Here is a 60,948-nt window from a genome sequence, read left to right as displayed (position 1 = left end):
GAGAAAGAAAGCGCAGCCTACCCAGGAATGGCGCTGCCCACACTTCCCGTGCAGCTGACGACAACAGAAGCGGACAAAGAAACAAGATGCAGCAAATAGACACAGAGAACAGACAACCGGGGGCGGGGGGGTGGGGTTGGGGGTTAAATAAAATAAAATAAAATAAAACATTTTTAGAACTCCAGTTTTCAAATTCCTGTTTTATCTTATTTTTAAATTAACAGCGACCTTTTTTTTCTCTTTTAGAATATAATTGATTTGAGGAGGAAAACTTATTCAGAATAATAACAGTGGAGAGGGGGTCATTTTTGACCATTTAAAGTGCAGAAGTGAGTCATAAAATAACTAGTGTTTATGAGTAAGTCAGGAAAAAATTTCACAATATGAATTTGAATGGTAGCATTACTGGTTTAAGTGTCTAGCAAAAGAAAAACTGAATCTGATAAATGAAAATTTTGAACTTATGTTTTAAAATACTCTATAGTCACACTTTAAGTAAAGCAATAACATCAGGTCCCCATATTTCAGGAATGTAATTTTTAACTACCATCATTTACCTGATTTAATTATGAAATTAAAAATTCTGTGCTATGGTGTCTGTTGAAATTTAAACCATTTTAAAATGTGATAAATGAACTTCATGCAAGTTGGCAACAGTTCTGGTACTAAAAATTTTCATTATTTCTTATGTTTATGTAACCTGCTTGTATTGAATCCCTCTGCTGAAAGGGTCTTCCTAAGAAGAGTGCATCATTATTTATCTTAACATATACAACCTGTGACATCAGATTTTTGAAGGGCTTTATGTGACCTATGACATTGTAATTTTTCTAAGCATTTTAAAAAGGGTAATACATTATATATGTACTAATGCTCTTAAGAAAAATAAGACAGGAAAAGTTGATGGTATTCATTAGGTTTTTAAGAATGAAGCAGTTCCTTGTAATAACAAGTGTATAGTAAGGAAATAAAACACTAACTTAATGTGTATAGGTTTAAATGGTTATGTATTTTTAAATTGCCAAGAAAAATAAACAACTTTGTACATTTGAAGATTTTTTTTCCAATAACTTCTTGTCCTCAATCTTTTCACGTGGAACTTAACCCTTACCAAAAAAAGTTGGCAAAAACAACCTTCTAGCACACACACTTTTAAAAAATGGATGATGGTAGCCTAAAGCTTAATATTTTTATAAAATATTGTGATATTGTTTTGTGGGTAACTGAAATAAAAGTTTTCATTGAATGGGGGAAAAAGGAAAGATAACATGGCTAAAGAGATAAATGACATCAAGAAGACATTGAGGGGGAAACGGACTTTGGCCCAGTGGTTAGGGCGTCAGTCTACCATATGGGAGGTCCGTGGTTCAAACCCCGGACCTCCTTGACCCGTGTGGAGCTGGCCATGCGCAGCGCTGATGCGCGCAAGGAGTGCCGTGCCACGCAAGGGTGGCCCCCGCGTGGGGGAGCCCCACGCGCAAGGAGTGCGCCCGTTAGGAGAGCCGCCCAGCGTGAAAAGAAAGTGCAGCCTGCCCAGGAATGGCGCCGCCCACACTTCCCGTGCCGCTGACGACAACAGAAGCGGACAAAGAAACAAGACGCAGCAAATAGACACCAAGAACAGACAACCAGGGGAGGGGGGGAAATTAAATAAATAAATAAATCTTTAAAAAAAAAAAAAATAGAAGACATTGAGGGCAGCGAACTTGGCCCAGTGGTTAGGGCGTCCGTCTACCACATGGGAGGTCCGCGGTTCAAACCCCGGGCCTTCCTGACCCGTGTGGAGCTGGCCCATGCGCAGTGCTGATGCGCGCAAGGACTGCCATGCCATGCTGGGGTGTCCCCGCATAGGGGAGTCCCACACACAAGGAGTGCGCCCCATAAGGAGAGCCGCCCAGCGCGAAAGAAAGTGCAGCCTGCCCAGGAATGGCGCCGCACGTGTGCATGGAGAGCTGACACAAGATGACGCAACCAAAAGAAACACAGATTCCTGTGCTGCTGACAATAACAGAAGTGGACAAAGAAGACGACGCAGCACATAGACACAGAGAACAGGCAACCGGGGTGGGGGAGGGGAAATAAATAAATAAATCTTTAAAAAAAAAAAGAAGACATTGAGGGGAGCAGATATGGCTCAGGTAGTTAGGCACCCACCTCCCACATGGGAGGTCCTGGTTTTGGTTTACAGTACATTCTAAAGATGACAAACAATGAGCAGGCATCAAGCAAAAACAATGAGCAGACAAGAAAAAAAAACAATGAGCAGACAATGAGTCAAAAAACAACAACAGCAAACAAACAAAAAAAAAACACCAAAAAACCAACAAGCAGACAGCGAGCAAAAAACAAAACAAAAAAAACAAGGAGCAGATGTGGCTCGAGTAGTTGGGCACCCTCCTCCCACATGGGAGGCCACGGGTTTGGTTCCTGGAGCCTCCTAAAGAAGAAACAAACAGACAACAAGCAAAAACATTGAGCACATGAGGGAGCCATCTCAGGGGGTGGGAAAAGAAGACATTGAGTGAGCACAAAGAAAAAATTGAAAATCTGAATAGAAACATAACAGAGCTCATGGGAATGAAAGACATGATAGGTGAGATAAAAAACACATTAGAGGCATACAACAGTGGCCTCGAAATGATAAAAGAAAAAATAAGTGATACCAAAGACAGAACTGCTGAAATGGAAGAGAGAAAAGAATAGAGAAAGAAGAGAATGGAAAAAAATTGAGCAGGGGCTCAGGGAATTGAATAACATGAAATACAACAATGTGGGAAACGGACTTTGGCCCAGTGGTTAGGGCGTCCGTCTACCATATGGGAGGTCCGCGGTTCAAACCCCGGGCCTCCTCGACCTGTGTGGAGCTGGCCAAGCGCAGTGCTGATGCGCGCAAGGAGTGCCGTGCCACGCAAGGGTGTCCCCCGCGTGGGGGAGCCCCCACGCGCAAGGAGTGCGCCCGTGAGGAAAGCCGCCCAGCGTGAAAAGAAAATGCAGCCTGCCCAGGAATGGCGCCGCCCACACTTCCTGTGCCGCTGACGACAACAGAAGCGGACAAAGAAACAAAAGCAGACAAAGAAACAAGACGCAACAAATAGACACCAAGAACAGACAACCAGGGGAGGGGGGAAATTAAATAAATAAATAAATCTTTAAAAAAAAAAAAAAAAAAAAGAAATACAACAATGTACATGTCACGGAAGTTCCAGAAGGAGAAGAGAAGGGAAAGGGGGAAGAAAGAGTATTTGAGGAAATAATAGCTGAAAATTTCCAATTCTCATGAAAGAAATGAACTTACATGTCCAAGAAGTGCAGTGTACCCCAATCAGAATAAATCCCAAAAGACCTAAGCCAAGACACATACTACTCAGAATGTGAAATGTAAAAGATAAAGAGAAAATTCTCAGAGCAGCAAGAGAGAAGCAAACCATCACATACAAGGGATGCCAAGTAAGGCTTAGTTGGATTTCTCATCAGAAACCATGGAGGCAAGAAGACAGTGGTACGATACAATTAGGATACTGAAAGAGAAAAACTGTCAGCTGAGAATTCTTTATCCAGCAAAATTTTCTTCAAATATGAAGGTGAGCTTAAAATATTCACAAACAGAAACTAAGAGAGTTCATAAAAAAGAATCCACCTGTGCAGGAAATATTAAATGAAGCCTTAGAACCTGAAAGAAAAAGATAGGAGAGAGAGGATTGGAGAAGAGTATAGAAGAAAGAATAGCAGAAAGGATAACCAAAAGAGTAAAAAGATAGACAAAATAAGATATGACACCTGAAAACCAAAGAATAAAATGTTGGAAGTAAATAATGCATTTATAGTAATATCATTGAATGTGAATGGATTAAACTCCCCAATCAAAAGATATAGGCTGGGAACCAAATGTAGTTCAAGTGATTGAGCTTCTGTCTACCATACGGAAGGTCCAGGGTTCTATTCCCGGGGCCTCCTGATGAAGGCAAGCTGGCCCATGAGGTGAGCTGGCCCGAGGCAAGTGCTAGTGCAGCAAGATGATGCAACAAAAAGAGACATAGAGGAGAGACCATAAGAGATGCAGCAGACCAGGGAGCAGAGGTGGCACAAGAGATTGAGCAACTCTCTCCCACTCTGGAAGGTCCCAGGATCAGTTCTTGGTGCTGCCTAAAGAGAAGACAAGCAGTCACAGAAGAACACAGCGAATGGACACAGAAAGCAGACAATGGGGGTGGGGGGTGGGGAGATAAATAAATAAATCTTAAAAAAAACAGATATAGGCTGACAGAATGGATTAAAAAAACATAAGCCCTAGATAAGAGACTCACCTTAGACCCAGGGATACAAACCAGATGAATGTGAAATGTTGGAAAAGATACTCCATGCAAATAGTAACCTAAAAAGAACAGAAGTAGCTATACTAATATCGGACAAAACAGACTTAAAATGCAAAAAAAAAAATGTTATAAGAGATACAGAAGGCCATTATATATTAACAAAAGGGGCAAAACAACAGGAAGAAATAGTCATAAATAACTAAGCATAAAAACTAAGCATAAAAAACTAAGCACCTATCCAGGGTAACCCAAAATACATGACGCAAACTCTGACAAAACTGAAAGGAGAAATAGGCATGAGACTTCAATATATCACTCACATCATTAGAACAACTAGACAGAAGGTCAACAAGGAAACAGAGAAACTTTAACAATATGATAAACAACTTAGACCTAACACATATACAGAACATTGTACCCAAACTCAGCAGGTTATACATTCTCCTCAAGTGCTCCATGATAGACACATGGTACGTCACAATGCAAGTCTCAATAAAGATAAAAATATTAAAATTATAAAAAAGCACCTTCTCAGATCATAATGGAACAAAACTGGAAAGAGATCAATTCACAAATGTATGGAGGCTGAACAACACACTCCTAAATAATCAGTGGGTCAAAGAAGAAACTTTTTTAACTTTATTTTATATATTTAATAATTAAAAATATAAACAATTAAAAGCTAAAAAAAACATAGTTGAATAAAAATATACATTTCTCAAGTGCACTGGATACATTAAATTTTTTTGAATCATAAAAAATGTTACACAATATATTTGGTTCATAGTAATGTAATCATACAGTATTCGTCCTTTAGTGTCTGGCTTGCCTCACTCAACATAATGTCCTCTGGGTTCATCCATGTTGTCATATGCTTTACGACTTCATTAGGTGTATAATATTCCATTGTGTGAATAAACCACAATTTGTTTATCCATTTATCCATTGGTGGACAACTGGGTTGTTTCGAACTTTTGGAAATCATGAATAATACCACTCTGAACATTGGTGTACAGATGTCTGCTCGTGTCACTGCTTTCAGTTCTTCTGAGTATATACCCAGAAGTGGTACTGCAGGGTCACGTGGCAAGTCTATGTTCAACTTCTTTAAGAACTGCCAAACAGTCTTCCAAAGTGGCTGTACCATTCTGCATTCCCACCAACAGTAAAAAAGTGTTCCTATCTTTCTGATCCTCTCCAACACTTGTAGTTCTCTGTCTTTTTATTAGTGGTCATTCTGATAGGTGTGAAATGATATCTCTTTGTAGTTTTGATTTGCATTTCCCTAATCATTAGTGATGTTGAGCATATATCTTCATGTGTTTTTTTGCCATTTGTATTTCTTCTTTGGACAAATATCTATTCAAGTCTTTTGCTCATTGTTTAATAGGGTTGTTTGACTTTTTATTGTTGAGTTGTAATATCTCTTTATGTATCCTGGATATTAAACCTTTATTGTATATGTGATCTCCAAAGATTTCCTCCCATTGTGTTGTCTGCATTTTCACCCTTTTGACAAAGCCCTGTGAGGTGCAAGAGTGTTTAATTTTAAGGAGGTCCCATTTATCTATTTTTTCTTTTGTTGCACATACTTTGGGTTAAAGTCCAAGAAACCATCATCTACTACAAGGTCTTGAAGATATTTGCCTACATTTATTCTAGTAGTTTTATGGTTCTGCCTTTTATATTTTGCTCTTTGATCTAGTTTGGTTGATTCTTGTATAGGGAATGAGATAGGGGTCCTCTTTCATTCTTTTGGTTACAGATATCCAGTTGTCCCAGCATCATTTGTTGAAGAGACTGTTTTGTCATGTTAACATTAACTTGGTAAATTTGTAAAAAGCCAGTTGACCTTATAAGTGAGGGTTTCTTTCTGGATTCTTGATTTGATTCCACTGATCAATGTGTCTATCTTTATGCCAGTACCATGTTGTTTTTACCACAAGGTCAGGCAGTGAAATTCCTCCCATGTTGCTCTTCTTTTTTAGAATGCTTTTGGCTATTCAGGTGCACTTCCCCTTCCAAACGAATTTGCTAATTGCTTTTTCTAATTCTGTAAATTAGCTGTTGGGATTTTTATTGGTATTGCATTGAATCTATAAATCAGTTTGGGTAAGATTGACATCTTCACGATATTTATTCTTCCAATCCATGAACACAGAATGTCTTTCCATTTGTTTAGATCTTTTAAACTTTCTTTTAGCATTGTTTTGTATTTTTCTGCATATAGGTCCTGTACTTCTTTGGTTAAATTAATTCCTAGGTATTTGAGTCTCTTCGTTCCTATTGAAAATGAAATTTCCCATCTGATTTCCTTCTCAGATTGTTCAGTACTAGTGCATAAAAACATTACTGATTTTTGTGTGTTGATCGTGTATCCTGCCACTTTGCTGAATTTGTTTATTAGCTCAAGTAGCTTTGTCATGGATACTTCAGCCTTCTCTAACTATTGTATCATGTCATCCACAAACAGTGAGAGTTTTACTTCCTCTTTTCCTATTTGGATGCCTTTAATTTTTTTTTTTTTTTCTTGTCTAATTGTCCTAGCTAGAACTTCTAGTACAAAATTGAATAACAATGGTGACAGTGGGCATCCTTGTCTTGTTCCTGATATTAGAGGGAATGCTTTCAACCTTTCCCCATTGAGTATGAGGTTAACTGTGGGTTTTCCATGTATGCCTTTTATTGTATTGAGGAATTTTCCTTCTATTCCTATCTTTGAAGTGTTTTTATCAAAAAAGGATGTTGGGGGAGTGGATTTAGCTCAATGGATAGAGCATCCTATCACATGGGAGGTCCAAGGTTCAAACCCAGGGTCTCCTGACCTGTGTGATGAAGCTGGCCCACACACAGTGCTGATGCGCACAAGGAGTGCTGTGCCAAACGGGGGTGTCCCCCATGTAGGGGAGCCCCATGTGCAAGGAGTGCACCCATGTGAAAAAAGCGCAGCCTGCCCAGGAGTGGGGCCGCACACATGGAGAGCTGACACAGCAAGACGATGCAACAAAAAGAGACACAGATTTCCAGTGCCCCTGACAAGAATACAAGTGGACCCAGAAGAACACACAGTGAATGGACACAAAGAGCAGACAACTGGGGGGGGGGGGGGGGGGGGAGAGAAATAAATAAATAAATAAATCTTTTTAAAAAAAAGGATGCTGGATTTTGTTGAATGCCTTTTCTGTGTCCATTGAAATGATCCTGTGGTTTTTCCCTTCAATTTGTTAATGTGGTATATTACGTTGATTAATTTTCTTATGTTGAACCAGCCTTGCATACCAGGAATAAAGCCCACTTGGTCGTGATGTTTAAGTCTTTTGCAATACTGTTGGATTCTATTTGCAAGTATTTTGTTGAGAATTTTTGCATCTATGTTCATTAGGGAAATTGGTCTAATTTTCTTTCTTGCAGTATCTTTATCTGGCTTTGCTATTAGGGTGAAGTTCGCTTCATAAAATGTGTTGGGTGGGAAGCAGACTTGGCCCAGTGGTTAGGGCATCCGTCTACCACATGGGAGGTTTGTGGTTCACACCCCGGGCCTCCTTGACCATGTGGAGCTGGCCCACAGGCAGTGTTGATGCGTGCAAGGAGTGCCGTGCCACACAGAGGTGCACCCTGTGTAGGGGAGCCCCACGCGCAAGGAGTGCGCCCCATAAGGATAGCTGCCCAGTGTGAAAGAAAGTTCAGCCTGCCCAGGAATGGCGCTGCACACATGGAGAGCTGACAACAAGATGATGCAATAAAAAGAAACACAGATTCCTGTGCCGCTGACAACAACAGAAGCATACAAAGAAGAACACGCAGCAAATAGACACAGAGAACAGACAACTGGGGTGGGGGGGGGGAAGGGGTGGAAAATAAATAAATAAATAAATCTTTAAAAAAAAAAATGTGTTGGGTAATATTCCATCCTCTTCAATTGTTTTGAAGAGTTTAAACTCTTTTTGAAATACTTGGTAGAATTCACTTGTGAAGCCACCTGGTGCTGGACTTTTTTTGCTGGGAGATTAAAAAAATAATTTATTGAAGTATATCACTCATAAATAAACAATAAGTGTATAATAATAGTTGTGAACTTACAAAACAAACATACATAATATCATACAGGACTCCTACCCTACCACCAACAACCTGCATTGCTGTTAAACATTTTTAACTAACGATTGAATAGTATTGTCAAAACATTGCTAATCGAAGTATTTTCCCCCCAACCAACCCCATTATTATCTTTATGTCATTTATATATGAACATATGCAAACAATTAAGTGTATAGTAAAAGTTGTGAACTTACAAAGCAAACACGCAGCATCATACAGGGATCCCAAACATCAACCCTCCACCCACACCTTGCATTGCCATGAGACATTTGTTACAAATTATGAAAGAACATTGTGAAAATCTTACTACTAATCATAGTTCTTATCTTACATTTGGTGTGTTTTAACCCCAACCCACCCTATTATTTTTTTTAAATATATTTTTTATGACAGAAGTTGTAAACTTATAAAACAGTCATACACATATGCAGAATTCCCAAGCAACACCCCTCCATCAACACACCACACTGTGGTGGAACATTTGCTACAGGTGAGATAATATCATTTGATTGTTACCATGTTCATAGTGTACATCTGGCTCACATTTTCCTTATTGCCTCCTTATCAACACAATACATCTTTCGAATCGATGCAAGAATATTTTATTACTACTACTAACCACAGTTCATAGGTCACTCCAGCTGTATTTTTCCCATGCTTCTCCACATTCCCAACACTATGCAGCAGCGAAGAACATTTGCTCTAGCTCACAAATGACACTCTTGCATCTGTACCATCAACTACAATTCTCATCCACCTCTTGGTTTACAGTGCTTTTCAGTTCCTAAGTTATTCTCTAGTGTTCTGTCAATTGGCATTTACATACCTAGACTACCATTTTCAGTCACATTCCAATTTATAAAATAGCTGTTACTCTATATGTGTTACCATCCACTCTACACATTTCCACACTTTAACAGTAAAGCTAATTAAACTTATACATACATTAAATATCAGTAGTCCATCTCAATTCACGTCTTATCTCCTTTAAGAATACACCACCTACCACCAGGTCTTGAGGGTATTTTTCTACTATTTCTTCTAGAAGTTTTATGGTTCTTGCTTTTATTTTTAGGCTTTTGATCCATTTTGAATTAATTTTTGGATAAGGTGTGAGATAGGGGTCTTCTGTCCTTCTTTCAGCTGTGGATATCCAATTCTTTCAGCACCATTTGTTGAATGGACTGTCCTGCCTGAGCTGTGTGGGTTTGACAGGCTAGTCAAAAATCACTTCATCATACATGTGAGGGTCTGTTTCTGAACCATAAATTTGGTTCCATTGGTCGATATGTCTGTCTTTATGCCAGTACCATGCTGTTTTTACCACTATAGCTAGGTAATATAGCTTAAAGTCTGGAAATGAGGGTTTGCTTTTCCTTTTTATGATGTTTCTGGCTGTTCAGGACGCCTTACCCTTCCAAATAAATTTCATGATCGTGTTTTCAATTTTTTTGTTTTTATTCCTGGTAGAATTTTTATCAAGATTGCATTGAATCTGTATATCAATTTGAGTAGAATTGACATCTCAATAATATTTAGTCTTCCAGTCCATGAGCATGGAATGTTCTTCTAGTTATTTAGGCCTTTGTTGATTTCTTTTAACGTTGAGGTGCAGTTTTCTGAATACAAGTGCTTTACATCACTGGTTAAGTTTATTCCTGACTATTTCAGTTTTGTCTGTCATATTTTATTCTTACCACTCTTTTGACACTTTTAGTTACTTTTATTGATATTATCTTCATTTTTAGACTCTCTTCCAGATCTTTCTCTCCTGTTTTTCTTTTCAGGCTCTAGCACATCCTTTAGTATTCCCTAAAAATCTGGTCTCTTGCTTAGAAATTCTCAGTTTCTGTTTATCTGTGAATATTCTAATCTTGCCCTCATATTTGAAGGACAGTCTTGCTGGGTATAATATTCTTGGCTGGAAATTTTTCTCCTGTAGCATCTTAAACATATCGGACCACTGTCGTCTCGCCTCCATGGTCTCTGGTGAGAAATCAGTACTTAATCTTATTGGATATGCTTTATATGTTATGCCTTGCTTTTCTCTTGCTGTTCTCAGAATCCTCTCTTTGTTTTTGGCATTTGATATCTGATGAGTGTGTGTCTTGGAGTTGATCTATTCAGATTTTTTTTGGATGGAAGTATGTTGTGCTTCTTGGACATGGATATCTATGTCCTTCAATAGGGTTGGGAAATTTTCTACCACTATTTCTTCAAATATTCCTTCTGCCCCTTTCCCCTTCCTTCTCCTTGGACACCCAGGATTCGTATGTTTGCATGCCTTTTACTGTCATTTAGTTCCTGAGATCTTGTTCAACTTTTTCCATTCTTTTCTTCATTTGTTCTTTTGTATGTTTACTTTCAGAGGCTATTTCTTAAAGCTCACAAATCCTTTCTTCTGTGTCCTCCAATCTGCTATTGTATGATTCCAATGTTTTTTTAAATTTCATTTATTGCACCTTTCATTCCCATAAGATTGGCTATTTTTCTATGTATGCTTTCAAATTCTTCTTTGTGCTCATCCAGTGTCTTCTTAATACCCTTAATCTCTTTAGCCATCTCATTGAATTTATTAAGGAGATTTGCTTGAACATCTGTGATTAGTTGTCTCAACTCTCCTTTATGTCATCTGGAGGCTTATCTTGTTCTCTTAACTGGCCCATAGCTTCCTGTTTCTTGGTGTGGGTTGTAATTTTTTGTTGCTATCTTGGCATCTGGCTTGCTAGAGTATTTATTCTGGGTGCAGTTTTTCTCTTTCATTTAGGACTTCCTGCTCTTTTTCCCTTGCTGCTTGTGCAGTAGGAGCCAAGCATGAAGTTAGTGCTGCAAGCTGTGGAGGCTCAAGTTGCCCTCATTGCGCCAGGAACCAATAAAGCTTCTTCCACTTTCTCCTTTGCCAGGGGTAGGGACAGTCACAACTGTGTGGAATAATCCAAGTTGTACAGGTCTAGACTGTAGTTGTCCAGAGACATTGATGAAGCTTCATGCCTCTATCTCACTTGCCTGGGGCATGGATGAAACTGTAAGTGTGGGCAGCAAACTATGCAGTGCGGGTCCAAGATGACCGCAGTTGCCCCAGTTGACTTCCGATTTTCAGTCTGTGCCAGGCAAATTCACCTGCGTTACCCGGATAGGCTGGTGTAGGGCTCTCCAGCCTCTTCCCTGCCAGAGGTGGGGCTGAAGCCTAGGCTAGGCTAGGCTAGGCTAGGGCTGCAGGCCAATCTCGGTGAAAGAAACCAGTTCCTACCGTCCCTGTGATTTTCAGTCCTGGCTTCCCCTCAGGCTGGGGGCAAAGTGAAAATGGCGGCCACTGGCCTCTTTCCAACTTGGGCTGGTTCTCACCCCAGCTGTTCCCAGGGTTATCTCTTAGCCAGCCAAGTCTACCAATTAGTAGCCAAAATCAGTAGCCAACTGTCTACTCCACCCCTGTTTTTGGGAAATGGAACTTCCAATTCCAGCCACAGAATAGCTCCTGGGGTAGCTCATGCTGCCAGAGTAGGATAATTACTGGCCTCCATGGCTTGGCCAGTAATTTCCCAGCGAGGCTGGCACAGTTCCCCACAGCATCCCCCTGCTGGAGGTGACACTGGAGCCTAACCTAGACCTGCAGTCTGACCTGGATGGAGAGAAGCCGGTCCCCACCAGCACTGGGATTTTCAGTCTGCCCCACTTCCCCTCATGTCAGGCGTGGAGTTCAGATGGCGGCTCCCAGCCTCTTTTTAACCTGGACAGGCTTAAACCTTAGCTGTTCTCAGGATTATACTGTAGTCCACTGAATTTCCTCATCAAAGCTGAAATTGGTGCCCAACCATCTCTTCGTACCCCATTTTGGGGAAGTGGAGCTTTCAGTTCCAGCCATGGAACAGCTCCCGAGGCAGCTTGTGCCTCCAGTGGAGGATGGGCACCGGTCTCCAGGGCATGGAGCGTTCTTCTCTGCAGATGGGAAATCTCCTCCTTCCATTCCTTCAAAGACATTGCAGGATGCTCTTCTGGCCTCCTGGAGCCCCCAGACAGGTGCTTCAGCTAGCTCCAGAGAGCTCTGGGTGTTTACCAATTGCCCTGTAGCAGGAGCTGACTCTAGGAGCTCCTTACTCTGCCACCATCTTGCTGGTTCTCTCAAAGAAGAAATTTCAAGTGAAATTAGTAAATATACTGAGATGAATGAAAACCAGGATACAACTTAACAAAACATGGGATACAGCAAAGGCAGTCCTGTAAGGGAAATTTATCGCCCTAAATGCCTATGTTAAAAAAGAAGAGAGAGCTAAAATTAAAAATCTAACTGAACAACTGAAAAAATAGAAGAAAGAAAACAAACAAACCACTCCCAAAGCAAGCAGAAAGAAAAAACAATAAAGATTAGAACAGAAAGAAACAAAATTGAGACCAAAAAAAAAAAAAATAGAGAAAATAAACAAAACCAAAAGCTGTTTCTTTGAGGAGATCAATAAAATTGACAAACCCTAGCTAGACTAACAAAGGAAAAAAAGAGAGAAGATGCAAATAAATAAAATCAGAAATGAATGGGGTGAAGTTACAACTGACCCCATAGAAATTATAACAGGATATTATGAGGAACTGTATGCCAACAAACTAGAAAACTTGGGATGAAACAGACAAATTCCTAGAAATGCACAAACAACCTACACTAATGCTGCAAAATACAAGAACAGAGCAAACCAATCACATTTAAAGAGATTTAATCAAGCCCCTTCTCAATTAGAGGTGGAGTGGGCATCACCATCCCAGAAGCCTCAGGACTGGGGAATGAAAAATGGACTAATAGACTTACTGGTATTCTACTATAGACTTATGCAATGGAAGAACTTTTATCACTGATGTGGAGAGGAGGGAGAGAGAAAAACAGGTTTAATATAGGGGCATTTTCAGGACTTGAGTATTGTCCTGAATGACATTGTGGTGACAGAACCAGGCCATTAGATATCTTGTCATGACTTACAAAATTGTGTGGGAGAGAGTTTAAACTATAATGTAAACTATAATCCATGCTTAGCGGCAATGCTACAATATGTGTTCATCAATTGTAACATCAGCCAGTGTTCATCAACCACACTAATGAAGGATGTTGTTAATGTAGGAAAGTGTGGAAAAGTGTTGGGAGCAGGGCATATGGGAATCCCCTATATTTTTTATGCAACATATATGAAATCTAAGTATCTCTTTTTAAAATTAAAAAGTATATTTTTAAAAAATAAAAAGAATTAATCAATCATAACAAATCTCCCAAGAAAGAAAAGTCCATGACCAGATAGCTTCACAGATGAATTCTACCAAGTATTTCAGGAAGAATTAACAGCAATCCTGTTTAAATACTTCCACAAAATTGAAGAAGAGGGAAAATTACCCAACACATTTTATGAAGCCAACCTCACCCTAATACCAAAGCCAGATAAAGATGCTACAAGAAAAGAAAAATATAGGCCAATCTCTCTAATGAATATAGATGCAAAAATTCTCAACAAAATACTTGCAAATCAAATCCAACAGCATATCAAAAGACTTATACATCATGACCAAGTGGATTTATTCCAGTATGCAAGTCTGGCTCAACATAAGAAAACCAATTAACATAATATATCACATTAATAACTTGAAGGGAAAAAAACAAATTAATGTACTATACCACATTAATAAATTGAAGGAGAAAAACCACATGATCATCTCGATCAAAGCAGAAAAGGCTTTCAGCAAAATCCACCATCCATTCTTGATAAAAACACAGAGAAAGATAGGAATAGAGGGAAAATTCCCAATAAGATAAAAGGCATATATGAAAAACCACAGCCAACATAGTATTCAATGAGGAAAGGTTGAAAGATTTCCACTAAGATCAGAATAAGACAAGGATGCCCACTGTCACTACCGTTATTCAACATTGTGCTAGAAGTCTAGCTAGGGCAATTAGACAAGAAGAAGAAGAAAAAAAAGGCATCCAAATAGGAAAAGAGGAAGTAAAATACTATTTGCAGATGACATGATCCTATACTTAGAAAATTCTGAAATGTCTACGACAAAGCTACTTGAGCTAATAAACAACTTCAGCAAAGTGGCAGGATACAAGATCAACATGCAAAAATCAATAATGTTTCTGTACACTGGTATTGAACAATCAGAGGAGGCAATCAGGGTGAAAATTCCATTTATAATAGCAACAAAAAGACTCAACTACCTAGGAATCAATTTAACCAAAGATGTACAGGACCTAAATATAGAAAAGTACAAAACAATGCTAAAAGACTTACATAAGTGGAAAGCCATTCTGTGTTCATGAATTGGAAGATTAAATATAATGAAGATGTCAAAACTACCTAAATAGATTTGTAGATTCAATGCAATGCCAATCAAAATTCCAATAGCCCACTTTACAGAAACAGAAAAGATAATCATCAAATTCATTTGGAAAGAAAAGTGCACCTGAATACCAAAAATCATTCTACAAAAAGAAGATCAACATGGGAGGAATTTCACTGCCTGGCCTTGAACCTTATTACAAAGCTGCAATGCTCAAAACACCATGGTGCTGGCATAAAGATAGACACATCGATCAGTGGAATTGAGTTGAAATCCAGAAATAAACCTTCACTTCTATGGCCAACTGGTTTTTGACAAAGCTATCAATGCCATGTTAATGGACCAAAGCAGTCTCTTCAACAAGTGGTGCTGGGACAACTGGATACTGATAACCAAAAAAATGAAGGAGAACCTCTATCTCACTTCCTTTACAAGAATCAAATGACCCGGCGGACTTGGCCTAGTGGTTAGGGAGTCTGTCTACCACATGAGAGGTCCGTGGTTCAAACCCGGGGCCTCCTTGACCCGTGTGGAGCTGGCCCATGCGCAGTGCTTATGCACGCAAGGAGTGCCCTGCCACGCAGGGGTGTCCCTCGCGTAGGGGAGCCCCACACACAAGGAGTGCGCCCCGCAATAAGTGCGCCCCATAAGGAGAGCCGCCCAGTGCGAAAGAAAGTGCAGCCTGCCCAGGAATGGTGCTGCACACACAAAGAACTGACACAACAAGATGATGCAACAAAAAGAAACACAGATTCCTGTGTGGCTGACAACAACAGAAGCGGACAAAGAAGACGCAGCAAATAGACACAGAGAACAGACAATCAGCATCGGGGGTGAAGGGGAAATAAATAAATAAATAAATAAAAAGAATCAAATGGCTCAAAGACCTAAATATAAAAGCCAGGACCATAGAACTAGAAGAAAATGTGGGGAAACATCTTCAAGATCTTAAGTGATAGCTTCTTGGACTTTGCACCCAAAGCATGAGCAACAAAAGAAAAAATAGATAAATGGGACCTCCTCAAAATTAAACACCTTTGCACCTCAAAGGACTTTGTCAAAAGGGTGAAAAAGCAGCCAACTCAATGGGAGAAAATATTTGGTAATCACATATCCAGTAAGGGTTTAATATCCATGTTATATAGGGAGATGCTACAATTCAACAATAAAAAGACAAACAACCTGATTAAAAAATGGGCAAAAGACTTGAATAGACATTTGTCCAAAGAAGAAATACAAATGGTGAAAAAAACACATGAAAAACATGTTCAATGTCACAAGCAATTAGGGAAATGCAAATCAAAACTACAATGTGATATCACTTCACACCTATTAGAATGGCCACTATTAAAAATATAGAAAATAATAATAATTTTAAAAAGACAGAAAACTACATGTGCTGGAGAGGACATGGAGAGATAGGAACATCTTTTCACTGTTGATGGGAATGTAGAAAGGTCCAGTCACTGTGGAGACTGTCTGGCAGTTCCTAAGGAAGTTGAATATAGACTTGCCACGTGACCCTGCAATACCACTACTGGGTATATACCCAGAAGAACTGAGAGCAGTGACATGAACAGACATCTGCACACCAGTGTTCATAGTGGCATTATTCACAATTGCCAGAAGATGGAAACAACCCAGTTGCCCATCAACCAATGAATGGATAAACAAATTGTGGTGTCTACACATGATGGAATATTATGCAGCTGTAAGAAGAAATGAAGTTGTAAAGCATAAGACAACATGGATGAACCTTGAGGACATTATGTTGAGTGGAGCAAGCCAGACATAAAAGGACAAATACTGTATGATTGTGCTACTATGAAGTAAATATATTGTATAATTTCTTAGAGTTGAATAACTTAAATATAGATCACTGGAGAATAGAATGAGGTTTGAAAATGGAAAGCTGAGGGTTAACTCGTGCAGAATTAGTAAAAAGAATGTATGTTAATAATTCATTATGGAAATGAATAGAAAAAGTGAAAGCCCAACATAATGTCTGTAACTAGCAGCACTATTATTTGGGTATAAAAAGGGTTTAAAGGGAAAGTCTAAGGTCATGTATATTCCTAAAAGAAAAGATAAAAAAATGTAACATGGAACTGTATAGCATAGTAAAAGTGTATGTGAAAACGAATATGGGTAAAATTGCATATATGACTGTTTTTCTTTGAATTGTACAAATGTATGTTACCACTACAAGATGTTAATATCGGAGCAAAAAATTATGTTAAGTGAAAGAAACCAGATACAAAATACCACATATTGTATGATTCCATTTATATAAAATGTTAATAAAAATCAATTTATAAAGATCAAGTTAGATTAGTGGTTATGTAGGGCTGGGGAAGGACTGCTAAAGGACGTGGAGTTTTTCATCTTTGGAGTAATGAAATTATTCTAAAATCTTTTGTGGTGACAAATGCACAACATTGTGATTATACTAAAAGCCATTGATTATACACTTTAGATAGATCATATGGTATATGAATATATCTCAATAAAAGTGCTTAATGAACAAATAAGTGTGCAAAACTAGCCAGAAATTGCAGCTATGTACAATAGGAGAAGCATAGATATTGAGGGGTGAAGAGTTTTCTTGTTTGTTTTTGTTTTATTATTGAAATAATGGAAAATGCTCTGATAATTGAGGTGATGAATGCACAACTATGTGTACAAATCCCATTTATTGTACACTTTGAATGAACTGTAAGCTTTATTAATATGTATTAATAAAATGGATTTGTTAAAAAAATTCTTCAAGGAGATAAAATAAAACCACTAGTTACATGTTTTATATATAAAAATATATATATAATAAAAAACTATCCCAAACTCCTTTCAGCGAGAATTTAAAATGCTGCTGCTTCCCCTCGCCCTGGGACAACTCTAAGGTGTGAATATGTCTCCACATCTCTCCTATGGGTTTGAGGCTTTCAGTATTACGTGCTTGCTTGGTTTCCTTTCCTTCCTTGTCCCACTTTCCAACTCCCTTACACCCCTAACTGGAAATACTTTTTAAAAAATCCTTTTCTCATGAATCCTCATCTTGGGATTTATGCCTAGGGAGTCAAAACTAAGATGCATGCCCACCCAGAGTAAAAACCACTTTTCCCTTGCAGCTAGGAGGGTCATGTGACTACATTTCGACCAACAGAATATAAGAGGAAGTGGTGCATGCAACCTTAAAGAAAGGGGGCATGGCTTTCTTTCACCCTCCTTCTTCTTTCTGCTTTCTGGGATATAGATAGAATGATGAGCAGCACAGCAGCCATCTTGTATCCACGAGTTGACGTTATTGATGAGACAATGAACATAAAGCAATAATACAGAAAGAGAAGATTCTGGCCACTGTGTGATGCTCTCTCAGTCCTGGACTGGCCATCTCCACATTTCTTGGAGATGAGAGAGAAAGAAACATATAGCTAAACATAATCACTATTATACTAAGTTTTTCTATAACAGCCAAACTGAATCCAGTGAATGCATCTCCTGTCCTGGTCTCTTTGTACTTGTGGGTTTACATATTTTCCTTTACTTTTATAGAGGTGGGATTTTGGAAGGAGCAAATACTTCAATCCTGTATTTAAATGGAGACCCTTGAAAACATTTGAGAGAACAGGTCAAAGAAATCTGTGGTGGTTTGGAACTGTATGCAACCCAGAAAGTCATGTTCTTAAAGCGAATCCATGCCTGTGGGTATAAACCTATTATAAATAGGGCCTTTTGATTAGGTTACCTCAGTTAAGGCCTGGCCTGGGATGGGTCTTAATCCTCTTTCTGGAGTCCTTTTAAAGAGAACGAAATTCAGACACAGAGAGAGAAAGCCATGGAAGCAAGAAGCCAAAAGCAATGAAATCTGGAAGAGAAAGGAGAGACCAGCAGACACTGCCATGTGCCTTGCCATGGGGCAGAGGAACCCAAGTTCGCTGGCAGCCAGTCTTTGGGAAGAAAGCATCACCTTGATGATGCCTTGATTTGCACATTTTCAAGGCCTCAAAACTGTAAGCTTGTAAGCTAATGGTTAATAGCCAACCCATTTTATGGTATCTGCTTTCAGCAAGTTAGCAACCTAAAATAGAAGCTTAAATCTTCTTTGGGCCTGAGAAGAGAAAGAATCTTCAGTGTTGGAGACAGAGTTGCCTATGCAGAACAGAAAGACAGCGTGACCGTTTGAAGGTTTGTGTGTGTGTTATGTGTGTGTGTGTGAATCCCAGAAAAGATTGTGTTCTTAGAATTAATCATTCCCGTGGGTGTGGGACCCTTTGATTGGACTGCATCAGTGAGGTGTGACCCAAGTTGGTTCTCTACCCTCTTGCTAAGGTCTGACATAAACTGAGAACTGAAAGCAGAAACACAGAGAAAGACAGCTGGCATTTTGACCTTGCCACGTGAGAGAGAGGACTTCAGGAACTGCAGAGATGGGCTGCCATCTTGTCTTGCTACGTGGCAGGACTCCAGGATCTGCCAGCAGATGACCTTTGGTGAAAGAGCACCCTTGACGGTTCATTGATCTGGACATTTCACAGTCTTGGAACTGTAAGATTTTCCCTAATAACATTCCCGTTATAAAAGCCAACTGGTATATCCCATTATAAAAGCCAACCCCTTTCTGGTATATTGCACTGGCAGCATTTTAGAACTAGAATACAGCGCTTTTAGATAATATTTATCTACGTTATGTGGAGAGGGCATTAAAGTAATGGAGGCAACATGGGATCTGCTCCCTCCTGGCCCCTGGTGCTGGCTTGAGTCACTCACTTTAGAGGGGTGAAAGCCAGGAACTGACTGAATTATTTTGAGACACTTAGCAGGACTCTGGGCACAGTCACTTGTCTGTCATATTGACTGTGACAGACAAAATGACAGGGTTGAGATAAGGGCCACTCCACTCTCATCAGTTTAGAAACTCTCAGGTGGTCCAAGGATTAGATATAATTGGTCTTGATATTTTTCCATCTTATTTTCTAACAGGTGGTTGCGGGTGTATCACAAAGATACTGGTTTTTACATATTTATTGACCTTTATTAGTTCTAATAGCTTTCTTTCTTCAGTTAATTTCCTTGGGTTTCTAGGCATACAATCATAATTGCAAAAAATAACTTACCGTCATCTTTTCCAGTATTTACACATATTATTTCCTATCATAATAATATATCAACATAAGGTTGGCAATAACAAAGGTTCACGTACAGGTAACTGGAGTGAAGGGGCTAAGCAGCTTTGGGAAGACTGGACTAAGTACAGAGAGGCTGAAGGCCAAATGAACAGTATAGATACTATTGCACGTGTTTATATGCAATGTGATTCTGTCCTGGTCTAGAAGAGGTTAAGAAAGACAAAAGGGATACAGCTGGGACACATCTAGGTTTTAATTGCTAGGCTTGAAGATGTGAACTGGCAATTAAAGTATAATGCTAAGCCTTCAAAATTGACCTATAATTATCTAATAGTGATGAAAAAACTGCATAGATTTAACAGGAAAGAAAATAAAAATGCACGCATGGGAAGGTAGAGGAAGCCCTGCCTAAAATTCTGACCTATGTTAAGCAAAATCCTCAGTGTTAAAAATTCAGCCAGCTCTTTAGGTTGCTTAGGGTGGACAAAGATACGGTTTCTCTTTGATAAAAAATGTAGTTTACAGGCATTTTAAAAGATTATAATAAAGCAAACAAGGCTAGGAATATTCTAGAAAGATTGAAACAAAGAGGAGCTAGATTTCTTTGTGTAATAAACTATAAATACAATCCAAACTTACCCTTATTTATAAAACCTTACATGGTAAGATTTTGCTCTCATCCCAATTTCACCTTTTGTTCATTACCTGCTAGCGCCATTAGCCTCCTGTTCCTGAGAAAACAAGGTTACTCCTTACCTCACAGTTGTGTGCCTGCCGCGTCCTTGGGCAGGTATGGAGGGCATCAACCTTGTTACATGGCTGCCTCATTATGTTTAAGGATTTTGTTCAAATATCACCTCCTCAGAGAGGCCGTCCTTGAACTCGGTCTGACACGGCCCTCCCTCCAGGCCTGCTGTGCTACATTACCATTTTGTTTTACTAAAACAAAAAGTTTTCCTACCTCACTGCACAAACTGCTCTTAACGTTATGAAGCCATGTTTGCTTATTCACATTTCCTTCCGTCTAACCAGAACGCAAGCACCATGAGAGCAGACTGTCTATTCACGGCTCTGCTGCCAAGGCCCTTCAGCACGTGATAGGCCCTCACACCTTGTTGCATAGGAATTGTGTCTCTAGCCCCTGGGACAAAGAGTGGAGTGCCTGATTCCAAGAGAATGTAACTTTGGGAGAACAATCTTGGGAGAGTAAAATGGTGGTAATCCAGTGTGAAGGAGACTCCTCATAGCAGGAGGTGGCCCATGAACTTTTGGGGCAGGGATAGCAAATTAAGACAGTAAAGGGGAGTGTAGCAATTTGATACTGTTTACAAATTCCAAAAATATTGGGATTGTGATCTGGTCTGGGCATATTAGATTGTATTGGATTCAGAGATTTCACTTTTACTTGATTAATTAATGATTGGGGCTTTGATTTGGTTAGTAGGACATTGCGTCTTCGCCCACCAAGAGAAAACGACATGGCACAGTAGTTGGAGTTTTGAGCTGGAGCCTGGCAAGTAAGCACACAGAAGAGCAAAGCAGCTGAGCCGAGAGAGAAACAAACCCTGGGGAAAGAGACAAAGCCAGTCACCTGACAACCTACAGTTCACCTTGTGGAGAGACCAGGGCAGCTGAGCCCAGAGAAAAACGAGCTCTGGGAATAGAGGAACCCTGAAAGCCTGAACTCTTGGCAGACGTCAGCAGCCATCTTTCTCCAATGTGGCAACTGACTTTGGTGAGGGAAGTAATTTAAGCTTTATAGTCTGCTAACTTTAAGCTTCTACTCCAAATAAATACCCTTTACAAAAGCCAACAGATTTCTGGTATTTTGCATCAGCACCCCTTTGACTAATACAGGAAGGGAAAAGAGAGTATTACAGTGCCTGGAGGAAGAAAAGAGCCTGGTTTATTTGAAGACCTGTAAGGAGGCTTGCTAGGGCCTGTGTGACAGGGAAATGTCAAGAGATCAGGTGGGGCCAAATTACATAAGGAGTGAACTTTGAGTATTTGAAGATGCAGACACAAAATGATGAGTCCTAAGGCAAGGAAATCTGCTGGATAAGGACAACACAAAAATCCTGCTTAAAAAGTTTTTAGCTAACATGTAATAGGCCTTCAAAGTAACCCGAATTTCATAGGGCCTACAGATAAGTGCTTATGAGATCAGTCATTTGGTGGCATCCAAACTTAACGAATTGTCCCTGCTAAGTGCCAACTTACACTAATTGAAGATGCATGTAATTTATTTTTAAAATTTACCATCTTTCAGATTTTGTTCCCAGTCTTAATAAAGGCTAAAATGGATATATAGCCCTCATTCTAAAATTTGGAGTATCACCCCAGGTGGATCCTAATTATCACAGCTGGATTTTATCTGAGTTGGATAAATAGAGGGGCAGAAGAACTCTTAAAATTTGTTACTAATATAGCTGTTTGGCCCTCAGGGTTAAAAAAACAATTGCGGCAACACTGAAAATGATCTCAAATAAAAATCTGGAAGACTCTCTTGGAAAGGATCAAAGATCTGGTATAATGGGCTGTCTGACAGCAGTAAGCTGGAAGGGAGCATTAGTGGGCTCCCCTGGCCTGCTTTATTCATTCCTGCAGCTGGTGAAGAACAGTCCCGTGAAATCGTGCTTCTGAGACTTCACTGTGCATGGGAATCCCTGGCAGGATCTTGTTATAATGTAGGTTCTGATTCAGTAAGTGAAACTGCATTTCTGAGATTCCTAAGGGATGCAGAAGGTGCTGCTGGTCCTCCAACCACAATTTGAATAGCACAAGGTTATGAATTAACTTATTTATAAGATACACAAATAAGAAAGGAAATAAAAAAGCAAACATTCTTTATTTAGTAATCTTTGATATTTAAAATACAACTCATTGAACATCCACATCAATCATAGACTCCTCAGTGTTCAACAGCGCTTTGGAAGCCCGGCTCTTCCAAGGACCAGACAAGAAGGCCTGTGTGTGTAGTAACGGCAAACAACTCTAAGAGAGGAAGCACACACAGAAGGGCTGCAGAGTTGGGCCCTGAGCAAATGGCACTGCCATAGTGCACCTGTATTATGGTCAAAAGACAACGGTTTTTAATTCAGATATATTTTGAAGTTGAATTTCAAACAGTTTATTTATACAGAATGGTAATTTTTAAAAGTTATTCCTAGTGGTCCAGTGTTGCAGAAATTAGACAATCACATTTCAAATGTACGGTTTCCCCTTTCAAAAAAAAGCATTAAAAAATTCCAGGAAACATTCATTCACCTGTGAACTATGCAAGCGACAAGTGCTTCCTAAACAAATCAATAATCTTCCACATATATTTCACTAATGCTTGCCACTGCTTTGTCTATGAATCCAGTATTAAAATATTGAGACACTATAATTAAACTTGCCAATCACTGCAAATTTAGAAGTGATACTACTAACATTCTTAAAATGCCAAAATATTTTGGAAAGCATAAAAGTAGCAAAGGTTTTCCTCAAATCAAAAGAAAAAGCAAAATTAATCATGTCAAAAATCTTTCATTCATGGAAGTAAACAGAACAAAAATATTTTTGGTATGTGTAAGACTTTAAAAAACAATACAAAGTCATTTCTTTAACAAAAGATACCGGTTATAAAAGAACTAGGAATTAAGGAAAGTTTTTATTTTGAAAATATAGAAAATGATTCTGCTGCAATGATTAGTTGGTCCCATCTGGTTTTTCTTAATTAAGGTTACATATATTACATATTTATCCATACTTGTTAGGGCCAAGATACAATAATTAATTCACCTTGAAAACAGTGGCCTGTGACTCTACCACTTGCAGAAAAAGGGTTTAAAAGGAAGTCATCAATATTAACTATTGAATACTCCTGAGAATTTAAATCGAGATTTATTTTCCAACTTAAGATTTTCAACAAGTTTTCATCACATTTTGCTTATGCAGTGAATCAATCTTTTTTTGGACTTGCACAGTTCCAATGGGACAATTTTAAGACATTCAATAAACTTTGGCACTAGCATGATTTAAAAAATAATATGAAACATGCAGACACTAAAAATGTGATTTAGACTCCAGAATAAAATTTATTCAGCTTAATATTAAATGAAGCAGTATAGACTTAGTATATACTGTATATACTTAGTATATAGTGCCTATGATAGTCAACTAGTTTTGAGCTTTTTTCCTCATTAAATTTACCAATTTGGCAACACAAATAAAGCCTTAATTAAGAAAAATCAAGTTCTAAAGAGAAAAAGCACCTTCTTAAATATTCTGTGTATTTTAAATTATTTGGCCAAGATCTTCGAGTTGAAATAAAAACTTTACCTGCAGCAACGTTTTCAGATTGTGTTACTGAAATATTTGTATGTTAATTACCCTAAATAATACATATTGATGGTTTTAGATGAGAGGTTAACTACTCTGAAAACATAACTACTTATTAAATCCATGACATGTGAAAATATGAAAGTAGTATTTCCAAAGCTTGTTTAAATTTTACTTGTAATATAATTATGACCACTGTACATATTTTATTGTCAACACAAATTGTACATTAGAAAAATGATACCAATAGTTTAAATATTAAACATTAAGGCTTTCCCAATTGGTAAAACAGAATGGAAATCACTGTAAGTTTCTATCAGGACAGTTAATGTGAATTTGGTGGTTTACAGTAAATGGCAGATCCTGATATCCTGTGCACAGCTTCCTCATTCTGTCATACTGTAGTTACGGGCACTGATAACTTCTCATGCCAACCAAGAAACTGAATCTTAATGTTTAATTACATTTAAGCCATTTCAGACATGAGGGCAACTCATGGTGACTCAGGATCTGCCTGCCAAATATAGCAATTTCAAGAAAACTAAATAAATACATTCAAATATATCCAGTGTGTGCTCAACTCTTAAAAGAATCTATCCCAAACACATGAAGGTCAGAGTGTCGTATTTCCTTAAGTGCTTTAACTAGGGTGCATATATATTACGAAGTAATACATAAACTTTATAAACTCTAAGGTTAAAACATTTATGCATATTAGTTTTCTCATTTTTATATTAGGTAGCTCATCAATTCAAGTTTATGAAAAGTTTAATGGAAATTTTCAATGGGAAAAGGTAAAGGCCAAATATCCATGGAAAATATGACTGGCATACTGGGGACAGTTACAGAAATATTCAGTCTTAAAATATTTTGGTTTTAAATCATCCCTTGCGGTTCTAACATTTTATAATTATCCTGAAACATTTTCACTTGTTAAAAGCTATAGATTTTTACAATAAAACTGTCTAAATCTGTGTAATGGAAACTCAAAAAACTTCATTTGGCACAAAATAATTACTAAATAATCCATTTCTATCCAAGAAAAAGCTATTTATAATCATAAATAAAAGACACTTTTCATCTCTTTTCAGTTAGTTAGGAATAAATCCTAAATCAAAAAAATTTCCCTGAAACATGTATGCAGCCATTTACCAGTATGGCAACATATCATACTTTAATCTTCTAAGTTGGCAGCTGACATTTCTTCTTGATTTTTAGCTTATGAACAATACAACATTTGAAAGATTTTCAGAAAGGAGTGGAAAGTGAGGGCTGGGGGGCAGATGACAGAATCTAAAACTCCCATTTCAGAGAAACATGGTTATTTTCACCAAAATCATACTACTGTAGTGACCCAGCAAGAAACTCTCTATGAATCCCTATCAAAACTAAGGACTTTCTTATTTACAGACCATTAAGTACTATGTGACTTCTATAATTCTTAAGCTATTTAAATGTTATGATGCAAGTATCAAATCACAGTAAAAATTTAAATATATTCTCAGTAAATTGTCAGGTTCTAGATCATCATCTCCAGCATGCTGTATCAAAAGATGTACAGCAGAAGCAGACACTGGCATTCTCTATGACTTAACTGTAGCTAGAACAGAAAGCGCCAGTCAACAAGAGAAAAAATAAAATGAACGGCTACTGAAAAAAACAAATTTTGTCTGTCATATACTCATGGTTGGTTATTATTATGTTATGTCATGTAACAGGAAAAAACTTACTGGCACACTATGTTTCCCGTATTTTTCTCAATTGGAAAATGAAGAAAATAATAAGGTTCAGGAAAAGGGGGTTACAATAAAGCTGTGAAGGTTGAACATGGCTGAGAAGATATTCATCAAGTATCTGGGAAAGCACATGCTCACACATAAAAAAGGCTCATTTATTCTCAAATATTTGTGCAGGGCTGATTTCAGAGTTTAGGAATGCACCAGAGTCATGAAATAATGATCCTATTTTAGGGGGCTTAAAAAGCAAAACCTCAGGAAAGATTATCTTTCAAAAGAGTTGTATAAAACAATGAAAATAGGTAGCAGAGGAATTGTGATTAGAAAACCCCCAATTGCTCCACACCCAGTTGGAGGGAGAAGTTATCCTTTTGGAACCATTAATATTATCAACACAGGCAACAGACACATTACTGAAAGGTCAATTTAGATAATGAGAAATGAACAACTACTGGATGGTCTACGTGAGCCAAAATAACACCATAGAATACAGAAAAAGAAAACAATGCATGGAGGAAGTTCTGTGGCAAGAACTAATTAGCTGGTCTGCAAAAAGCTCCAAGAAAAATGCTCTAATTTTAGACGTTAGGTATTGCACACTCAAAAAAGAAAAAGGAACATTTAGAAAACTATTTTAAATTTCTTTAATTGCTGAATGCCTCTTTGGCTAGTATCTGGAGGATCATTATTTAGTCCTACAACTGATGCATTTTCCACTTTTTCATCATTTCCCTTGCAAACCACACTAAAAGTCTTATTTCCTCTGTTGAACATTGTTCTCTTTGACACATTACCAAAATGGTCCCTATGCTGCAATCACAAAGAATAATGTTGGACAGTATATCTAAATAATTTTTAAAAGGTATTATTTTCCTTCTGTTTTCAAATTATTTTTAACAGTTTCTAAAGACATGGTCACAGCTGCCTGAAGCATGTCTTCTTCGCTCATAGCATCACCTGTTGAGAAAGCACACATTTCTTAGAAATTTCTAGAAAATTCTCAGTCATCAAAAGCTAAGCTCTTTAGAAGATACTTTTTTTTAAAAAATGAGAATTATAATATCCTTTTAAAATATACATACAGTATAATTTATGCTTTTTGGTGTACAATTCTAAATTTTGACAAATGCATGGAATCAGATACCCTCTACCACCATTAAGATAGAGAACAGCTCCAATGTCCAAAAAGTTCCCTTGTGCTACTCCTTTGCAGTCAATTCTCAAACCCTAATCCCTGCTATAAATGATATGTTCTGTTCTATAGTTTTGCCTTTTCCAGAATGTCCTATAAATCAAATCATACAGTACATATATAGCCTTCTCAGTCTGGCTTCATTCATTTAGCATTTGAGATGCATCCATGTTGCTGGGTATATCAACAGCCCATTCCTTTTCCTTTTCAACTTTTTAGTTCAAAATAATTACAGCTTCACAGGAATTTAGGAAATTGCAAAGACAGTTCAGAATGGTCATGTGTACTCTCCACCCAATTTTCATCCAGTTACACCTTAAGTAACTTCAGTCCAAATCACAACCAGGAAAGTGACATTGGTACAGTATGTTTGTGGAGTTCTATAGCATTTTATCACATGTATAGATTTCTGTAACCACCATCACAATCAAGATACAGAACTGTTACATTACCACAAGGATCTGCCTCGTGCTACCCCTTTATATTATATTATATTATATTCATACCCACTGCCCTCTTTCACTTTCCCGAATCCCTGGCAACCACTACTTTGCTCTCCCCATCTCAATAATTTTGTCATTTTGAGAATTTTACATAAATGGAATCATACAATATGTGACCTTTAGGGATTGGCTCCCCCCCACCCCACTCAGCATAATTCCTTGAGATTCATCCAAGTTGTTGCTTATATCGACAGCATGTTCCTTTTTATTGCTCAGCAGTGCGTCATGGTATAGATGTAAGAGTTTGTATGATTCTCCTGCTATGGGATATTTTAGTTATTTCCAGTTTGGGGCTATTATAAAGAAAGCTGCTCTGAATCTCTAAGTACAGGTTTTTGTGTGGAAATAGGTTTGCCTTTTTCTGGGATAAATGCCAAGAGGTATAACTGCTGGATTATATGGTAAGTGTATGTTAGTTTTTTAAGGAACTGTCAAATTATTTTCCAGAGTGGCTGTACCAGTTTGAATGAAGTGAAGAAATCTTACTTCCCTTTTATACCTCTTTATCTTCCCCCATTTATAATAAAATTGTGTTAAGTATTTTCTGTATATACATTGCAAGTCAAATCCAACGGTGCTATAATTTTTGCTTCAACCATCAAACATAATTTAGACAACTCAGGAGAAGGAAAGTCTATTGTATTTACCCATAGTTTTACTCTTTCTGTTGTTCTTCCTGATGTTCCACTATTCCTTATCATTTCTTTTTTGTTTAGAGAACTTTCTATTCTTTTGAGGCAGATCTGCCCATGACAAATTCTCTTGGCTGTCCTTCATCTGAGATTTTCCCTTTATTACTAAAGGATATTTTCATTGGATACAGAATTCTGGGTTGGCAGTTTTTTTCAACACTTGAAAAATGTTATTTCCTCCTGACTTCCTTGGTTTTGGTTTTAAAAAATCTGCTGTGAGATGCAGTGACTGAGTGGTGCCAGGCCAGGTATGTGTCTGTTGGTTAATCTGGGCCTGTCCCTGTGCCTGGCACCAGAAGCAGGAGTCTGTGGCTCAAAGCATCCCTCCCCTCTTGCCGCCCACGATGCCCTCTGCAGCACGCCTGGGATGACAGCAACCCTCCAGTGCTGTGGATTTTTGGGTACAGCTCCCTGGTGTGGAACCCAACTTCGCCTTCACAACAGCTGCGTGGGCTTCATGTGTGGCCACAGCCGCCTCTACTGGCAGGGAGACATCTTCCACTGGGGCAGTGACAAGATGCCTGGCCATGTGGTGACCCTCCTTGAAGACTGTGATGAGCATTGTGCTTGGGGCATGGAACACCAGGTTTGAGGCGAGCAGGTGAATGAGGCCCTGAAGTACCTGAACATGCATGAGGTGGTACTCAGTGGCTGAGACACCAAGCAGGTCACTTTCTGCCCCAGGACACCTCTGACCAGCCACTGAAGACCTTGGCCTACACGGCCACCCCACAGAACCCTGACTACCTGGGCCCTGTGCCTGGAAGCCATTGCCACAAAGATCCTGGTCCGCTGAGTCTTCTCAGGCCACAACCTGGCATACATGTTGTGCCTGGAAGACTTCACACAGCTCTGTGGGCTCCAAGTACATGACAAGTACCTGGCGGCAATCGTGGATGTCATGGGTATCATGCTGCCCTGCTCCTGCCTCACCAAGCAGGCTCTGGCACTGGTCTGAGGGGCTGAGCCCTTGCAGGGTTGCCCATATGGACAGTCCCTGCTCCAGTACACACAGACAGACTTGATTTGGCTGGAGTCCACTGAAGGCGCATGGATGGCTCAGAGCTTCTCTGCCTAAGCCTGGACCGCCCACCAACCTCCAGCTCTCCTGCCTGACGCTGACTTGCACCATGTTAATGTGGTGGGCAGGGTGGAGGTCCTGCTCTGGACACAGGGACCCTGCTGAGTGGTGGCCCCATGCCAGGAGCCTGGTGCCTGACCACACTCCCCCCAGTGCTACTAATCCGACACCACCTAGGCAGGGGTCCCCCAGGGAGTCTCCAGTAATCTTGACCCTCTAACTATCCACACCAACCATTCCCTAGTCCCAGAAATTCCTCCTGCCAAAGGTCTCAGCCCACTGGACCTCATGCCGTCCCAGAACACCCCATATTGTTATGAACTCATCTTTTATTTTTAAAAATTCCACTGTCACTGAAAATGCTTTTCCCCACCTTCCCACCTGGCCTTCTCTGACACTACTCTGAGTGGGCGAGAGCACTTCACACCGCCAGGTAAGCAAACAAGACTAGGCTCGCCAACCGGCCTTTGCTGACAGAGGTGAGGGTGGGACCAGTTTTATCTGTGGAGTATGGCTGGAGAAGAGCGTTGATTGTCTAAAAGTTTCCTTTCTGGCAGGGCTTCTTTTCTGGTCCTTTAGCTAGAGAGAACAAGCTCTTCCTGGGACTTCTGTGTGTGGCAGTGGCTTTGCCAACATCAAGTACAGGATATATGAGGCCAAAAGAAAACCGAGGGAACTAATAGCCAAGTTTTTCCTCAGGACCTGAGAGCCATAGCCAGTTGGTCTCCTCTCCACCTTCCAGTCTTCTCATGTTTGTTCTCTATATAATTTTCAGAGATTTTTGCAGTACTTGGCAGGAAGAATAGGAAGAGTGCCAGTTTATTCTTTTTGGCTGCTAAATAGCCTTCCATTGTATGGATGTACTACAATTTGTATATTCAGTCACCAGTTAAAGGACAACATTTAGGTAGTTTCCAGTTGTGGGCAATTGTGAATAAAATTGCTATAAGCCTTAACATACAGGTTTTGGTTTAGTTTGGTTTCCTATTGGATAAATACCTAGGAGTAGGATTGCTGAGTTACATGGTTAAGAACATATTTAAGCTTATAAGAAACTGTCAAATTATTTTCTAAAGTTGCTATACCATTCTGCATTCCTACCAACAAAGGAGGAGAGTTCCAGTTGTTCTCTTTCTTGTCAGTCCCTGGTATTGTCAAGTTTTTTGTTTTATTTTTTAAGTGGACAGTAAAGATATGTACTGGTATCACACTGTGGTTTTAATCTGTATTTTCAAATGACCAGTGATGTTAAGCATATTTTCATATGCTTATTTGAATATGTATATCCTATTTGGTGAAGTGTGTGTTCAAATTCTTTGTCCATTTTCTCATTGAGTTGTTTCTTATTGTTCAGCTTTGACAGTTCTTTACATGTTTTGCTTACAAGTCCTTTGCCAGATACGATGTCCTTTTCACTAAATTCTACTACAAATAACTGGCTAAAGTTTAATGTCTTTTAAACCAGGGCCTGATCTGTAACTCTAGAATCCTTGCTGTTATTTAGACCACACTCAAGTGTTGTCAGTTTTCCAGGTGGCAAAAAAATATATTTATCTCGAAACTGTTGGAAAACATACTATTACTGTGAAGTTACATGTATTATGTTTAGAATTTTAAAGCAAAATGCTCATTGAGAGCCCCAGTCAGCCTTTCCTTAACCCAGAAAAATTTAATAGACTACAAATTCATTCAAGAGTTTCAACACAATTAAAGAGGGGAGAGAAAAAAAAAGTAAAGCAAAAGTCGCATGGAGCCCTTGAGTCAGACAGAGCATGCAGGAAACAAATATGATGAGTGGCCACAAAGAGCCATACCTAGATCACTCCCAAGGACTCCTGAACTTGTGGTCGGCCTCTCCCAGGGATGTGAAACCTGTTCTGGCAGATTCACCTGCTGCTGCTGCTGCTGCTGCTGCTGCCTGAAACATTCAAAGGTAAATGTACATTAAAGAAAGAAAACTCCAAAACAAATCTGTCATGAGAAAAACTATTCACAGGGAAAATAAATTTTTCCGCAAATCAAAATGGTCACTGGCATGAGCACCACAAAAAAATGCAAATGCAAGAGCAATTAGTCTGGTATAGATTATTTAAAACAGGGTTTCTTAACCTTTTTTTGTTCCACAGACACCTCTGTCAGTCAGGCGACCCCTTCTCAGAATGAAGTGGCAGATAGTTTCATGACACTCCACATTGGTGGACAGAGAAAATAAAAATAATAAGTTGATTTTTCTCAATTCAAGCTCACAGACCCCCTGAAATCTTTCCACGGACCCCTGCTTAAGTATCTCTTATTTGAAAGAATATAAGAGAGTTGATCCTAGGAATCCCAGATTACAAAAGTTTGAATTTATCCACAAATTAAACGGTAGGTATTTTCAATACAAAATGATGGACAAATTGTCCAAAAAGATTCACTGGTAGCTATTCTGATGCAAATGCATGTTGGTTTACAAAGCTTTAATATTATTAGAAGCCATAGAAAAGGAGCACCTTGAAGATAAAGCATGTCAAATTATCAAGTATGTTAACATCATCTTCCCATGCCTGACTCCTTCTTGTCATTCAGGTCTTAGCTTAACTATCACCTTTCCAAAGATGCCTTTCCTGACCATCCCTCCTAAAATAGCCACCTGGCATTCTCACTATGTCATCACTACATTTTAATTTTCAGAATTTCACCATCTGATAATTCTTCTTTCTCTCCTCTTTAGAGTGTAAGCTCAATGAGCCCAAATCTAATCTTGTTTCCCCAGTGCTAAAACTATGCCTGTCACATTGTAAGCACTCACCCAAATACTTGATAAATGAACACATGAAAACAATTTAATAAACATTATCAAATTTTCAATTACATTTATTGTATTAAGGTAAGTTCTTCTTTGTAATTTTTCGAAAGGAAAAACGTCACACAAATCCACATTTTAAAATGTTTAAATATGATTATGCTGTGAACATGTGTATCCTTGTACTTAGAAAATATACTTTGAAATATTGTGGTATAATGGGAAATCATGTCTGCAACTTACTCTCTTTTTTCCTTTTCTTTTTAGGTCCTGGGGCTGGGGACTGAACCTGGAACCTCATATGTAGGAAGCTGGTGCGCAGCCACTGAGGCACACTGGCTCCCCTGATTTGGCTCCCTCACTTGTCTGCTTGTTGTTTGTTTTCTTGCCCTTTAGGAAGCACCAGGACCTACCCTGGGGACCTCCCATGTGGGAAACAGGCGCTCCTTGCAACTTATTCTTAAATGCTTCAGAAGTGTAAATGACTGGGGGATCTGGGTAAAGGTATATGGGAGGGAGCTCTGTGTACTGTTTATGCTACTTTTATGTAAATTTGAAATACTTCAAAATATCTAGGTAGAAGGAAAAAACAAAACTTATGAACAGCTGACAATCTGAGTTAAAACCATAGTTTAAACAAAAAAGAAAAAAAAAGAAAAACAAAAATTTAAAAACTGAAAAACAAACACCATAGCTTAAAAAATGCATTAAGGAATTTAAAAAGGAATCAGAATTTTGAAACTACCAGCAATTTTATTAATAGTACATTTTTTTTCCCTAACCTTGTGTTTTAATTGTGAGCAACAAAGAAAATTAAGCCAGTGGCAACTGCAATTTTGCCCAGTTGGTTTTGAGCCAGAATCTTGATATCTGCACAGGTTTAAGACTTTCTAGTGTGTCTGGCTAATGATGCACACATGGGTAGCATACCACTAGCATACCCCAATTTTGGAACATGGCATGGGAAACTTACGGGGAATCCCTGGCACATCTAATATTACTCCATGCCCTCATATCCCCCTCCACTAAAGAAAGTGTGTCAGAAAATGAAGGATAGGTAAGGCAGTAACTTTAGAGTGATAACATTTATTCTACTTTTTTTTTCTTTTAAAGATTTTCTTTATTTCTCTCCCCTTCCTCCCCCCCATTGTCTGCTCTCTTGTGTCAATTCACTGTGTGTTCTTCTGTGTCTGCTTGTATTCTCGGTGGGACCAGGAATCTGTTTCTCTCTTTTTGTTCATCATCTTGCTGCGTCAGCTTTCCGTGTGTGCAGCAGCACTCCTAGGTAGGCTGCGCTTTTTTCACGCAGGGTAGCTCTCCTTGGAGGGTATACTCCTTGCGTGTGGGGCTCCCCTACACAGGGGAGAGGCCTGCATGGCATGGCACTCCTTGTGCGCGGCAGCACTGTGCATGGGCCAGCTCACCACACAGATCAGAAGGCCCTGTGTTTGAACACTGGACTCCTATATGGTAGGCAAATGCTCTATTAGTTGAGCCACATCCACTTCCCTAGTCTACTTCTAATTTGTGAAAAATAAGAAGAAAATCAATTGCCAAGCCTGAAACAACACTGACACCTTTCAAATGTGATAATGCTATATGATGGAACATGCTCAAATAGCACTCAGCATCTATTCCCACTGTGCCTTCTAATGTGCATTTAGTATTTTAGGTGGAAAGCTAAAAATTCCATTTCTTCGATTCCCTTGCCAATGGTTACATATTAAGTACTAGCATGAGATTTGAAAAGCAGATCTTCCGGTAGCTTTGGTTGTTCTCTGCTGACAAAGTTATGCGGATGCCAGTCCCAGCATGCTCCTTTACGGTGGTGACAGCAAGGGTCAGACTTCACGTTTTCATGTCTAGGCAGCTGTGGTGAGGCTTCCTGATACCAGAGCCGTGATCCCAGGACCACAGCTGTGGGTGTGACTCCCCTTCTTACCGTTGGGGCAGTGGCTGCAGCTGTTCTGGCAGTGGTATTGGGAAGCCAGGACTATGGCCTGTAAATTCAGCTCTTCCAAGGACTTCCTAAGCCCCTAACTTCTGTATTAAATATTTTTCTGCCTTAGAACCTTCAAATGGTGTTTGGCTCTTAAACTTTAACCCTGTTTGGTACACTATACCATGCCACTGATCATGGCTAAGTATTCAATATTCAAAAAAATCATAGCAATCCACGGCCATGAAAACAATATTTGTGTCCCTCCTTGTTGGGAACATAATGTTTCTTTTTATCGAAAAGAATCTGCATCCGTTCAAAACTAAACCTGGGAAAAGATGCCGATAGTGCTAACACTCATGTGTGGAACACTTTACAAAACGTGTTTATATACACTGCCTAATTTGATGCTCATAATGGAGTTGTAGCAGGTTTTATAGTGACAAAACTGATGTAGCAGAGTTTGGCTTGGGGTTTTAATGTGGATAAAACAGAGATTACTACTGAAAAAATTGGATAGCTATGAAAATACTATTTTTAACAAATCTTTCTCATAAACAATGAATGGGCAGTAGGTAGATTTTTAACAATATTTTGTTGCACTAGAGGAAAACCCTATAGTGTGCATCACGCATGAATACTTGCAGTTATTACACATAAAATATTTAGCTGTGAATACAGGGGGAAAAAATGATAAAATTGCATGAATAACTAAGTTAGCACCAGAGTCAGTTTGGGGAAGGTAAGAAAGAGCTTGACAACCTTAGAGGCAAGTTCCAAAGCCAAAGGTGGAAGATAGAGAGACAAGGATCTGGCCTTAGTAATCAAGAGTTCTAGTAAAAGGTAAATATTTTTCTCAGGACCTCTCATAATCAGTTCTACAAGATTTGCAATGCTAGCCAATGCTGAAAATAAAAACCAAGAAGTCAGCTCAACTTTTCTCAGCATCTTGTGCTCTGTAAAATAGTCCCTGGTTCCCCTAGGATCTTCAAGGCTAAAGCTGGTAACCATTACTGTACACCTTCCTCCCCCAACAACCATCCTCTCATCAGGAAGGAGCCATGACAATACTGAAATGTTTTAAAAGGGGTGTGAGGTGGACTAAAATATCTCTTATTAAAAAGCATCAGCTATCATTGGCATTGTGTATGTTTAAAATCTACTTAATCATTATGGAATGTCACTGCTTCATCTTTTCTCCTGTAAACTTAAATTTATTGGAAATTTCACATTTTTAATCCAAACCCCCCTCCAAATTTTTTTTTTAAATAAACAGGGTTTATGTTAAGATGTCTTCCTTTTCTTAGATATACTTACGAATTTTATAGTTTCTCTATAAAGCATGTCTGTTTGGACCATTTAATTCTGGCAGTTATGCATAATTATATGCATATGAAATAAACATAGCAGAAGTATCATGTGGGACAACTTTTCTGAAAAGCAATTTACCAAGGCCTTATAAATGTTCATGTCTTTTAACCCAATAATCCAACATCTTCAGAATAATTAGAGAAAATGATTAGAGATCTGAGGCATAGTCAGTATATGGATTGTTTGTTGAATTATTATAATACATCCATCCATTTTATTAAATATGCAACCTATTAGACAAAGAATATTTAATATCATAGTAAAATGGGTATAATTTACTATTATACCTGTGTATCTGTGTGACTAGAAAAAAAATGTGCCAAAATATTAACATCAGTTATTGTAGGATGGTGGGATTATGCTTTCTTTTTAACTTGATATGGCTTAAAATAAATTTTCCAGAATAGATATTAATTTTATCTTATTAATTTTATTTTTTAACACTGCCTATATAGTTGATAATATTATAGAATTATTGTTAATAATTATTACTATTGTATTATAATTGTAATGCTAGTTGCCTATGTTTAAAAAAAGTCTATATATTTTAGAGAGGCATACTGACATATTTATGGATTAAATGACATGGTTGCAATTTTTTACAAAATAATCCAGGATGGGGATGGGAGATGGGAGCATAAAAAAAACAAGACTGGCCATGTGCTAATATTTGTTGAATCTTGGCAATGAATAAACAGGGATTCATTAAGCTACTTTCTTTACTTTTGTGTAAATTTTAGGTTTACCATAATTTGAAAAAATTTTAAGTAATTTTAAAGTTTAAAAGGCAGTGAAAAGCATTAAAAAGCACTATTGAAAATTTAAATATATAATTAAATCCATTAATCTATCACTGAATAAAGACTAGAAATATCTCACATTAAGAGGATGGCAGTTGTTCAGAACTTTCCTTCATATACTTCTGAGTTGTGACTTAAAAAAAAACAGAAAACAGAAAAAAGGTAAATATTATCTTATACTTCATTACACCATCAAATGTAAAATGTGTCAATATTTTAGATACTACTAAATACTGCCAATTATGATTTTAAGATGCTTCCCAATTTTCAGAGATGTTGAAATGTGAAAAAATGTACATCTCAGAATTGATAAAATGCAATAAATAACAGGCCAGATTCAGCCACTGGCTTTTTGTTTTCTACCTGGAATCAGTGGATCTAAAGGTCTATCGTAGCTCTTATAATCAAAATAGGTCTAAAAAGGATGGAGTTTCATCATTTAAAAAAAAAGGGGGGGGGGGAGAAGACTTGTGAATGATAGGTCTTGGAAGGTATTTTCAGGGGGTGAAATTTCTAGTTCAAGAGCACATATAAAGTTGGACACAAAGTTTTTAGGGATTGATTGTTCAGATTGATAGTGCCTCTCTGTCTCTGAAGCCGACAGACTTGCAGTGCCCACCTAAAGTGGCAATGGAGCAGAACAATTAACTACTACCTCTATTTGGGGGTGTGCTCCCTGACTTAAAATGCTGTTTTCCTAGTAATTGACAGAAGAACTCGGCAGCATTGGTCAAATGACAAAGAAGCACATCTGAGAGATCAACAGGCACTATTCTTGCCTTGTCCTAATTCTACTTTCCTTTTGATTAATGAAATTTTATAAGGTTTTCTTCACCATATTTCATGTAAATTTATCCAGTATTGGGGCAGTTTTCCCCTAAAATTGTATTTCATATCACAGTTTAAAAAATATTTGCTGTTATTTTTAAAACTACATTCCAGTATTCAAGTTACCAGTCTTTTAGGATAGAACTATAAATAAAACAAATGCTTAGCCCAAAGCTTTGTTTACAAACAGACAAAATAGTCAAAGCAACTATTAAATATGCAGTTTTAATCTTGTACCAACTACTTTACTTTTCAAAGTAGGCTTCTCTTCTCTTCCGTAGCTCTTCTGAAGTAAGATTTGTACCTGATGTCTGTGGGGCATCTTGAGACATATTTCGGGAACTACCTAAGAAGAAAACAAAACAAAAACCATTTTATTTATCTATTCAAGCAATATCATGTTTATAGTTATTTGAGAAAACTTTTAAAAACTTTTCTTTCTTAAAAATATTCTGAGGACTGAATGTAGCTCAAGTGCTTGAGCACCTGCTTCCCATATATGAGATCCCGGGTTCAATCCCAGTACCTCCTAAAAAAGAAACGAAAAAACCACTCTCACTGGGGAGCAGATATAGCTCAATGAACGCCTGCTTCCCATATACGAGGTCCTGGGTTCAATCCTTGGTATTTCCTTAAAAACATACAATAATAAAAATTTTTTAAGAATTCTGCCTCTATTCTGTAAATATATGAAAGGTTCCGAAAATCTCAGGGAAGTTCAGATCTAACCTGTGCCCAAGGCAACCAAACCTGTGCTCATCTCTGAATTAGCAGATGTGAGACTATAAAACCAACAACCAACACAGTAGGAAGGCTCATTCATACCACACTCATGTGCTATCATTAACTTATTAAAAATGAATCTACACTTTCAAAGGCTGAGTATTCTCGCAAGCAGTGTTCTTATAACAGATGGAGGAGGGCCATGAAACAAACCCATTTTCTGTACTCCTCTACCCTTAAATACTTGGGTATTATAAACCTTAAATACATTTCCATGTTCTCCCTTGATAATTGTACCAACTAGAGATTCTATATAAAGTGGTAAGAAGAATGAATTATACAAAAATACTTAAAACAGCAAAAGCTGGTGCCTGTTCATTATAGAGCTAATCTAGCAGGGCCCTACTTATCAAAACTGGGATTGCATACTACTTTTAGTACTTAGAGGTATGCCAGGAGACATAAGTTATAGGATAAAACACAATGGCATATCATCATAGGAATGTACTTGATGAGTAATCAAATTCACATGAATTAGATAAAAATGAAACTTCAAAAAAGCTTCACTCTTTCAAGTAAGCCACTTCGGGCTCTGTCCCAAGCATTCCCCCCAGCCTAGATCCTTGCAGGATATGTATTTACTCTCTTCTGCTGACTAGCTTTTATCACTTAAAAAGGGGGTGGGGGATACCAAAGTAGGCTTAAGCTTTAAGATGCACAGCCAGTAAGTGTTGAACTTCTGTAAAATCAATTTGTACTCTCTCTTCAGGCCCCTCTTTGTGTCCAATGGCATACATTTATGCAACTGCTGGCTTGGGTAAGGGTTAACTGACCTACACAGTGATTAATCTCAACTTACAGTTGTGTTCATTATCAAACTCAAAAGAAATTACCAGAAATAAAAATGTTATTCACTAGTTCTAATATAAGATTGGTTGTGAAAAGTGACTTATTATAAGAAATCAAAAAGAAGAGTAGATTGTACATAGCCTTTGCTTCCGCATTAATGTCAAAGAACTCTACTAATAGTAATTAACTTCTAGAGAAACTAATAATCTAAGTCAATTTTTCAACAATATACCTTGCATACTGAGCTGAATAGCCCTGCGGATATCTGCTTCTTCATCTTCCATGTCAATTTCTTGGCGACTTAGTGCCAGGGCCCTCTGTAAATCCTCTTCGTCTTCATCTAACATTCCTGACCCATCATTTGCTTCTAAGACTCGTTCCAGATCTGTTTTCTGGACTCTAACGAGCAAAAGTACCAATATTTACTGCAAACCGGGCTTCTATTTTAGTCATGATAAAGACATTTGTAAACAAACATTTAAGTCAAAACTCACACTTTTTCTGACACACACATTCCTACAAGGACTGTGCCATAATGTGAATATAAATTAATATATTAAAGTAATTCAAAGAGCTGATTCAAGTTTGAACCAATAAACTTCCCTAAAGTAAGTCTAAAAAAGTCTTTCATTTTCTAAAAAAAGTCACCAATAATAAAAGAACTATACATTCAATAGAAACCTGACAACAATTCTTACAATGAAATACTATCATACTGCAGGCTTAATTTTCACCTTTGATCTTTCAGTTGAGCTAATTCTTCTCCAATAAGTTTTGGTCGCTGCATCTGTTGGACCCTGATCATCTGCAGGAGTTGGTCAGCTTCACAATCTGGCAGATCACCCTTAACAACAAATATGGAATAACCTAAAAAAAAAAAAGCAAAACTAAAACTACAACAGCTAATAAGACATCCAAAATCTATTTAAAATAGACAGGCAGCCCAATATAGTGGAAAAATATACAAGTTGAGGTGTCAGAAAGACTCCTCAAGTAATGATGATTCATACGTTCAATAGCAATGTAATCTAGGGCAAGTTACTTAAAGTCTCTGAGACTGTCTTCAACTATGAAATGGGAATAGCTTTTTCATAGATTATGTAGCAGTAAATGAAATAATGTCCCTCCTAATACAATGCTTAAGTGGGCCACGCAAAAAATGCTAACAGAGAGGTAGGGAAAGGAGTGGGTGAGAGCAAGGGATTTGGAATCCAATTGCCTGGGTTTAAATCCCAGGTCTTCCACTTCCTAGCTGCGTTGTCTCTGGTAGATGCCTTTGCCTATCTATATCTAGCTTCCTTTACCCGCAAAACAGATGATATTGGTACCTTCCTCAATGTGCTACTGTGAGGACAGAATCTGACAATGTGTGTAATAATGGACCATTATTATATAATGGGCAAAAGGAGCCATCATTAGGAATAGATGTCTCCGCCTCAACATATACTTATGTGCAACACACTTCTAATTAAAAACAGAGCTGTGGAGCCATTACCCAAATTTTAGTTAAGGTGTAGAAGGTGTGGTTCATGTTTCAAAATCAAATTTGTAAAAAGTTACACTGGACCAGTGTAATTTTGTACAAATTTGATTTTAGAAAGTCAGGATTTTCCCAGCTGGATGCTCCACACAAAAACAGAATGGAATGGCCTGTACTAAATCTAATCAGTTTAAGTTTTCTCAACCTTTGTGAGCACTAGTAAGTGATGAAAAGAATGAACAAAGATCAAAAGGACTATTAACGAAAAACTCAAAAGACTGACTATGCTATGGTTAACTTTTTTCAACAAGTGAGCTTAGAGTTGAAAGGCGGTAACATATTGTCTGCCAGTAAAATTGTTCCTGGATCATGGAATAAAGTCAGTCAGTTCTCCACGGTATTTGATGAAAAGTGTCAAAAAGAGCAGTTACTCTGCCACCTAAACAAGGCTGAGATCAATCCCTTGCCTCCTCAAATGAGTTGGTTGTGTCTGAAGACTGGATGTTCACAATGGGCATAGCTAACGTAGAGGACAGAAAAGGGATCACAGACAATCACTCATACTACTCACAGTGTTTTCAGTGTCACCTATGGCCACAGGCCCCAGGAATTCTACTTTGATATTCCAGTTCTTCTGGCAAGTCCCCTTCCCCCTCAAGTGGGATACATTAAGCTATCCCTGATGACAGTCATTTAAAAATACATTAACTTTACTGGCATTGACTTCACACTTACCAAGAAAGTCAGGCTTTATATATAATTTTCCAGTAGGAAAACAACATGCTGATTAGCTGACTGAATGTGCTACTAGGTCCACATGATAGCTACATTTCTGACTGTGAATTAATAAATGGGTGGTCTGGTTTATACGGAAGCTTCAAATTTCCAGCAGCAACCTGAAGCCCCACCCTTAGCACCATGACTAGATTTCAGGTGTTGGTTTGGAGGGAAAAAGAGCCATTACTTAGGAGTCTGCAAAGGACACAGCATCCGTAGGGGACAGCCAGGTGTCAGTGGCAGCCCTAACTGAACAGTATCATCTAAAATCACAGCCAGAAGTTCACCATGTAAACAAGAAGATTATTTTATTGTCACTGCCATAAAACAGCACTGTTAATGAGTTAATTTTATCTAGCTACTTTGAAAGATAACCTCAGAAAATTTTCAGTCTTTATTTACCTTCCTGTTGTAATTGAGCCAAGAAAAGTGCAAGGTATGTATCTGATATTAATTCTGGACCCGTCAATAGAGAATTCAAGTTAAACCACTGGAAAAAAAAATTAATTCCACATTTAAGTTAGTGTACATTATAGGTAAGACAGAAATTTCACATGTTAAACTAGATATAATCCATTCTAAAATTCAAATTTAAGCCCTAGAAACATGTCAAACAGATATTGTTTTACGGTAATTGATTTTAAAGTAATGTTATTTTTAAAAAACAAATAGAATGATTTATCACTATTAAATGCTTTTTTTAAAAGAAAAGTTTGCTTTATGCCATGAACTTTAAATCTTCCTTTAAAAAAATGTAAATTGAGTACTTTAAAGTGCCTTTATTGACAACCATAATTAAATCGTTTTCAAGTATTAGCTCAACACAACTCTAACCTAATCACCTTGTTTCCTACACTGATAGTTTTGGTCAAAAGGCCCACCTGTGAGAAAGTAAGATATTGGAAGATGAGAATTTGTAATCAACTCATTTAATAAAGATAACGATCTCTGTTAATTATCAATGATGCAATTAACATCACTTAGTCACTACCTTATGAGTGAGCACTAGGTTTAACTTCTAAGATAAAAAAAGCTTCAAGAGTTATTGTCATTATCACCACCAACTATTTCTTTTGGATTTTGACATATCTGGTATACATTTTCCAATCACTTTTTTCATTATGCAGGGACCTCAGATAGAAAAAGGGTCTGGAGTGAAAAATACTGTACAATTTTAAGAAAAACATACATTAAAACCAAGGATAATAAACCAACACTTGACATCATCTGTGTTTATCAAAGATGAAAGAAGTTCAAAATGAAATTTCAATTTTGAGGAAGTAAAATTGTTTTAAAATCCTCTGCAAATAAGATGCTTACATGCAAATCAACACAAAGAAGTTTCTGATTTTAAAAACCCGTTGATTATTTTATATAGAAACAGAATACTTGATCTTAATATTTTTAAAGATATAAATAAAACCCAGAGGTTCCAAAATCTTGCCATTATCCTACCCTTAAGATGAAGCAGCTTCAATGTGGCTGACTTAAAAGACTGTAGCAGGGGTTTTGGTTTGTTTTGAATTATCTTTTATTGATTTAATTCAGTATATTCTTTCTTGACTGCTTCCTATTTTGCATTGTATTTACTTATTTTATTATCTTTTTAAAGACGGCTTTGTTGATATATAATTGACATACAATAAACTGTTCTTATTTAGGCAAATACATTTTGAAGAGTTTCAACATACATATACCTATGTAGCTATCACAATGAAGAGAGTGAAAATACCCACCACTTCTCTTTGAAATCCCTTCCTCTCATTCCTCCTTGCCCTCCCCATCCCCAGGCAACCAATGATCAATCTACTTTCTGTCACTATAGATTAGTTCACATATTCTAGACTTCTATATAAACGGAATCCTACATACTCTTCGTCTAGCTTCTTTCACTCAGCATGATTATTGTGGGACTCATCCATGTACAAATAGTTCATGTCTTTTTCTTCAAATAGCTAGTTTTCAACAACCCTCTTTCAAAGATTCAAAATTCTAATAAAAAAGGACTTTAAATAATACTCCTTCAAAAATGGAATTGTGGGGGAGCAGATGTGGCTCAAACAGTTGGGTGCCTGCCTCCCACATGGGAGGTCCCACGTTCAGTTCCCATTGCCTCCTAAAGAACGGCAAGTAAGACAGCGCACTGATGTGAAGGGCTGGTGTGGCGAGCTGGCACGAGATGATTAAATGAGGTATCACAAGGAGCAGACACAATGAGAGGCATAACAAGCAGGGAGTGGATGTGACTCAAGTGATTGGGTGCCTCCCTCCCACACTGGGAGGTCCCGGGTTCAGTTCCCGGTGCCTCCTAAAAGATGACAAGCAGACACAGAGAGCACAAAATGAACAGACATTGAGAACAGACAGCAAGTGCAAACAATGAGGTGGGGGAGGAGGGAGAAATAAACAAGTCTTTTTTAAAAAAATGGAATTGTGTATGCAAAGATCAATGGTAATGAGTCATTTTTAAAAATAACATTTTACATACATTTCTTCTCCTAAATTAAAAAAAAAGGCCTGTATATATTTAAGTATCCTAGTAGTACTTCAGAGTCTAAATCAAATATTAAAATAAAAAAAATAAACTTTTAAAAACCAGGAACAGATTTTGTATACTATAAAATTTCGACTATTTTCTCTGTATTCAAGAGTGATCCATTAAATAAATAAATACATAAATAAAAGAAGGGACCCCCCCCAAAAAGAGTGATCCATGATTAAACTAGGTTTAAAAAAGCATTAAGCAAATTTAGGCCTGCTATTGTTGTCTAATGCCTACATCTAACCATTCAAACCATTTGATTTCAGGCTCTATCTGCAAAGTAAATGTTGCTGAAGACACACTCTATGTTCTATGTTCTTTTTATAAAATATAAATGATTTTATTTAGACATATACATTACAGGACATTTTAGAATCAAATGAATAATTTTTTGTGTGCAAAACAAACATGATTGATAGTTTTTATTCATGCTGAACAGTTTTAGCCTTTGTAACACTACTCTTCTAAATACAAAATCTATAAATGTAATAGTTAACTGACAGAACCTATTTATCATATAAAAACTCACTTTAAAAGTAATCACATTTGCACTGTCTTTAAGTACAGAATTTTTTAATGCTGTAGTTAAAACTGCATATGGTTGTCCCAAGTAATTCTATAGGGAAACAGAAATGATCTTTTAAAATAACAAATGCCTATCTATCAAGATTAAAACCATGTTATACCTTACTGGTGAGTTTCCTCATTCAGTCCCCTATATTTTAGATTTAAATGGAGTGCAGAATGAGAAAAAGGGCAAAGAAGGAGGAGAAAAATTACCTGTTTTCCTAGTTTTCTAACTGTAAACCAGTGTTCTTTATAATTGCATATAAATGATCTTTCATTTCTAGAAAAAGAAGGATACATATACAATATTAAGGTGAAATATTAAGAGTTCATATGCATTTAGTTTGTCTACTAGCAAGTAGTATACAAAATTTCCAACAATTTAGGAATAAATTTACAGTTATGTATCACTGATTTTTTAAATTACAAAACTATAAATCTCTCTACAGAAGAGCAGTGATGCCATGCTGGCATCAAATACCAAGCAAGAATCAGCAATGTGCTGCCAGAGACACTGAGATGTTATGAAGGCTCAGAGGGCAGATGTTCATGGACATGCCCCAAAGGTGAAATAGGAAGTCTGAGGGAATAAAATAGGAAACATCAAAACAAAAGCATTCAAAATGTATTTTCCTCTAAGAAGCTATAACTTCAAAAATCAAACTTGGATGAAAAATGTAGGAAAAGCAAAATAAAGACTTACATAGGATCGATCCTGAGCCTTTGATACTCTGGGCTGTTGAACAGAATTAGTTCTAAACCCCAAACTTTCAAGGCATTGCTTATAACCTGTTAAAAAAAAAAAACAGCAACTTTTCATAAGCTAAACCTTTCAATTCCAAACTAGTGTAGCCATGTAATTTGTGTAAACAGTTATACTGCATATATAAATTTATCCAGAAGCCATGGTTTAAAAAAACTGTGTGTACAAACCTATATTACTAAATCCGTGTTATACACACACAGCATTAATAGAGTACTTTTCTTTTCTTTTTTTTTAAAAGATTTATTTTTTATTTATTTCTCTCCCCTTCCCCACCCCAGCTGCCTGATCTCTGTGTCCATTCACTCTGTGTCTGCTTGTATTCTTGTCAGCAGCACCTGGAATCTGTGTCTCATTTTGTTGCGTCATCTCACTGCATCAGCTCTCCATGTGCGCGGTGCCATTCCTGGGCAGGCTGTGCTTTTTTTGTGCTAGGCGGCTCTCCTTATGGGGCGCACTCCTTGCAAGTGGGGCTCCCTTACGTGGGGGACACCCCTGCGTGGCATGGCACTCCTTGTGCATATCAGTACTGCGCATGGGCCAGCTCATCACATGGGTCAGGAGGCCCTGGGTTTGAACCGTGGACCTCCCATGTGGTAGACAGATGCCCTATCCCTTGGGCCAAATCCGCTTCCCAGAGTACTTTTTATTTATTTTATTTTTATTTATTTATTTATTTGCACTGGGTGGCTCTCCTTACAGGGCGTACTCCTTGAGCATGGGGCTCCCCTGCATGGGGGACATCCTTGTGTGGCATGGCGCTCCTTGCGCACATCAGCACTGCGCGTGGACCAGCTCATCAGATGGGTCAGGAGGCCCTGGGTTTGAACCCTGGACCTCCCATGTGGTAGGCAGATGCTCTATCTGTTGAGCCAAATCTGCTTCCCCAGAGTACTTTTTATACTAGCTTTCAGAGACATTCCAGAAAAACCACACAATTCCTAGATAAAACTGCCTCCAAAATCCAGATGCATATTCTATCCGGTTTTAAATGCTATTCTTAAAATTTGTCCACTACACACATCTGATAACTTGGCTGCCGTGGGTGCTGCATTAGAAAAGGTATATTCAACTTACTACCTGCAATGCTGATAATAATGGTAATTATATGCTTATTAAAAGGAGTTCTCCTAGGGATTTAAACTGAAGAACTCATAGATTTTAAACTTCTTTGATTATGGGTTTATGGTTTACAGAAAAAACAAAAAGAAAACCTGGGTATTTTGAACTCTCAGAGAAAAGGGGATTTTCTGAAAATTCATCATCTACCCCAAGGTAACCACAAAAAAGCAAATGGATCAGGAACTAGTATGGACAAAAGTGAAGCCAATGTTGTGAGCAAATGTGACTCAGCACCAAGAGCAGCACTGTACAGAAAGGAATGGCAAGTGCTGGGCCTGCTCTGACCTCTGATCAACCTAGCCCTGCAGCAGCCATTACTTCTAACAGCACAGTGACGCACGAGATGGACATGCTGGTGAATGAGGAGCCCATGAAGCTACTACAAAGGGAATATTAAAAAAGAGCATTTTGAAAGAACTCTGGGTACATCTCACAGGTCATCTTGTAAGAAACAGAATGAAAGGCACACAGGTAAGAGAAAAGAATCTCACAAGTATGTATACGTTTGTATGCACATATATACACACACAGACACAAACACACACTCCTCCATAAAATTCAAGGGGAGTTATACATTTAAAAATACAAAACAAAAACAACAGACCATAATAAAGGAATTCAAACCTGGTAAGCTAATTTAGATGGAAGGTAGCATATTTTCTCAAATTTATCCAAGAGATAGTATGTTTGAAATATTGTAACTTACTTGAACAAAAGTTATTTAGCCTTCAGATGCAAACTTAGTAATTTCCCTCAAAAAGAAAATTTTAAAAGGCCCTACTCTAAAATGAAGATTCTAGAAGCCTAATTTTCATAATTATCTATAAAAATCTAGGTGATTTCTGGGACACTACCCATTTTAATTGCATACTCCATAAACACAGACAATGGGAGGAACTTCCAAATACTACATCATTACAGTGACTGTGAAAAGCTGTCAAGAGATACTCCATAGCAGCCAAACCCTGAGCACAGTACCTGGCACATAAACAACACTGCTTACCTGAATAGAGAAAAAACCGCTGTCATCCATATTTCCAGAAGGCTGCTATTTAATTTTCATAGGTAGTGAAGCAGGTGGGGGGCAGGGAGAAAAGGATAAAAACTGTCATTAGTGTGCATATTTAAAAATTGTATCTCATGTATTCCTGTTTACAAAGTCAAGAGCAGAGTTAAAATTAACAAGTCAGATTCCCAAAGTAAGATTGGCTCATCCTTTCCTAAATAGTTCCCTCATAAAAGATAAAATGAATGAAATTAGGCCATGTTTTCTGGATTCAAATTCTCTCAAGAGGAAGAGTTATAAAGGGAATCTAGTGAGCTTACAATCAATACCTGTAAAAATGTGCGATAGTCTTCACTGGTAACTCCTCCTTCTGCCATTCTCATCCTCTCTTCTTCGTCCAGCTGATGTGCAATGGAGGATAATTCCACAGGGCTAAAATATTCCCCTTGCAACAGATTATTCAGGCAATGTTGAGCACAAAGTGAGCCTTCTTGCTAATATTTCCAAAAGAGAAATTCAAAAGTGATTTGTTAAACAGAATTTGTATAGTACCTTCCCCTAAACAGGAGTTTAATCATTTAAGTTTTAAACACAAAGTGAGCCTTATCTTTCAGACAAGCATGATTAACACAGGAACATGCATTTCATGTGTTAACATTTATTTTACAATTACATTAACGAAATTACAATTACTTAGCTACAGCGTTGAAGAACTTAAGAATGATTTAAATATTATCTATCAAATACAAAAAAATCCCACATTTCACTAAAAACTACTCTGTAAAAAAAATTTAGCAATTCTAATTTTCAGTGTCTAAAATGAATTTATCTTTGGGGATTCCATAGCAAATTATGACGCTAAGGGGGAATTTCAATCCCTAGAACACTTGTTCTTTTAACAAGACACTCTATTCAGTCCACAAGCTTGTCCACAGAATTTCAAATCTCAAGAACTGGGATAAAGGTGAGAAAAATTGTTTTATGTTAATGAAGACAATGTTGTTTTCTTGGGCTTGCCCTAAAAGAATGGAGACTCATGGGCAGGTGATATCTTGGCATGCCTTTTTTTGTAAGATGATGGTAGATGAGAGAACCCTTTTTTCTTCTATTACTCTATATATTATTTCTTTTCCACAATAAGGTTGATTCCCTTCACCCCACCTGTGTAACACTGTGCAATTTGTTTTGAACTATGTTGCACCGTAAGTGGGGACCACAAAGAGTACCACCATGCAAGACAATCTTTCTGATGCATCAAATTTTCTAGAAACAAAATTCGGGTGTTGAAAAAGATATAGGCTATATGTGTATGATGGATTTGGAAGGGAACATTTAGACAGTCTGAGTGGAAAATAAACAAGGGGTTGAGGTAAGTTTACCTTCATATTTAAATGAGGAATAGGCCACAGTCACAATGGGGAGAGAAGACTTCTTCGTCTCCACCTCTTTTTCCTTCTACCTGTCTTCCTACTGCCAAAAAGCAACTGCCACTGAATAATATAATGTGAACTGAAGGAATGTACGGTTCTATTTTATTCTATTGGAAAATGGTCAAGACAAACAAGCACAGCACAAAAGAGGATAGCTAAATAGCTAAAAACACAGAAAGGTGCTCAGCTTTATTAATCATCAGGAAAATGTATATAAAAACCGTAATGCTTTACACAATCCTTGGAATGGTTAAATTGTTAGGGAAGATATACAAATATCGAAACTCTTATGTAACATTGGTTGAAGTGAAATTTATTATAGCTACTTTGGAAAACTTCTTGGGAGTATATACTATACTCCAAGCTTAACATATATACCTTTTGGCCAAGATGGTAGCATAATATGCTCCAGGGTGCTGCTCCCCTCTCAGAATCTTTGAACAACTAGCACAAAGTGGAAAAGCCATCTTCCTCAAAAGTACAGAAACAGTTACAGGGTTGTAGTAACTGGGCAAGTGACAAATCAAGAAAATACAGCTTTAAAGACAGTAGAAGTTCAGGGCAGGCTTACTGACCTCTCTCCCAGCCCTTTCCCAGAGTAGTATGGAAGCAGCCTGTACTCCCACTAGGGTCCCTGACCTTGTTCCAGAGGAAGCAGAGTAAACCCAATGTGCATAATGGGGTGCCTGTGTATCAGTGCCATCTATTGGGTGGCATCCTGAGGCTGAATCAAGAAACTCATCTTGGGCTAGACCTCTCAGAATGTGTACTGCAGGCAGAAGCAACTTGCAGATAGTTAAAGCAGTATAAGAAACAATTAAGTCAAAGTGGTCTGGGGCAAAGATTTACCTGCTTTAAGTCATCCATTACAGCACCATGGAGGGGAGAAAGTCATTTTCAGATAATATAGAGGGGGCATTCAATTCTTGTAAATGGGGGAAATCCTAAGGTCAGGAACAAGCACAAGCCCAGGCAAGATGCGGGATCAGAAAAGATGGAGAGGACTTCTTGTTTGCTTCAGGCTGAGCTTGAAAGGAGGGTTATCTCTGACATACAGCACCAGCCAATGCAGGACCAATTTGCAAAGACCACGGAGGCGTTTTTTTGAGTTGATTTGTTTGTGTTAGCTCCTGGCACTCAAGGAAATCTCTGGCATATCATTAGCTGGATACAAACTTAAGGAATATAGCTCAGGGACTAAATCCCACTTTTAAATATTAAAATATACAGTGTGCAACGAAAGATTACAAAGAAACAGGAAATGAAGGTCCAAAGGAACAGTATAAAACTCCAGACTCCAGAAACCAGAAACCATCAAGAAAGATGATCAGGGAAACGGCCCAGTGGTTAGGGCGTCCGTCTACCACATGGGAGGTCTGCGGTTCAAACCCCGGGCTTTCTTTTTTTTTTTTTTTTTTAAAGATTTTATTTATTTATTTAATTTCCCCCCCTCCCCTGGTTGTCTGTTCTTGGTGTCTATTTGCTGCGTCTTGTTTCTTTGTCCGCTTCTATTGTCATCAGCGGCACGGGAAGTGTGGGCGGTGCCATTCCTGGGCAGGCTGCTCTTTCTTTTCACGCTGGGCGGCTTTCCTCACAGGCGCACTCCTTGCGCGTGGGGCTCCCCCACGTGGGGGACACCCTTGCGTGGCAAGGCACTCCTTGCGCGCATCAGCACTGCGCACGGCCAGCTCCACACGGGTCAAGGAGGCCCGGGGCTTGAACCGCGGACCTCCCATATGGTAGACGGACGCCCTAACCACTGGGCCAAAGTCCGTTTCCCAGCCCCGGGCTTTCTTGACCCGTGTGGAGCTGGCCCATGCGCAGTGCTGATGCACACAAGGAGTGCCGCCCCACAGCAGGGTGTCCCCCGCGTAGGGGAGCCCCATGCGCGGGGAGTGCGTCCATAAGGAGAGCCGCCCAGCGAGAAAGAAAGTGCAGCCTGCCCAGGAATGGCGCTGCCCACACTTCCCGTGCTGCTGACGACAACAGAAGCAGACAAAGAAACAAGACGCTGCAAATAGACACAGAGAACAGACAACCAGGGGAGGGGGGGAGTTAAATAAATAAATAAATCTTTAAAAAAAAAAAAAAAAGATGATCAGATTTTGGATACACAGCACAGAGATTTTTAAAAAATGATCCTCAATATGCAAATAAAAGAAAACAGAGAGAAAGAACTAAAGGATATCAGGAAAACAATTAAGGAATAATAAGAGAAGCCCAATAAAGAGATAGCAATTTTAAAAAGAAACCAAACAGAACTATTGGAGTTGAAGACCAGAATAATTGAAATGAAAAACTGCTTAGTGGGTTTCAACAACAGACTGGACCTGGCATGAAAAAGAATCAGTAAACTCAAAGACCAAACAAATGAAATTACTCAGGCTGAGGAAGAGAAAGAAAAAGAATGTTTAAAGTAGAAAATAGAGGGAAACGGATGTGGCTCAACCAACTGGGCTCCCGTCTACTATACAGGAGGTCCAGGGTTCGATGCCCACTGCCTCTTGGTGAGGGCAAGCTGGCCCACACGGTAAGCTGGCCCATGCGGAGTGCCAGCCCATATGGGAATGTGGCCCCGCACAGGAAAGCTGCCCTGCGTGGGAATGCCACCTCACGCAGGAAAAGCCGCCCCACACAGGAGTGCCACCAATGCAGAGAGCTAGCACAGCAAGATGACGCAGTAAGAGACACAGAGGAGAGAAAAATAAGACATAGCAGAACAGGGGAGCTGAGGTGGCGCAAGTAAGTAATCACCTCTCTCCCACTCCAGAGGGTCCCAGGTTCAGTTCCCGGAGCTGCCTAATGAGAATACAAGCAGACAAAGAACACACAGCAAATGGACAGAGAGAGCAGATGATGGGGGTAAAAAGGGTGGAGAAATAAATAGAAACCTTTTTTTTTTTTTTCAAGTAGAAAATAGAACCTAAGAGATCTGTATAATATCACTAAGGATACTAATATACACATTACGGGAGCTCCAGAAGGAGAAGAGAGAGAAAGAATATTCAAAGAAATAAATCACAGAAAATATCCCAAATTTAATGAAAACATGAACATTCATGGTCAAGAATCCCAGAGAACGCCATACAGGATAAACTCAGTGAGAACTGCACTCCCATGCAGAGTGCTGGCCCATGGACAGCTGGAGTAGCAAGATGACCCAACAAAAAAAGAGACAGAGAGAAGAGACAATAAGAGATGCAGAAGACCTGGGAGCTGAGGTGGTACAAGAGATTGAGCACCTCTCTCCCACTCCGGAAGGTCCCAGGATCGGTTCCCAGAGCCACCTAATGAGAATACAAGCAGACACAGAAGAACACACAGTAAATGGACACAGAGAGCAGACAATGGTGGGGGGAGGGAGAAATAAATCTTAAAAAAAAAGAGGGCGAGATTAAGACATTCCCATCATTCCCATATAAACAAAAGCTTACATAGTATGTTACCATGAAGCCTGCCCTACAAGTAATGCTAAAGGGAGCTCTTCAGACTGAAAGGAAAGCACACTGGACAGTGGATCAAAGTAGGGTAAAGGAAGACTACTAGTAAAAGTAATCATACGGTGCCCTGGTTTGTGCCTTTTGTGGACCCAAGAAAATCCTGTTCTTAAGCTAAGCCATTCCTGTGCATGTACACCTATTATATGTGGGGTCTTTTGATTAGAGTCAGTTAAGTGACCTTTTGATTAGATCACTTCAGTTAAGGGCCTTTGGTTAGACTGCAGGACCCAGGGTGGGTCTTAATCCTTTCCTGGAGTCCTATACAAACAGAGGAGAGAGGAGATGAAGAGCTGCCATTTTACCCTGCCATGTGAGAGAGAATTCCAGGATCACCTGCAGCTGCAAAAAAAGACAAAGAAACCCAGAGAAAGTAAGCCTGGAGGAGAAGACAGAGACCAGTCACCATTTTGCCTTGCCATGTGGTAGGAATCCAGGATTGCCAACAGCTGACCTTTGGTGAGACAACATTTCTGATGATGCCTTGATGTGGACATTTTCACAGTCTTGGAACTAAAAGTTTCTACCTTAATAAGTTCTCATTATAAAAGCCAACACATTTCTGGTATTTTGCATTGGCAACTTTAGCAAACTAAGACATATGTGTGTAATTAAAAATATCCGTATTACTGTATTGTATTTTTTGGTATGTAATACCACTTTTTACTTCTTACAGATTCTAAAATGCAAATGCCTAGATAATAATAATAAACCTATGGTTTTGGATATACAGCATATAAAGATATAATTTGTAACAAGTACAACAAAAAAGTGGGGGTTGGAGGTGTACAGGAACAAAGCATATGCATGCTCTTAAAGCTTAATTATTTCTGACTCAAACATCATTGTTTCAGATTCAGGATGTTAAATTTAAGGCCCAAAGTAACCAAAGAAAATAAATGAAAAATATATCCAGAAAGAAATAAGAAGGGACTTAAAATGGTAACTAAAAAAAAACAAAAACAAAAAAAACCGAAATAAATGTGTAAGTAGTCAATAATGCAATAATGGAAAAATTGAGAATCAGAAAAGGTGTAAGATTTACAAAGACCAAATAGCAAAACCACAAAAGAAAGTCCTGCATTATCATTTGTTACTTTAACTATAAATGGATTAAACTCAGTCAAAAGACAGGGATTAGTAGAATGGACAAAAAAGCATGACACAAATATGTGCTGTGTGCAAAAGACTCACCTTAAATTCAAAGACACAAACAGAATGAAAGTGAAAAGATAGAAAAAATACACCATGCAAATAGTAACCAACAGATATATATCAGATAAAATAGACTTTAAGTAAAAAACTGTTATGAGGCACAAAGAAGGTCACTATGTAATGATAGAGGGATCAATTCAACAAGAAGACATAACAATTATATATATGCACCAAATGGCAGAGCCCCAAAATATATGAAGCAAATATCGACAAATTTAAAGGTAGAAAAAAAAATTCTACATTAATAGTAGACTTCGATACACCTCTTTCAATAATGGATAGAACAATCTAGACAGAAGATCAATAAGGAAATAGGAAACTTGGATGATAATATAAACCAACTAGACCAAACAGACACTCAAGAGCAGCAGAATACGCGTTCTTCTTTGGTGCATATGGGTAATTCTCCAGGATAGACTGTATGTCAAGCCACAAAACAAGTCTTAATAAACTCAAAAATATTAAAATCATACAATGTAACTTCTCCAACAACAATGGAACAAAGCTAGAAATTAATGGGGGGAGAAATGGAAACTTCACGAATGCATGGAAATTAAACCACACCTTCTTCAACAATCAGTAAAAGTAGAAAGCACAAGAGAGATTATGAAATATCTTTAAGGCAAATAAAAATGAAAACACAACATATAAAAACTTAGGGGATATAGCACAGTCAGAACCGAGAGGGAAATTTATAGTTCTAAATGCTTATATCAAAAAGAAGAATAATCTCAAATCAGAAACCTAACCTCACAACTGAAGCATCTTGAAAAAGATGAGCAAAAGAAACCAAAGCAAGCAGGAGGAAAGAAATAAATATTAGAGTGGCAATAAACGAAATAAAGAATAAAGAAACCATAGAGAGAACCAACAAAACACAAGTTGGTTCCTTGAAAAGATCAATAAAATCAACACACCCTTAGCTACAAAAGAAAAAGGAGAGAGGATGCAATTAATTAAAATCAGAAATGAAAGGGGGCACATTATTTCTGACCCCACAAAAATAGAAAGGATTATAAAAGGGTACTTCTATGAACTGATCACCAACAAATGAGAAAACCTAGACGAAATGGACAAATTCCTAGAAATACACAAATTATTTATATTGACTCAAGTGGAAATAGAAGGTCTTAACAGGCCCCTAAGAGATTAGTATCAGTAATCAAAAACCCAGGAGCAGACGGATTCACTGGTGAATTTTACCAAACATTTTTTACCAAACATTCCAAGAATTGATATGAATCCTACTTAAACTCTTCTAAATATCAAAGAGAAGGGAAAACTTCCCAGCTCATTCTATGAAGCCACCATCATCCTAACACCAAAGCCAGATAAAAATAACATGAGAAAATTACAGCCCAATTTCCCCTATGAATGTAAATGCAAAAATCCTCAGCAAAATACCAGTAAGCTGAATTCAACAATACATTAGAAGAATTATATACCATGATCAAGTAGTATTTATCCCGGAATGCAAGGGTGGTCCAACATAAGAAAATCAACTGATGTAATATACTGCCTTAATAGAACAAAGGGAAAAAACTATGTGATCACCTCTGGGAAAAAAAGGCATTTGACAAAACCTAGCACCCTTTCTTGATAAAAAATATTTAAAAATCTAGAACTAGAAGGAAACCTCCTTGATATGATAAAGGGAAAGTACAAAAAAAGCCACTACTAACATCAAACTCAATGGTAAAAGACTGAAAGCTTTTAGGAACAAGACAAAGATGTCCACTGTCACCACTGTTCTTCAACACTGTACTGAAAGGTCAAACTACAGCAATCAGGCAAGCAAAAAAAAAAAAAAAAAACAAACAAAAACAAAAGAAAACACAGATAAATAGGATCTCATCAAAATTTTAAAATGGATGCAGATATGGCTCAAGTGGTTGAGTGCCTGCTTCCCACATGGGAGGTCCCAGGTTTGGTCCCCAGTGCTTCCTGAAAAAAATCAAACAAAACAAACAACAAGCAAACAAATGAAAAAACCAACTTAGGGGAGCTGATGTGGCTCAGTGGTTGAGAGCTGGCTTCCCACATGAGGTCCGGGGTTCAATTCCCAGCCCTGGTACCTAAAAAAACAAAAATTAAAAAATAAAAATAAAATCTTTTATGTACCAAAGAACTTCATCATGAAGTAAGAAGTCTATAGAAAGGGAGAAAATATTTGGAAGCCACATATCCAGTAATGGTTTAATCACATATCCAATTTTATATATATATATCCAAAATAGAGAAAGAAATCCTACAACTCAACAATAAAAGGACCACCCAGTTTAACAACAGGCAAAGACTTCAACAGAATCTTTCTAGAGAAGATTTAACAAATGCCACAAAATACATGAAAAGATGCTCAACATCTTTAGCCATTAGGGAAATGCAAATGAAAACCACAATGAGATACCATTTCACACTCACTAGAATGACTATTGCTTTTCCAGAAGATGTGGAGAAACAGCAACACTCACTCATGGTTGGTGGGAATGTAAAATGATACAGCCACTGGGAAAATAGTTTGGTAGTTCTTAAGAAATTTAAGCATAGAATTACCATAACACCTAGCAATTTCACTTCTATCCAAAAGAAATGAAAGGAGGAACTCAGACAGATATTTGCACAGTGATGTTCATCGTGACATTATTTACAATTGCCAAAGATGGAAGCCACCCAAGTATCCATCAAGGGATGAATGCATAAACAAAATGATGTGGTAGATACAAATGAAGGAGTATTATTCAGCCATAAAAGGGATTGAAGTTCTGAACATGTGACAACATGGATGATCCTTGAAGACATTATGTTGAGTGAAAAGCCATACACAAAAGAATACTGTATGATGTCACTGATATAAATAATTAGAATAAGCAAATTCATAGAGCCAGAAACTAAAATATAGGTTACCAGGGGCCAAGATGGGAGTAGGAAATGGAGAGTTCATGTTTAGTTAGTACAGAGATTTCTATTTGGGGTGATGGGTAAATTCTGGTAATGGATGGTGGTGATGCTATCAGAAACACTGTGAATGTAATTAACAGCACTGTATTATGTATTTGAATATGGTTAAATGTGGAAATTTTAGATTGTATCTACGTTGCTAAAATAAAATAAAATAAACATAGAAATGTACAATACAAATAGTGAACTCTAATGTAAACTATGGACTACAGTAGTACAATTATACTATTCTCTTATAAACTTCAACAGTTTCCACACTAGTGCAAAGTGTAAGTTACAGGAAAAACTTTGTGTAGAACAGAGGGGTATATAGGAACCTCTTATGTTCTGAATGATTTTTCTGTAAACCTACAACTTCTCTAATGATAAAAAATTATTAAAAACTAAAGCTCAACCTACACATAACCCTATGATCCAGCAATTCTCCTCCTAGGGACATAATGCAAGCAACAGAAATGCAAACATATGTTTATCGAAAGACGTGTATAAGATTGTCCATTGAAGCTTTACTCATAATGACTCTCAATTTGGAAACTTTTCAAATGTCCATCAGAGTAAAATGAAAAAATTACATTTACAAAGGAATATTATACAACGAGAATGGATTAACTATAGCCATGTTAAAGAAAAGAGGGCACACACAAAAGAGAACATGCTGTATGATTCCATTTACATAACCTCAAAAACAGGCAGAACTGGTGATGCTAGCACAACATTGTGAATTTAATACCACAAATTGTATATTTGAAAGTGGTTAAAATGGAAAATTTTATGTTGTATATATAATAACACAATAAAAATTTTTTTAAGGCAAAAATAATGCATAATCTTAGAATTTAGAGAGTTGTCACCCTTGCAGGAGTGGGGATAAGGGAGCTGAGGGAGAGTTAGTACATGAAAGAGGCATAAGGGGAGCTGCTATAATGCTGGTAAATATCTGTTATTTGATCTAAGTTTTGTTTATACGTGATTGTTCACTTTGTGGAAAAAAACATCGAGCAGTACTCAGATTTGTGTGCTCCTGTATGCATTACAATTTAAGAAAACACAAAAACGGGAGGCAGACTTGGCCCAATGGATAGGGCGTCTGCCTACCACATGGGAGGTCCAAGGTTCAAACCCCGGGCCTCCTTGACCCATGTAGAGCTGGCCCATGTGCAGTGCTGATGAGCGCAAGGAGTGCCGTGCCACGCAGGGGAGCCCCACATGCAAGGAGCGCGCCCCGTAAGGAGAGCCACCCAGCGCGAAAGAAAGTGCAGCCTGCCCATGAGCTGATGCAACAAGATGACGAAACAAAAAGAAACACAAATTCCCGGTGCCGCTGATAAGGATAGAAGCGGTCACAGAAGAACACACAGTGAATGGACACAGAGAGCAGGCAACTGGGGGTGAGGTGGGGTGAGAAATAAATAAATAATTCTTTAAACAACCAAAAAACCCCCACAAAAACCCAAACAACCAGAAAGCCTTTGCTAAGATACAGCTATTCTACACAATCAAGAGTAATCTAATATGTTGACCAGATACTGGATTTTCTTGGAACAATCCTGAAAAAAACGCATAAGGCTCGTGTTTCAGATACACAGAGAAGAACACAGAGGAGAGACAGCACCATTGACACAGCAAAGGCCCAGGAAGAGAGATGAGCCTGATAGTTTGAAGCTGAAAGGAACAGAGGAGCTGAGAAGCCCTGAGAGACAAGCCTTACATGAGCCCACAGCTGAGATCCGAAGAAGCTGGGACCACGGAGCCTTAAGAGGAAGGAGGAAGCCTGAACCCTCGCAGTCTTTGCCCACCATCTTGCTTCAACATATGGCAAGTGACTTTGGGTGATAAAGTTCCTCTTATGGTACCTTGAGTTGGACTTTTTAGGACCTTGTGACTGTAAGCTTCCACCCCAAGTAAATACCCTTTTAAAAGCCAAAAGGTTTCTGGTACTTTGCATCAGCACCCCTTTTGGCTAATACAAATGGAAACAAAAAAATGAAAACTGCTATAGAGCCCCTACCTGGCCTGCAGGGCCTAAACTATTGTTTACCTTATATAAACAATACCACACACATCTTAGATGCTGAAGGAACTCTCTTGATTCATTCAAATATTGAGCACTTACTATGTGTCAGACACTCATCTGGGCACTTGGGATATACTGGTGAACAATTGTTGAGTTTACATTCTAACTATCTGAGTACTCAAAATGACAACTCTGAAAATGGGGAAACCAATGCTCCAAGTGGAAGTGGTTTCAAGACCCTTTGAAGGCAAGTATCCCTACCTACATCTTTAGCTTCATGGCTAAAGATGGCTCTCTGGCTCTCCAAGCCTATGAACTAGCAAGTGTTAAAAGCATGTGTGTGGTGGTGGTGGTGGTGGGGTTGGGTGCTGGAAAGAGGAAGAGTGCTCTGGAAAACAGCATATTAAGCTCTTACAATCCCAGAATGGGCTGTGTACAAGCTTAAGGATGGGCCCCATGGTTAGTAATGCTTTCCACACTCTTGAAATATGCCTGAAGAACTTTAAATTTGTTAAAAGCCTAAGTGTTAGTGTAAGGTTATGTCGAGAAATGTATTCCTAAAGGATCTGTGCTGGGGGCTGGGCAGAGCCTTATCTTTAAATCTAGTGCCCAACTTCTTTTGGTCCCAAGGTTCAGTAGTTACCTTCAGGGAAAACTATCCCAAGCAGTAACAATCAACATTGTTAAAAATAATACATTATTTAGGAGAGTGGGTGCAGCAGAGGCTGAGTGCCTGCTTCCCCTTACAAGCTCCCAGGTTCAATACCTAATACCTCCTAATTGTTTAATTCTCATGGAGTTGTGAGTGAAACTGTTTAAAGTATTCATGTTGAAACATCTGTTTCCCCACCAAAGCCTTAAAAAATAAGTAAAAATATGTACATGAAGGGTTCCGTTCAACTTAATCTCCTTGGTCAAGCAACTAAATTTCTCTTGTCCAAGATTCATAAATCATGTCAATCAAGTCAAAAGACTTTAGTGGTAACTATACCCTGTGCCCTTCCTCCCCAACATGTAAAGACATTGACTCGAGTTCCAAAACTTTCTGAAATGTTTTCTATCAAAAACAGCATTCCACTTAAAACTGTTTAGACTTACAGAAGTCACCGTGCTTTTCGCCTCTATTTGATGGTCATGTGTGTACATATATGTGTATTTTTAAATGTCTTGGATAAGTGATCATTCACAACTACTTAATGAAACAAAAATCCTTTGTTCCTACTAAATAACACCCTCACCAGCAACCCTTTCCAAACACGAAACTCTTATGAAACAAGTTATCATTTGCCAAAGTAGTCCTGAGGAAGGTTTCACTCACACCTGAATGGCTTGATAATTGTATGCGAAAAAAGACAAGTTTCTGTTACCACGATGTAAAATAAATAAATAAAAAAATTTAAAGGGCAGGTACATAAATGTAAACGTATAAAATAAAAGGCTCAGGCAATTTTTTTTTAAAGAGACGAGTTTCTCCACATTCCACTAACAGTATCTTTAAGTGGGCGGTCACTCAAGAATCAAAGCAAGAACAAGCTGGGCGGACACCGCAACAAAATTATTCCAGTCCACTTCTAGTATCTAATAACTAAGCTGGTTCCGTAATCTGGAAAGATGAGGATACCCCAAGAAGCCAAACCGAAACATCCTGTAACAAAAACTCTTGTGACGACTTCCCTTCTTCGGGGCGCAGGGGTTTCCTCCTTCACTTCCCTAAGTTATCGGGCGCTACAAATGCACGAGTCAAGGTCCCTGGCCTCGGGACACTTACGGACCCAGAAGGGGAGAAAGATATCAACCCCAAAGATCTAAGTGTTGGGGGAGATCCCAATACAGAACTGAGGAGCCCAGGAAAGAAAAAGTTAATTCTGCCAAGACTGGAAGTGGCTTGGAGCGGGAAAGGGTCGAGGCAGGTTTCCGCGACTCTTGCTAGAATCTGGAAGAGTGGGCGAGGAGTGGGGAATGAATCCTCCAGTCGGCGGAGAAACGCAGAAGCCAACCACTCGGTGCCGTCCCCCAACCGGTGCCCGGAGGCGCACTCGGCCCCGCTCCCACTCTCTCCCGGCTCCCCGGAAATCCCGGGTTCTGGGCTGCTGGGGTTCCCAAACCAGGGACCTCTGGGACCGAGGGGGTGGCAGGGAAGCGTCCCTCCCCTGGCCGAGGAGGCGAGAGGCTCGGGGGGCGCCCCTCGCCCAGCGAAGCAGGGACGGGGGCGACTCAGGTCCCACCCAGCCCTCTGGGAGACGGCGAAATCACATCCCAAGCCCGCCACCGCGCCGAACGCGGGCACTCACCTTCTCGTGAAAGATGGACTCCATGTTTATTTGTCTGGAGCCAACGGCCCCCGCGCCGAACCAGCCCCCTCCAGCCCCGCCCCCCGGCCCCACCCCTCCGCCCACCCCGCTCCGCCCCGCCCCGCCCCTGCTCACGTGCCTAGCGCAGACCAATCACCTCCTGGGATGTAAGTCACGTGGCGCGAAGAGAGCGTGAACAGGCGGGCGGTAAAAGCGGGGACACGTGATCTTTGTAGCGCATCCTCCCAGCCCCCGATAGCCGGCTGGCTGGGTGTTCTGCAGCGCCCTCTATTGTGTGGCGGTTCTTTCCTTTTTTCCACCCTATAGCCTTCTGGACTCTGGTTAAGGACCGTGGGTTCTATGTTCTTTTTTCCTTTCAATGGTAAAGCACACTTTATTGTTTGTTTTCTGTTTGTCATATATGCATATAATATTTAGTAGCATCCTCCTCATCACCCACTGAAAACCTCATTGAGAAAAAGGCACCATTACATCACGCATTACCTAGCATTTGTGTAAAAATTATATTTATATAGTGCTTACTCTGGGCTAGACCTTCTAAGTGCTTTCTGTTTGTTAACTAATTTAATTACTGCAGGTTTTGAAGTAGGT

General features: G+C 38.6%; 1 protein-coding gene and 1 pseudogene across 6 annotated transcripts; one reads left to right on the top strand and one right to left on the bottom strand.

Annotated features, from left to right (window-relative positions):
* Positions 1-22,681: 22,681 nt before the first annotated feature.
* Positions 22,682-60,444, bottom strand: ATXN3 (ataxin 3). 6 transcript variants are annotated; one of them, XR_011648278.1, is made up of 12 exons: positions 60,337-60,427; positions 47,261-47,425; positions 46,929-46,973; positions 44,744-44,829; positions 44,254-44,320; positions 41,334-41,421; positions 39,409-39,541; positions 38,907-39,073; positions 37,352-37,448; positions 31,489-36,407; positions 31,194-31,297; positions 22,682-26,868 (listed from the first exon to the last, which is right to left on the bottom strand). XR_011648278.1 is itself a non-coding variant. In XM_058292404.2 (12 exons), the coding sequence occupies exons 3-12, from the start codon at positions 47,312-47,314 to the stop codon at positions 26,777-26,779; spliced, it is 933 nt and encodes a 310-aa protein (XP_058148387.1). In that variant the 5' UTR covers positions 47,315-47,425; positions 55,070-55,148; positions 60,337-60,444; the 3' UTR covers positions 22,682-26,776. The 6 variants fall into 6 exon arrangements, 4 of the variants coding, with proteins under 4 accessions (XP_058148387.1, XP_071069825.1, XP_004475459.1 ...); XM_058292404.2 differs by lacking the exon at positions 31,489-36,407 and adding an exon at positions 55,070-55,148 and having other exon boundaries at positions 60,337-60,444; XM_071213724.1 differs by lacking the exon at positions 31,489-36,407 and adding an exon at positions 55,070-55,148 and having other exon boundaries at positions 46,929-46,970; positions 60,337-60,404.
* Positions 28,643-29,256, top strand: LOC139438075 (glutathione-specific gamma-glutamylcyclotransferase 1-like; annotated as a pseudogene).
* Positions 60,445-60,948: the final 504 nt, after the last annotated feature.

The sequence above is a fragment of the Dasypus novemcinctus genome, chromosome 3, assembly GCF_030445035.2.
Source record: "Dasypus novemcinctus isolate mDasNov1 chromosome 3, mDasNov1.1.hap2, whole genome shotgun sequence".
Classification (NCBI taxonomy): Eukaryota; Metazoa; Chordata; class Mammalia; order Cingulata; family Dasypodidae; genus Dasypus; species Dasypus novemcinctus.
Note: the sequence above shows the minus strand (reverse complement) of the source record. Positions and strands in the feature narration are given on the sequence as shown.

Coding starts and splice junctions, on each gene's coding strand:
- ATXN3 (XM_004475402.3), bottom strand. CDS start 60,360: ATGGAGTCCATCTTTCACGAGAAG. Junction 44,830..46,928: donor GCGGTTTTTTCTCTATTCAG/GTAAGCAGTGTT, acceptor TTTTTTTAACAG/GTTATAAGCAATGCCTTGAA. Junction 41,422..44,253: donor TTAGAAAACTAGGAAAACAG/GTAATTTTTCTC, acceptor TTTTTTTTCCAG/TGGTTTAACTTGAATTCTCT.